Consider the following 72089-nt stretch of genomic DNA (forward strand, 5'->3'; position numbering starts at 1 on the left):
TTTGTTGCTTATTTGAGAATATTTCATTTAACCTATTAGTATTACCAAGCAGCATTTTGCATTTATTTTATTTTCCCGTTTTTATGATGTTGAAGCAAATTGTTAGTTTAATAAACAGACAAGTAAACAGCAAGCAAATGGTTTTGCATTTTGTTCCCATATTGTACCAAAAATGAATCAAACCGTGACCTCAAAACTGAGGTACATACCAAACCATGATTTTTGTGCATCGCTACAACCCAGTTACCACTACTACTACTACCACCATTATTATGACTAACACTTTACTGTAATGTGTTTATATATATATATGTTTATTGTCTATAGAGTGAATGAATGAACTGTGAAACGTGGACCAGCCTCTCAAACTGCAAAACAAATTTACCTATGGGTACACATAAAGCAACCTAACCTAACTACTACTACTACTACTACTACTACTACTATTACTACTACTTGAAGCCAGTACACACAGTTGGTTGTAAAAGGCGGGTTAGATCAGGCTACAGTCCCATGTCTCTGGAGTGCTACATACTCGTATCACAGTGGAGGGGTGATTGGAGATCAGCTGGAGCAGGTGTCACAGTCTCTCCATTTATCCCCTATTCACCCAGGCCGTCTCCATGGCAACTGATGAAAGGCTGCGAGCGTGGATGATTGGCGCCGATTCAGTCAGCGGGCCCAAAAAGGACACCCGCCACTGTAAAATAATAGTACATTAAAAGGGCTACAGAAAGAGGCTCAGGGGAGAGAATGGAGGCTTGCATTTGGGGCTGGTTTAGAGACATTTGAGTTTGTAAGTAATATGCTGAGTAATGCAGAGGAAAATGTGCGTGATTTATTTCACTTAGAGCCATCCACAGTAATCAACATGTCAGCGAAAGAGCATTTTCATAACATTTCAAAATCTTTTCACTGTGCAAACTGACAGCTAAATAAAAAGAAAATACAATGACTTGCATTAAATGTGAACAGTGTAACTGGAGGAGGGTATGCTACCTGTTTGTCTCATGGAGGTAGTGGGATGACAGTAGCTCTGTTGATCATCTGAAGGTTGGCGGTTAAAATTCTGCTCTCAACTTAAACATCTTTATTTGAGCTGTCATATCTACTGACCCACAGGTTGGCAGGGTTGGGAGTAACGCATTATAAAAGTAATGAATTACTGTTATGAACTGCTTTTTGCTGTAACGCAGTAACGCGCGTTGCAATGCTTTTTTAACCTAGATTGAAGTGGTGGGTTTTTCTTTATACAAATTTGTTAAAATCACCGTGATATCAGAAGTGGTGAAACACCGGAGATGCGCCCACGTAGACTGTCAGGTGACCGCGAGTGAAAGGACCAACACAGAACTCCGCGGTCCACGGGTGTAACCACAGCTGATGCCTAATTGCACCTTGCAGATACCATGTTTCATGGGCGCGGGGTTCTCTCAGGGGCAGTCCTAGATTCCAAGTTCTAGTCCAAGATTAGTCCTGGTTTGGTCCTGGTTAAGTCCTTGCTTAGACCTGGGTCAGTTCTGGTTTAGACCTAGTTTAGTCCTGGTTTGGTCCTCGGTTCAGTCCTGATTTAGACCTGGTTTAGTCTTGGTTCAGTTCTGGTTTAGTCTTGGTTTAATCCTGGTTTAGTCCTGATTCAGTCCATATACAGCACAAAAGTTCAGCATCTTCACAGTTATTTTGGTGAGAGTAACTTAAAACATTACATACATTACATTACTTACATTACAATATTACTGCATTTAAAATTAAACAAATTACTTTGAAATGACAGTAACAAGTAATAAATAATGCATTACAGTCACTTGCCGAAAAGTGCAGGTTGGTGGTTCAATTCCAGCTCTCGCAGTTGAATGTTGCTGCTGTGTCTTAACCCCTCACCCCCTGTGTCTGTGTACACTGGTGTGTAATGTGAGGGTGTAAAAGTGCTATATAAAAATATGACCATTTACCATGTTACTGCTTTGTCTGAAATATTCCACAATGCAATGCAAAACATGCATTTTTGCCGTGAGCAGGCTCACCACTCAACAGATCTGGCTCATAATTGTATCAGCTTTTTGGCTCCATAGTGATAGAAACATGTTATGCTTTACTTTGGAACAGTTGGTGCACTCTCCGAGAAAGCTACATAGTTCACTTTTATGTATTTTTGTGTATTTTTGTATTTCTTTTCTCTGTAGTGATAGATATATTTAATGCTATACTGTGGAACATGTAAGGTAGACATGTTGACAGAGACAAGAGTATTTTTGTCTTTTTTTTTTTTTTTAGCACCTCTATTCATATGGACCACTATTGAACATCCCATAGGCTAATCAAATCACACTTCAGTTCTTATTTGTCAATTTGTCCATGAACACTGCAGTTCAATCAGTCATAATGAAGAAATAATGAAGAAATAGTGAATTAGTCACTGTCAGTGGTCCTAATGTTTTGGCTCATCAATATGTTTACTATTTATTTTCTAACGTTTGTCACTTTGTGTTAATATGAGATTCCATGCTGTACATCATGTCCTACATCTTAAAGCTATTAATGAAGTGTTGCCCATTACATTGTCATTCATAAAGTGGAATCTGAGCTCATTAAACCCTTATATGATTTGCATAATTATCTATCAGAGGTACATATCAGTCATTAACATCTTCAGCCGTTCTAGAGCAGCATGGCTGTTGTCTTGACTTCGCCTGCATTGCCTGTCACCCGGTAACTTCTGTTTCCTCTTTAGACTGTTTTTGATGGACACTGCACACTGAACACAGAAAATACATTTTGTCTTCTTGTTATATAGAAACTGAGTGTGTTTTTTCTAATAAGACAATTTTGTAAAAAGCTAAATAGCTTATAGTACTTCTGGTAGTTCTTCTGGTAGTACTTCCGCCTTTGCCAGAAGTGTCACTGCTGTGATGTGTCACTTATCAGCTGTTGTTTCCACACGTGGTCAATCTGATGGATCTGACAGATCCAACAGACTGACCACACTTACTGCCACAAGGTGGTCTAGAGAAGTGAGTCCCATGTGTGAGCGAAGGTAAACTCCCCCTCGTCTTTGTTGATGGTCCAATATACCAATATCCCACATGGGCCATTCAAAAAGGACAACAAATGTAACAGAAAAGAAAATTACCAAAACGTAATGGAATCAAACACAAGGAAATAGTGACACTACCATACATATGGGGGGTCAGAACAGCTTCAAAGAGCACTAGGAAAACACAACATCAGTGCAATAATAAAACCACACACTAAACTCCGGCAACTCCTGGTTCACCCAAAAGACAGAATCTAGCCTGAGAAAAAAGTGCAATGTCATCTACAAGATTCCGCCTAAAACATACATTAAAACATACAATGGGGAGACAAAAACACTCAACACAGAAAAAAGGGACACAAAAAGGAGAGCAAGAAAGACAACAACACGACTAACCAGATTTGAGAAGGAAAATTCAATCCAAGAAAAGTCCACAATATCCAACCACTACAAAAGGAAAAACCATGTCATAGACTGGCACAGTCCAACAGGAATAGTACAGAACAAATACAAAAGATGGACATGAGAGGCTATTGAAATCAGGAAGCAGGGCGCATGGATCATCAACAGAGACAAGGGGGAGTTCACCTTGGCTCACTCATGGGACTGACATCTCCAGAGACCATCACACGATGGCAGGTGGTCAGGCTGAAAGATCTGCCAGATTTGTCAAACTGACCATGTCTGAATTGTGTGTGTGCAGTGTGCAGTGTCCATCAAAAAGAGTCCAAAGAAGAAACAGGTTACCCGGTGACAGGCGATGCAGGCGTAGTCAAGATAACAGACATGCTGCTCTAATACCGCTGAAGATGTTAAATATTTGAGCAGTGAACAGGACTATGAAGACTCTTACACGACCTTTAAGCAAAATGTACAGAATTAACCAATCATTCTTCTACAAATGGTACACATTTAAAGGTGGATTATGAGAATGCCCTCCCTTTTTCCTCTTCTTGTACCTGTTGTTGCCACGGAGATATTAATGTGTAATGTGTAGTGCATGTTTAAGTATCCAATTCATAATCAAATGCAAAAATAGTTATTCATTCATTTCTTTTTGCTTCCAACGTTTCAGCTTCCTGTTATAGGTGACATTTTGTCCACACTAGTACGTATTCGAATCGTTTTCGTTGCGGATGCAGTGTTCATCCACACTAATCCGATTAAAAACGGCTCCAGAGACGGAACGATCTGGTGCCGCCAGCTCCCATGAATTCATCTGGGTACGGATCTGATCCGGCACTGTGTGGATGCCTGAAAATGCTGATATGTTGATGTAGATCTATGTACCACGAAGTAGCTAATTCATACCAAAATGCTAAGAGGCTAGAATATATTCATATATATGGTCTGTGCGTATGACCTGCAGATGTATAATCTCTGAAAAGTTTGACATGAATCATCTCCAACATGATAGAAACACAGAACAAACTCACTATCAGTAGAACACCCCTCTGTCACAGAAATAACTCATATAATCCACTGAGTCGTGTCCTTTAGTCTGACAGAAGCTGAATCGCATCAGTGCACAATAGCGAACTGTTTTGAGCATTCTGTTTATGCAAATTTGCCATGCGGTTTTAAGTTTAGTTTCTGTAAAATGTAAAAAAATATGCTCAAAGCTGTGTGGATAAGGAAGGATTGCGGACACAGAAACAACGTGTGTGGACGCAGATCGTTTCTGATAAGGTGATACAGTGATACGCGGATTTGTTTCAGTATAAACGAGTCTTAAAGCTGCATTATGAGAATTTCCTTCTTTCCTCTTCTTCTACCTGTTTGTTGCCATGGAGATATTAATGCGTAATGTGTAGAGCAACAGTTCATAATCAAATACAAAAATAGTTATTCATTCATTTTTTTGTGCTTCCAACATGCAAATTCTCTCCATAATTGCTGATCATACTAGTCATAGGTTTCATCTTCCTGTTATAGGTGACATTTTGAGAAACTTTCGCAATTCCAAAAATGTTTTACTTTGTTTAATTCTATGGAAACAGTACATTTTCATAATTCTGAAACCAATGGATATCTTAAATTGTCAACAGCTCCTATAATGGAGATGCTCATTTAGCCTGGTCAAACTGGTCATATTCCACAGTACTTCTTCAATAATTGATAATCCTAGTTTCCTCACTACATCAATTCAAATCTTATTTCTGGAGAATGTATGGCCGTATTATGTTATAATTCACAAGAGAGACAGCAGAGTTCATTAAACAGCTATCGTCATTTCCATAATTACTTATCAGAGGAGCGTGTCTAACCTGGACGAGACCTTTCCGTGACCTTTTCGTGCGTGTCGTCTTAAACCTGGGAAATGAAGTGCTGCAGCCTGAGAGGCGGAGAGAGGGCGGGGTCACCCGAGCGGAGAGGTGCATCATGGGATCATTACCCAGTCAATTGTGGTGAACTAATGACTAAGTGTTGGTCCAGGTGAGCTAACAAGACGTGTAAAGCAGAGCGAAGGGATTTGAGAGAAGATACAGAGGAGGAATTTGGGGTATTTCAGAATGTGAATTGGGGTTTTATGGGTTTCTGTACCATAAAGGTGAATTGTACATCTTCCATTCATTCAGTTGTGGGTGTTTTTACTGATCTAAGAACATGCATAGGTACAGTCAGCGAGCCCTCCTCTCTGCAGATCTGACCTGTATCTTGGTCTGGTAGCATCTCCTGCTTGTTTCCATGGAGATACTTAAGTTTAACAAGCATTTACATCGTCATTGAGAGAAAAATGTAAGCAAACCCTCCACCAGAAAAGTTACTTAAAGTGACAGTTCAGAATTTTGGACATAAAGTGTTGGAGATGTGTGGACACTTTTTAAAAATATTCCATCCAGTCCTTGTATTTGCAGAGGTCGCTGGTGCTAGGCTACTTCATGTCAATGGCCATAGTTATCCTCCCACTAAAAACAGTCTTACCCACTCCACAAAGCACTCAAAGTAAATCTATTATTATACAGACTGTTGATGTAAATGTCTGTGTTGATAAAATAATTTTAGAAGTAAAAGCAACCTTGCATTTGAAGGATTTATGTCTGAGTAGCAGCAGTGAGATATGAGAAATTGGTCCCTCAGCATGTGATGATTCATGCGATGTAAGCTTATTTTTGTTTCAAAAATTATTCTATCAACACAGACATTTACATCGACAGTCTGGAGTAATAATAGATTTGCTGTGGGGGTTTTATGGAGTGGGTAAGACTGTTTTTAGTGGCAGGATGACTGACCACTGACATGCACTAGCCTAGCACCAGCGACCTCCACAAATACAAGGACTGGATGGAATATTTTAAAAAGTGTCTCCACACGTCTCCAACACTCTGGCTCACTAGGAAATGAGGTCCTTTGTCCAAAATATATATAAGCACTCAAAATAAGTCTGCTGTGTACTATCCACATCTAATTATAAAGGGTTTTACTGTTCTAGAACTAGGAAGTGTGTGGTTAGCAGGCTAGTTGTTGTTAGCCTTATCATGATGGCCTCTGAAAGTTGTAAAACGCACTTATAAACTCAACCCAGAATACATAAGATAAGTGAGGAATAACTTTTGACCACTGTGTAACTTTTCTGGTAGAGTAGATGTGTCAAACTGAGGTTCTAGTTATTTTTGAGCTATAAAACCACCTGTAATTTAATAGACGTAAGGTAGAGAGAGTGCACCTTTAATCACCTCTTTTTTCATAAAATCAGGTACAGCACCTTTAGTATCAATCAAATACAATCCAACAGTGTAGCGTGAGCAGATTAGCTGAAGTACTCTGCAACAGTGTAAAGTAATAGTGGGCCTCTCTCTGCCTCATTAAGTTTTATAGAAGCCACAGTCATTTCTCTGATGAGGTGCTCGGGGTTCATTCAAATCTACTTTTCCTGCATCAATATTCACTTAATGTTACGTTGTAGCTGGGCAGTGATGTTACGTAATGTTATGTCATTTCATTGTATTAGAACTTAATAGTAAAGGCGCATTACTTTTCTGCTGGAGGGTTCACTATGTCTCCATGGAGATATTATTGCTCTACCTAGAATATTCCACAGTTCTTAGAAGGACTGGTCATCAAGGTCAAATAATAAAGTAAAAATGCATGTTTTTAAAGTATTTTCCTTGTTAGAATGCTGTTACCAACATAGCCAGAGTTGCTACCTTTTACCTTTTTACAGTAGAGTTTGGTAGTTCCAGGGCTGAAATGATCTAAATGAGTCTAGTGAAGATGTATGGAGTCACACAGACTACATTCAGACTGCAGGGCTTAATGCTCAATTCGGATTTTTTCGTGACATCCAGTTGTTTTGCGAGGTCATTCACATTTCCAATTAAATGCGACTTGTATGTGATCTCCAGTGGGAAATTTAAATGCCCCATAAGTGTCCCACATGTCCATTGGAGGACATGATGACGTCACATGCAGCGATCATGGTCGGTGTATACAGAATTCGCCTAAACATGGAGGCAGCATTGAGCACTTGGAGATTTTAAAGTTGCTGTCATACTGGGGCCAGAACATGTACAGCTTATTTGTTTTAAGGAGGAGATTGAAAAGGAGAAGGTCAAGGTTTCTGAACATGACGTTTTGTGGGGCAGTGGCAGCAACATCCGTAGAAAGGAACGTGTGGGTGCGGAGTTGCAGTCATGAGTGGTGAGATTGCGATGTGCTTCGCTACTTCACTCAGACGGAGTTCAGACACAATTTTTGTATCACGAGAAGAACTTTTGTATATATTTGTGGTGAGTAGGTGGGATGAATGCGACCTGGCTGTTCAGACTGAAGTCGCATATCAAAAGATCGGATATGTATCAGTTTTAGGATTACATATCTGAGTGGCCTGGGTCATATTTGAAAAAATCTGATCTGTGTCATTCAGAGGGTTATTAAAAGATCAGATACAGGTCACATAGGGGTAAAGTAATTGGATTTGGGTCACTTTAGGCTGAACGTAGCCACAGTGGAGCACTTCCTGTATTACCACATGACATCACAGTGTATGTTTTCTCAGCCTAAATATGCAGGGTTTGTGTGTTAAACAGGTCTGTTTTTGAAGAGGAAACAACATTATAGCACAGATCAGAAAATAGCTTAAAATGGGCCCTTTAAATAAAAATATACCTGTAATTGAATAAATGCAAGATATTTTTAAGGCCATAATGTGGAACATTTTGGCAAAGCAATAACAGCACCATGGTGTTACGTCCCCTTTGCTAGGGGAGAAAGGGAAGTAACAAAAAAAACAGGATGTTAAAGGTTTAAATAAAAATTGTGCATTTATCATTTACAGTGTAAGGGAAGACAAACAAAAAACAGGCAATTAAGGTGAAAAATAAATAGGAGTTAAACAAAATAATCTAATAAACTAAAGAGCCCTAACTAAATACAAAGTACCGAATCTAACTCAAGGTTTACTGTGAACAAAAACAAAGGTGTCTCAACGAACTAAACGAGGCAATAGCCGTCAATATAACAAACTCAGACAACCCAAACAGCAAACAAAAGTGGCGAGCTGGCCGCAGTGATCCAGCTGCCCCGAGCAGGCGGAAGATGGTCCCTTTTCAATCCCCCACTATCACAGGTGTCATCCGCGGATTGGTGGAAGCACAGGGATGAACGGCCAATCGCTGACGCGCTGCGCCGCCAGCCTCCGTCCCACGTCAGGTACTCCCGCGCATCCGGGTCCAGGGCTCGCGGACCAGGAGCATCATGCGCAGACAAAAGCAATTAAAGAAGAACGGGAGTACTTCAAACAAATATCAAAGGGCCAAGGCCCGTAACACATGGAGACAAGCAGAAAAACACCTTGAAAAATGAAATGTAAAGTATAGCTCTAGTGCCTTGTTTTTCTTAAATGCTTGATGATTTATTGACTGAAGTACTGGTATTTGATTGAAGTGGTTTGCACACGTACACGGGAGGAGGAGGATAGAAATACAAACCTTTATTATAAGTTATTGGGTTAACATATATACAGAACAAACAGCTACTCTAGTGATGACTGCAGGCAAGAGACCAGTGCATATAGATTTCATAATTAACCATCATAAATATGAGCCAGGCTGAGCGACCCCTTCGGAGCTATTGATTCCAATACCTGAGCAGCCATTTTTCATAACAGAGAATATGACAAACAGATGATTGCTCATGCATATGGACCAAATGTGGGTCAAAATACATCAATTTCAAATGTCACATGAATTCACTGTTTTGTTTTTTATGGATAAAATCTCTGCCCTATAAAATAATGCATGGTAGAAAGCACTGCAGAAGGTCCTGGGATCTATTCCTTTGTGTAGTTTGTGTTTGCTCCATGTGTCTTTATTTCTTTTGTATTTGCAGAGGTCACTGGTGTTAGGCTAGTGCATGTCAATGGCCATAGTTAGCCTGCCACTAAAACAGTCTTACCCACTCAACAAAACACCTGAAGCAAATCTATTATTACACCAGACTATCAATGTAAATGTCTGTGTCGATAGAATAATTTTAGAAGTAAAACCAACCTTACATTTAAAGGATTTATGTCTGAGCAGCAGCAGCATGTTGTACTTCCTGATAGAAAGCTTGGCAGCGGCGGACTGATATCACCTAATACCAGCTCTCTAATAGTTTGCTTACCTGCAGGTGCCATAGCGACACATAGAGCACACAAAGACGCCTGTTCCAGATATGGCTACTTTCATATCATCACAACTAACTAGAGCAGAGTAAAATTACACTGCTGCTGAGAAAATAGTCCCTCAACATGCAATGATTTATGTGATACAAGGTTAGTTTTACTTCTAAAATGATTCTATTGACACAGACATTCACATTGACAGTCTGGCGTAATAATAGTTTTCCATCGGGTGCTTTGTGGAGTGGGTAAGACTGTTTTTAGTAGCAGGCTAACTATGGCCATTCACATGCACTAGCCTAACACCAGTGACCTCTGCAAATACACGGACTGGATGGAATATTTCAAAAAGTGTCTCCACAGATCTACAGCACTGTGGCTCAATAGGAAATGAGGCCCTATGTCCAAAACTCTGAACTGTCTCTTTAATGCTATTCTGTGGAACATTTCAGGCAAAGCAATAAGATCTCCTAGATACAAGCATGTTGGGTACCTTTGACCAGAAAAGTTCCACAGTGCACCTTTATTTATATGTTGATAATAGATTAAGAAAACATGTAATGTAAGAATACACATTAATAAACTGTTCTGTGATTGAATGAAACAAAACACAACTCAGGTATGTTTTTGAGGAGGTAATAACATTATAACTGAAACCTCAAAAAATTCAATTTTGCATAGTATAGGATCTTTAATTTTTGCAGTTGCCTAAGATGCAAAATCCCAGCCAGAAATACCTCGATTCGAACTATCCTGTATAAATCCAAACATTGACTCTTGTGCCTGGCAGCGTTTCATTACATTTTATCAGCTCGATTAGGGATTTGCATTTAAACAGCCTCCTCTGCACTCTATCCTGTGGTTTTGGGAGAGTGGGGGATGGAGTGGACTGGGAGAGTTTGTGTGGAAATGTGAAGCGCACAGGAATGCTGGGGCCAGTCATGTGTTGAGGGTGCAGCTGGTAGCAGATGCAGATCCTACAAAAGCCATTAAGTCTTAATATTTAGTGCTGAGTTGCAGATCGCCTTCTGTCTCACTCCATTACTGAGAAAACGAATAACAACGTCCAAAGAGAAACAGTGAAAAGCCCAAAGGAGAAGACCAAAGACCCCACTTATAATATCCATCCACAGTAATGCAGCCAATCAGCATATTCTGAAATGGTGTGAGGAGGTGAAGAGACACGTGTTTAAGCTTTTCATTCACTGTAAAATACTGCTAAAAGTAATATTGAAATACATTCAAATTAAGTATTAAGTTTGGAGTAAATTTCACTGGACAAGTACAATGATTCACTAATGTTGCCCTACAAAGAAAAACAAAAAAACAAACAAAACACTCATACAGTAACAGTTAAAATGAGAAAAAATGACTTTAAAGTTTAGTTATTGTCTGTCTTGGAACATTAATGCCGAGGAACATTAATGACAGTGTGTTTATGTGTTACCATATGATGAGTTCTTATTTATCAATCACAGCCATCACTGCTGAGTTTACCTTTGACCTCTGTGTGTACAGCTTAAGTGCAGAAAATTTGCTGGTCTATACCACTGTCAAAAACATGAAGTATTTTTGTTTGTGTGTTGAATCAAAAATTGTGAAAGTTTCAAGTCTGTATTTTGTCCCACATACTGTAGTATGAAAACATACTACATTATGTGCAGTTGTGTAAAATTCTCCAATAAAACAACAGAAAAGTGCAGTATCTGTGTTTGAAGTATCTGTGTTTGAATTTGTCAGAACATTTTGAACTGTAGTTATTGTGCTTTTCTGTTGAATTACTGAAGAAACTGTAGTTACTTCAACATTTCCTAAAAACAAGACAGAAATGAGCCATAAAACTTTGTCACCAAATAAAGCAGGATTTATGAAACTGTTATTTGGTCTTAACTCAGTTTTGACAAAATACACAGTTACTGCATTTTTCCTTTGTAGAGCAGAACTGAACATGACTTTGCCTGTAGAATGTTCCACAGTATGGCATTAAAAGATTGTCTTTTGTCTCCATGGATACAGCCAGGAGAAGTTGCCAGGTCAAACTAGTGTTGAGACCTTTGAGTATTTTTAAATGCATTTTTGAGGAATGAAAACACCTGCAGTGAAGTAAATGCTAGATATCTTTAATACCGTTCCAGGCAAAAAAGTAACATCTCTGTGGAGACATAAATGTGGCAGACCCCCACCAGAAAAGTTACATAGTGCACCTTTAAATAATATCTTTACCATTACAGTTACAGGATTGCAAATTTGTTACGCTCATTTCAGAAGAAATGTTGACATCTAGACATCATGCGCCTGCTCTCTATTCTCTCACAATCTTTTCAATCAAATCTGTTGGTGTAAATTTTGTTAGAAAAGAAAAATCATTTTTTGTGAACTTTGTTTCATTCACACGTTTGAGTGACCCTTTGTTATGTCTGTCTACATCTCCAAAGCTCAAAATGCTCTCCTCCTTGTGATGTCATAAAGCTTTAGTTTTCAGGTTAACAGCTCCTTTTAGCTTTTGTTCAGTAGAGATGAGATATAACATACATCAGGAAATAGTGTAACATGAACCCTTTAAATTTCTACACAGAAACAACAGAAATTTTTACAATATTTTGTCACACATTGTAGCCACATTGCTTGAAAGCTCAGATTGATGTGGTGTGTCACGCAGGTATGAGGCTGGGAATACATCTGGTGCTGGGCTGTAAATTATAGTATAACCAGAGGAAATGCTGTATTGATGTTCACATAATACAAGCCACTGACCCCCTGGACAAAAGAGAGGGCTTTTGTTTTGATTTGAAGGCTCCCAAGGTCAGATCTGTAACACAACTGGACCACCGAAGGGCTATTGTTACCTCTGATGTTTTGTGGTGGTCTCAGAAAGAAGGAACAGAGCAGGTAGAAGAGGTAAAAGCCAAAATCATGTCAGTTTTTTTTTTTAACCTCTCTCAGTGTCACGCAATTTGCACAACCTGTAATGTAGCCTGAATCCTAACCCTTATCCTAACCCAGAGTAGTTCCTTGTTTATACAGGTAAATGACAATCAACACATATTAAAGTGCCCTTATTACGCTCTTTTCTGATCTATGTTATAATGCTGTTTTCACATCAAAAATACCTGAAGTTGTGTTTTGTTTCATTCACAAATGTTTAATACATAAGCACTGAATATGTAGGCAGAGTTCTTCTTTCAAACTGAAAACACTCTGTGATGTCAAGTGGTAATTTGTCTTCTCCACTGTGTTTTGAAATTCCATTCACCTTCACTCTACTGAACAAAAGTTGAATAGTAGCTGTTCACTTGAAAACTACCGCTTCATGACATCACAAGGTGGAACAGAGCATTCTGAGGTTTGGAGATGTAATTAGGCTACGTTCAGATTGCAGGGCTTAATCCTCAATTCAGATTTTTTTGTGAAAAAATTTTTTTTTTTTTTTTTTGCGAGGTCGTTCACATTTCCAATTAAATGTGACTTGTATTTGATCTCCAGTGCGAACTTTAAACGACCCCAAAGTGTCCCACATGGACACTGGAGGATACTACGACGTTTACGGAAGTAGCTTCTTTCCCAAAATACGGTCCAGTTCTTCATAAAATGGGCAGGAGTTACACGCTCACTGCCGCTTCGTTTGTTTGAGTCTTCAGCCTCATTGTTTTTGGCTCGCAGGCTCTTTATTTTTTGTTGACACTGGAGCCAGAACCATCTGTAGCCACGCTTGGACATTTCTTTGGTAATCATTTCAAAAACTGCCCAGTTGCGATAAGACCCCTCCAATTTGGCTTGAACACAGCAATCCCCCCAAATATTAATAAACTCCCTAACCTCACTTTCCCTCCATTGACTAGACTCCAAGTCTGACGTGTAGGTGGGATGAATGTGACCTGACCATTCAGACTGAAGTCACATGTCAAAAGATCAGATATGTATCAGTTTTAGGAGCACATATCCAAGTGGCCTGGGTCGCATTAAAAAAAAAAAAATCTGTTCTCTATCGTTCATACTGTCAATAAAATATCAGATACAGGTCGTATAGGGGCAAAAAACGGATTTGGGTCACTTCAGGCTGCAGTCTAAACATAGTCAAACCTACCGTAGACTAATAATATAGGATTACTCAAACATGTGTGAATGAAACAAAACTCGAGGAGGTAACAACATGCTATCATGTCTTAAATCTCACATAAAGAGTAAATTTTGCATGTTAATTTATCGCTGATTGCAGGCATGGGACCAGCACAAACATTCAGCTTCTCAATGTAAGGTAAGGTACACTTTATTGTCCCTGTATTTAAATTTGTCCTCTGCATTTAACCCATTTTTCAGCTTATAGGCTTGGTCCGGACTACCTTACCTGGAAAATTTGACTTGTTGTGCATGTTTGGGGTTGATGGTTGAAACTGAAGTTCCAACCAGAGCATCCAACTATCAAAATGAACCAAGAATGTGGACTGTCTTAGGTCATTCTGTGGTATTTTGGCAAAGAAAAACTCCAACCCCGGTGTTTAACAAAGGCTCTTTTCACCGTGTACCTGCTATTGACCTCCAGTCTGTTTTGCTCCTTATGTCATTGCGATTAACAATACCGGAACATAGCAGTTGGAAAATATTCAGGTTCATTATCTTTTATTACCAAGCAGTACAAACATAATAAAAAATCTTTACAAAACCACAGACAGTCCTAGTTTACCACCATTATCACCACAGTCTCTTAATTGCTTCATTATAGTTACATAAGATCAATGTTTGTAGCCTTCAACCAGCCTTTTATGACTGTTTACATGTTGTATTTATGGTCAGTTCAGCTCAGCGATGTAGCATCAGCAGATCAGGGTTCCCTCTATGGCATTCAATACCAATAAAAGTTTATATTATCCTGTAGAACTGTAAAATGCTTCACTTAACATGATTTCGACCATGGAAAGTGCTGTGGTTGCATGCTTGTCATTTGTGGCAAAAAAATCTGCTCTTGTCTGGGTTAAATTTATTTGAATTCAGAATAATAATGTTGATTGTGTAGTTGTGACTTGAAAATAGCTTGGATTTAAAGATGCACTATGTAACTTTTGCTTGTCTCCATGGAAATTTTATTGCTTTTTTTTCTCTCTCACACATTCACACCTTTGTTCCATTCTAATCTCTCTCCGCTTTTCTCTCTATTTCACCTCTATCCTTCTCTTTTTTTTTTCATTATTTCCTCCCTCTCTGTGTCTTTCTCTGTCTTTCTCTGTATCTGTCACTCTTGTAATGTATTCAATTACAGGTGGTATTGCTAAAGAAAATAACCGTGAACATGCACTTTTACTGTGAGTAGACTCAGGTTTCCGCAGACCTGATTAACAACTTGCCACTGGAAAAAAAAAAAAAAAAAAAAGCAATATCTAGGTAAGTTAATATGACTTTTTTTTTTAATAGATTCAACTTGACAAGTAAAATTATCAACCAATGGAATAAGTTTGGTTTTCTTAATTCAAGCAACATTTGGTTTTGTTTCTTATTTTAAGTGCAAAAAGTTGTTGTTTTTCTTATTTTAAGTATAGCAAGATGTATTTTCATATTTTAAGTACAAAAAGTCTTAGGTCCCGTCCACACTATTCGTATTCGAGTCGTTTTCGTTGTGTATGCAGTGTTCGTCCACACTAATCCGATTGAAAACGGCTCCAGAGACATCTCCAACGTGATAGAAACACAGAAGAGATTCACCATCAGGAGAACACCCCTCTGTCACAGAAAGAACACATATAATCCACTGAGTCATGTCCTTTAGTCTGACAGAAGCTGAACCGCATCAGTGCACCATTGCAAGCACTTTTTTGAGCTTAGTTTATGCAAATTATCCATGTGGTTTTAAGTTTTGTTTCTGTAAACAAATATGCTCAGAGCTGTGTGGATAGGGAAGGCTTGTAGACACAGAAGTGATGTATCTGGACTCCGATCATTTCAGATACGGTGATATGGTGATTTGATTCAGAAATATGCAGCTGAAAACGGTAATTGAGCAGCAGAAGAAAAGGTTGGAGTGAGTGAGAAACTTGTGAGGGACTGGTGGAAAGCGAGGATGGAGAACACAGCTTCACAGAAACTGGGTGTACCATGTAACTTTCCTGGAAGTCACTGGCTGACTCGAGAAAGTTTGAACTTCAGTGACAACTGAAACCATCCTGTCGGGATTCAGAAAGGCTGAAATAATTTTAACTGGAACTGATGCTGAGTCTGACGGAAGCTGTTTACATCATGGATCTACAGTTTATCTCCAGAGGTTGCGCAGAAGTAACACCAAGGACAAAGAATTCACTGGATTTAGTGATTTGGAGTGAGATTGTGACTTTGGTAAACTTATTTTATGTTGTTTAAGCTATAATTATCTGAATAACTGTTAATATGTTACGTTAACATATTAATGCCTATTCAGCCTGTTGTTCTCTATTCTATTGTTATTACTATAACTTGAATTTTAAGATGAAATCTCAGTTCCTGGTCTCTGATTTTATAAAATACATTTCCCCCAAAATTGTGACTTATATGTTTTTTCTTCTTCATAGCACATTTTTTGGCTGGTACGACTTATACATGTACTCTGGAGCAACTTATAATATGGAAAATAATATGGTACACGCCACAGTTGATTCACCTGACCCGCGTGTGTATAATCACTATCCACCCACATACGCACCCATAAAATTCTAGAATGTTAAAACCCACCTGTTTCAGCAAGTATTTGTGGGCCTCATTGGGTTCTGCTAGACTCTGCTACAGATTTTGCTTATACATTGTAAGATGAACACACACACACTCAATGTATAGAGACCTCAGACTGTATTTCCACGGTTTAATTTTTGGTCAAATTACTACCACAAGAAAATGTAAGCTTTCTAGTATTAGCAGTTAGTATTTAAAGTATTCCTGGTGTTTTGTGAATTCTTTTTGGCACTGAAAATCCATGACAACAGCCAGTGGGGAACATGCCAGCCAAACATGCAAAGAGCTGTATAAGACTGAACCTATTCACGGTGACAGGGTGGACACTGCCAAAAACAACTATTGTAAACCTAAAATCATTTAAATTGCACACCCACTCGAAAACAACAATCTCCAACACATTTCTTTCCCAAATGTTAGCTTTAAGTGCGTTTCCTTACATTGTCAATAGCTGTGTAGGGGCTCTGATAGACTCTCATTGAGGATGGCTGTGGGGCTGTCCAAACTGGGAGCAGGGCCACTGTTTGTTTTACTTTGCTGCCATGTTTCTCCTCTGCTCTTTTTTCTGTTTTTAGAAATGCGCCCGGGGCCTTTTTGTGTTAATCGCCACGGCAACAGGCACATCACTATTTGTGTGTCGTCTTTTCAGTGGGAGCGGAAATAACGCATCCAGTTCTTTCTTTCGGGAATGGTTTCGGAGCATCCTACCTGACTGAGTTACCAATGAACCGCCCAAGGGTCCTCTGTCCCCCTCGCTACCTCCAGTCCTATCTCTGTCTCGCACCCGTACCCCCTCTCTCCCTCTGTCTTTCTCTCTCTTACACCCGTACTTTCTTTAACTATCTTTACTTTCTCTCACTCTTTTTCTCACCCTTTAATTATTCATCTCTCATGCTCTCTCACCCATTCCCGCTTTAACTATCTTCACTCACTCTCTCCCTCTTTTTCTCTCTTCTCTCTCTACCACTTTCATACCTTTACTGTTCTCTCTATTTCACCCCTAACCTCTTTTTCTTCTTTCATTATTCCCTCTCTGCCCTATCTCTCTCTCGCTTTCTTTTCAGATGTCACCCCCTCACCGCCCACCTCCTACAACAGTCCTTTTCTCGCTCCTGTGCAGAGCCGTGTTACCTCATACATGGACATTTGGGCACATTTGGTATAAAGGGGACCTCACCTAATTAGAATGCATAGAGCGTTTCCTGATTTATCCAGGGCTGGAACTGGCGCAAAGTAATTATTGACATAAAGCTGACCTGACTTTTCACAGCTTTTGTTTCCCTTCTCATTTAGCGGCTTGAGATTGTGTTGTGATTCATGCATGTTTGAGCAATCTTTAATCACCTCTTTTCAAAATACCATATTGCCCGTCAAGTCCCGTTTTCATATCCGCTGGCAGACACCATACTCCAGCTGTCCATTGGAATGATTAACTCTTTGTTGTGATTATGTTTACTGTGATGTTGGCTTCCACTGGGCTCTAACGCCAAAGTCCGTGGAATTGTTTCTTTTATGAAGTTGTTTTAGATGAATATATATTTTAAATGTGCAAATTATATCATAATAATCTACGGGTGCTGTACATGTTCTGTAGATTATAACATATAGTAAACTCAAACATAATATGTGTATTCTGAAAAAAGATATATATTATAATAAGATCATAAATATAAATTGTATATTCAGTTTCCTGTGGGTGTGTATTTTGGATCTGACAAACACTGAGTTATGGAAGAATAGAATTACAAGGGGCATGTTAAACATATGTAGGTCTCTTTAGGCCAGAGGTCCCCAACCTATAGCTCAGGAACATCCAGAAGCTCTCCACCTCCTAACAAGTAGCTCACCAAGGGATTTCTGAGTTACACATATTGTGCTGAATAAGTCAAATTGGATTAATTAAATGTCTTTTACCATCAGTCCAGTTCACTATATACTTTTGTGGGAATTTTTGGGGGGATTTGCTAAACTATATATTTTTGGAAAGGTTATTATGTATGGAGTCAGAAGATCAATGTTTGCATTTGCTTAGATGTCTATATGTCTAAAAAGATTTTTTTGGCATCCATTTTTTAAACTGGCCGCCAAAAAACTCTTTTTGAAATATCCCAGCCTCTGAATAAGTTGAAATGTTGATTTTAACCGCTAAACCCACATTTTCAGGATCAGGGAATCAAATGGTGCTAGTTACAAAGCTGTAAGACTTACCCACATTAACCCATAAACGCAGAAGTGGGTAAAAAATTACCTGGTTTAATTGTTTTCTTGCAATTTCATTGTAAGATTCACATGTAATGCTCCATGTTCCTTCAAAAAACATGTTTTATTTTTAAAGAACAGCTGGAGCATGAAATGAACTTTTCATTACAAACATATTGCAAGAGAACAACCACACTGGGTTACTATTATCTGGGTTATTATTATCTACTCATGTATTGAAGGCTTAATATGGTAATGTGTAACTAGCACCATTGGATTCCTTGACCCCTACAATGTGGGTTTAGCAGTAAAAATCAACATTTCAGTTTATTCAGAAGTCCAGATACTACATTTTTTACATTTACAGTGGTCATTTTTTTAACTTCAGTATGGCTGCCATATAGACATCTGGGCAAATTCAAACATTGATTTTCTGACTCCATATATCATAACTTTTCCAAAAATATATAGTTTAGCAAATCCCCCCAAAAATCCCACTAAGGTTAAAAATGAATATAAGAAACCGGGCTATGTACATGTATAACTCTGATACTTAACTTTTTGCACTAATAAATGGATAAAAGTTTATGTTTTATAAGCATCTAATTGTGAAAGTAGTAGCTCTCTGGCATTTTTGTTTTAAAAAAGTAGCTCATCAAAGGAAAAAGTTCATTGACCCCTGCTTTAGGAAAATAGCCTGGGTTCTAAAGTAAATACAAATAGTTTCAGTTTATGTCTGTATAATTAATTCCTTGTATTTGACCTTCATTTATTTATTTACCCATGTACAGATCTTGACTTCGGACTGGTCCAGGCTACCTTACCTGGAGACCTATTGTGTGGATATTTTGTGTACATTTTCCAGCTACAGGGAAACCAGGCCAGTAACTCTTCTACTTATAACTGACAGAAGCAGGGACTTACAATTCTGTCCACTATACATGTTCCCCGGAAACAATTCATTTAAAGTAAAGAGTTCCTGACTCCCACTTTGACAAATAAGCAGTGTTTTTCATGTAGTCTCCGTGTTGTAGACAGTTGTACTTGTGTCACCATTTTGTCTTCCTCACTGGAGCGCAGATCTAACGGAGCGCTGGATGGGGGGGACAGAGAGAGGGAGGGGGTCAGCTGTCTGCTCTTGTACAGCCTCCTCCCGCTGTAATTACAAGCCTGAGTGAACACAGCCACACCATCAGGTACGGGCGTCCTACCACCATCGCCTCTCACCCTCTCTCTATTCTCTCTGTTTCTTTCTCTCTCACCCCTCTCTCTCTCCCCTCTTTCTGTCTCTCTCTCTCTCCCCCTTTCTCTCCACTCTGTCTGGATTCTTAACCCAAAACTCACTCCAATTCGATTTTTCTCTCCACTCTATCCTCTCTCCCTTTGGCTTCTCTCTCTCTCTCTCAAACCCATACGCCCCTTTATTTATCCTCACCCTCTCCCTCTCTCTTATCCATACCTCATTGTATCTATCTTCTCTCCAGCCCCCTTCTCTCTCTCTCACTCACCCACACCACCCCTTATCTTGACTCTCTCTCTCTTTACTGCTTTTACACCTTTCAGTGTCTCCTCTGTCTCCACCCCAACCCGTCTTTGTATTTTTTTTCAGCCCCTCCTTTCTCTTTCTCCCCCTTATCTCTCTCTCTTCCTTCCTCCCTCAGTCTCTCCCTCCCTCCCTTCCTCTCTCTCTCTTGTCACAGTGAGATGATGGCACGGCCCGCAGGCCAATCAGCCTGCTGGGCTCTGAAATGCTACGTTTTGGTTAGTATCATTAGAAGGTTAGCTCACCCCTCATTGGTTCTCCATCTGGGCAGGAGCCTGTCCCCCTCTGATTCGCTGCTGTGTTTTTGTTCTCTGGAAATGATCAGGGCCTATGGAGGAAGGACGTAAAGATGGAGTGATTCAAGTGGATGGGCACAGTGGGAGGTGGAGAAATATAGGCTTTGAACGATAATGGACAGAAAATGCAAAATGATGTTGAATCACTTAGAGCACGAGATGGTGTATTGCATCAGTGAAAATGTCAAAAGTGATGAGAAATGTCTCACCAGACATATACATCTAGAAAAAAAAGGTCCATTTATTGTTCCTTTGAAATACATAGATTTTACACACAAATATATATATATACTACAGTCTTCAATGTATTTTATTTTATTATTATTATTATTATTTTTTACCTTTTACCTAAAATCCACTAAAGAATTGGGTCAAAAGGGAAAGGCTGCTGCCAACTCCCTTTCCAGCCAACCACAGACAAATAAATGGGTAAAGATGTTCACATAGTCTGTATGTTCCCAAGCTTTTCAGGCCAGCACCCCCCAAATTAACCATGCAACCCCCTCTCAACCCCCACCACCACACACTGATACTGACAACTGTAATAACTACAGGTGTTAAAATGTGCATCTGGGTTAATGCTGTTTATGTGGATAGTTTATTATGTTATTGGACCCGATTTCACCAAATTACAAATAAATTTTTAAAATTGAATAAATACAGTGTCAAATGTTTATCCCTGACCCCCATTTTGGGAATTGCTCTTTATTGTTTACAGTGAAATGCGTGTAGCCACATCCTCACATTCAGTATACAGCGTGTTAAACACGCTCTAATCCGCACTTCTCTAACTCCAAAACTTCTCCTGACACAGTGACTCTCCTCTGAGGCTCTTGAAATGATCTATGGAGGATGGAGCAGGGTATGTGTGCTAAGACGCCTCATTTGGGATGTTCACAAGAGTATTTGGTTTTCGGGAGATGGAGAAGCTAAGCAGATTATAAAGCACACTTTTCAATTTATCTCTCACTAGCCTGACGGCCCGTTTGATTGGCTGGGACACTCTTATCATGTTTGTACAGGAGCTGAGCAGACAGGACATGTGCCTGTGTCTCTGATGGAGGCATGGGACTGTATGTGCTAATAAATATACAAATAAGCAGGGAGTCATTATTATTGTCAAATGTTATGCAGTGCATTCATTTAAAAAACAGATATTAATGCATAAACAGCTTTATCCACAGAAAGTGAATCCAGCAGCATCATGATATTCGGGGCCTGTGGTTCAGATCCACAAGAGCTCTCTACATTAATTAGTCATGGCTTTTGGAGAGTAACTGAGTTACACGAGGACCAGGTGTGGAACAAAAGGAGCGCACTTAAAGGAAGTTGTCCAAGTCATTGAGCCCCATTGAAAGTGACCCGCACTGGTCCATAATAGGCGTCATTGAAGGAGCTCAAAATGAAGAGAGGGAGAGAGGGAGGGACGGCAGAAGTTGCTGATGTAAAAAAAATCTTCATGAGAAAGCATATAAAACCTGCAGACAAGATGATGCTCCTCTCCCGAAGCCGCTGCCTCTCAGTGGTGGGATGCTGGAGTTGGGGAGGGTCGACTTTGAGGTGACATTGACGCTATGTAGATGAGCGCGAGCATCGTGCGCTCCTTGTTACGTCCCGCTCGCTCCAGCGCAGACGGCGGCAGCTCCTTTCCCGTCTTCTTCTCTGCCCCCTCTCTTTCAGCACCACCGCTTTAAGGACAGCACCTCGCTCTCCGCGCGCACTCCGTCTGTGGATCTTACCGTTTTCGCTTGTGCAAACTTTAGTTTTTTTCATCTAAATCTGCACAGGAATTAACTTTTTAAAACACATTTCACTGGGAGTAAATCTGGCAGAGAAAAGGACAGCGCTGTAAGTATGTTGAAAAGACGCACATTTTTCTCACGGGCTGAAAGGCAGTGTGTGACCGGAGTTCACTGAGGAGCAGGAGAGGAATTCTGAAAATTCTTTGGCATTACGCACGGATGTGCGCAGCGCTTTACGGAGACGCACAAGATGGATTAGGATAATTACCTCATATTTCAGTTATTGAGAAGAGTTATAGCCTACCTACAAGCTACAAAATATTTTTTGGTTGTTTATTTTATTTTAACTACACGTTTCGCACGTAAAATAATTTAGAAACTCTTTGTGGATATAAGTGAGAATAGCCATAATCTATTGTGTTTAGGGATAATTAGTATTCAGAATTTTTTACATTCATCCATCCATCCATCTACAGATCTAAAATAAAGAAAGACTTTATCCATTACGCACCCAATAATTCGATGTGGCGCGTAACGCACGTGTGCGTAAAGCTGCATATAAATTGTGGGAAGATAAGTGCATAAATTATATACGATTTACTGATAAACTCAGTCAGAGTAATTAAAATAAAGCACTCCTAAAACGGTCGTTTAGTTTAGAGCCAGGTTGAGGCTGTAAAGGCAGTGACTTATGGGTGATTAATGAAATGTCGTGGTCGCGTCTGACTCTAAATGTGTTTAATTGCTCGGCTCTTGTCGCGCGGCAGCGGGAAGTGGGCCATTGAATTTAGAGCAGAATGAATCAAGGACAAGAGCAGCCTCTGAATTCCAGCCGCAGCTTCCACTCGAGGCGCTTCACAGTGACTCCTATTGAGCTTTGTGTGGTCCGGGGTTCACCGGTTCACTGCACCCTGCATGAATGAAATATTATCTTTTTTTTTTTTTTTTTTTTTGCTTAATAACAGTCCAGTTAATTTGATTAATTAAATGCAGAAAGCTTGCCTAATTATTATTTACTAGACCACAAATTGTATTATTTGCTACTCTAATTTAGTGAACAGATATGCACAAATATTCAGTAGACGTATTTGACATTATGAAAGCTACAACTGACAAAACCTACGGCCTTCTATCTCTTCTAACGGCTCCTCTCTCGTTCCCAGGGTGATCTTGTCACTCATCTGACCTGAAGTTTCCGGGACGGAGCCGCTGTCCCCTCTTCTCTCGAGGTCAGGGCCACTCGCTGCACGCGCACTCTGACCATGGCGACGAACGGAACCAAAGCCGCGGATGGACACGTCTTAACGGAGACCGTGACCGACGCAACGGACGCCACCAACATCAGCAGCACCACGCCAAACGACAAACCGAAAACGCTGGTGGTTAAAGTGCAGAAGACGAAAAAGGATATACCGGAGAGGGAAACGTGGGGTGGAAAATTTGACTTTCTGCTCTCTTGTGTGGGATACGCAATCGGACTGGGAAATGTCTGGAGATTTCCGTATTTGTGTGGGAAAAACGGAGGAGGTAATCAGGATTTATTTTTGGCTTTTTTATATCATTTTTAAAGAAGTGCTATGGTTTTCTCAATTTGATCATGGATAATAGGCCTAAGTCCAATTTTGTCCCGTGCGTAATTACGCACAGGCCTCGCTTGTGGAGCGTCCCGATCCATTGTTCCCAATTAAAATATGTGTGGATCATATTCATTGTTCTCTTATACGCTTGTACCTCTGATCTCTCGTTTAGGGGCCTTCTTGATTCCATACTTTTTGACCCTCATATTTGCTGGCATGCCTTTGTTCTTTCTGGAAACGGCCCTTGGGCAGTACACGTCCATTGGAGGGCTTGGTGTGTGGAAATTGGCCCCTGTGTTTAAAGGTAATGCATGGTTCAGTTTCTTTGAGCTAAATAACACAAATGCTGCATTATAAAAAAAAATACCACATTTTTCAGGTGTGGGTCTGGCAGCTGCTGTCCTTTCCTTTTGGCTCAATATCTATTACATTGTTATCATTTCCTGGGCACTTTACTATCTCTACAACTCCTTCACCACTGTGAGTATGCCATAAATATTACGTCTCTTGTCTGGGAAATCTTTCTCACCGCCTTAGTGTCCTTAAAATGTCTGTGTTGTATTTTTTAACATAGTAACCTTTTGTTGTATATGGCAGGCGTCTTTCTTTCCCAGAACTTGTTACATAACAGACATTTATTACTTCCTTTCCCACATAATTAGCGCCTTACAAGAGGTATTGATAAATGCATTTGGCGATGAGGCATTCAGTGGACTAAGAGAGCATGAAATCCCAATGTCCCGAATGAGCATTGTGGACTTGGCCGCTCGACAGACACGCAGAATGGGACCTAGCTGTGGGAGAACGCTTTAGCTAAAAAGGATCTTGATTTTTTTTTTCCCTCTTTTTTCTTAAATTTTTAGGAGCTGCCATGGCAGAGCTGTGGCAATCCCTGGAACACAGATCGCTGCTACACCAACTACAGCATCACGGACACCACTAATCTGACCAGCGCAGTGTTGGAGTTCTGGGAGTAAGATCTCTATAGGCTATTGAGTCCATATATGTATTCAGTGTGGCTGCTTTGGATTCAGGAATGGAATGATGTCACTCTCTAGGAAGGGGGGCCAGTATTCACCCGTCAATTAGCGGTTGTTTTATTTCGCAAGTAAAACCAAAAAATTCAAACTGGACTGAATCATTTTTATTAGTCCAAAAGTTCAAATGCAAACACACAATCCATCAAATCATCAGACATACAAAAAATGGCCTTGTGATTGTGATTCAAGCCTAAATGTAAATGTTATGGTGTCATTTGAAACCAGTAATGCAGTATTTTGCAGAGAAATAGCCAAAAAGAAGTCAAAATTGGGGCTCAATTCTTTATTTCAGTAACCAGGTCCATTATGCTGCTATATTTATCCAACCACAGCCCAGAATCTACATATTAATGGCTCCCCCCTACCCACACTCACTCACACTCTCAATTTGAATTGCCTGAAAGTTGTAATGCCAACTGACCAATTTTGTATTACCATAGAGCTAAAATCAGTGAGTCCATGCATGTATTGGTGTGCGTGACTACTGCCACTGTTTACAGCTAAAACCTTGGGGTAGTATTGCATAGATCTATTTGTACATGCATGCGTGACACTGCTTATTACGGGATATGGGCTAAACCCTGTTAGCATGCATTAATGTGCTGCTGGCCTGTGCCTGCAGACGTAACATGCACCAGCTGACCGATGGCCTGGAGAAGCCCGGGGAGATCAGGGTGCCACTGGCCATCACACTGGCGATCGCATGGGTGCTGGTCTACTTCTGCATCTGGAAGGGGGTCAGCTGGACCGGAAAAGTAAGTCTCAAATAAGTGCTCATTATAATGTTTGAAGATTCCAAAAATAAACTGAATGGAGTGTATTCTGGACATTGGATTTTCACATTTTGTTTATTCTAAATGGCAATGTTGGTTTAAAACAGATTTACTATAGAAAAAAAGGTAGAATAACTGCAGTCTTAGTGGTGTTTCACTAGCCAGACTGGTGCCACCTAGTGCCTCTGCTCAACTTCATTTTTTTCCCAACGACTAGGTCAGGCATCAGAATACACTAGACCAGGCATGTCCAAACTATGGCCCATGGGCCAAATGCGGCCCTCAGACTAATTTTTCTTGACCCTCAGGCTTTCAGGTGAATTGGTCCAAATTACCTTGCATCAATTAAAAATATACATTTTACTGCAATTTTTTTTGAAAATCTACTGTGATAAACCTCATATTTAATATTTAGTGTGTGGTTTTAAGGATCTTAGCATGAATTAAGACTGATGGCTCATTCTAACTTGTTAGACATGCACATATTTTAATTATTCACTGTATTGAGCACCGGTTTACAGCCCTCCATCAGCCCTCTGCTTTGTCTGTGTTTACATATATGGCCCTTGATGAAAAAAGTTTGGACACCCCTGCACTAGACGGTTTGCAAAACCACTCAGCGAAGAGCCATACATTATGTGTTGGCAACGATTCTGAGATCAAAGATTTAAAGCTGGAACAAAGAGAATGTTTGGTGAATTTCATCAAGGGGAAAGACATTATTGCCCTTCTTCCTATGGGATTTGGGAAAAGCTTAATATACCAGTTAGCCCCGTTAGCAGCGCATTACATACATCATGCCCAAATAGTAGCGATTGGTTAAATGAAAAGAGTACTCGCCTATGAATTCTAATACTGCGAGGTCAGACGATTTCTGCGAAGTGAAACCGGCTAACGAATCAGGCTAGCGTTTCACCGAAGCAACCAGCAGATTTTCATTTATGTGTCTTTATTGTTGATCAAGACATTTTTGATTCCCACATTTATGAACCAGAGTTTGACTTTCTTTAAATAATCTCATTTAAAAACAAAGCTGTGGGCGGAGATAGGGAGTAGGTGTAAAGAGAAATTTTCAGACCACTCAAACCTCTCTCAAACACGCTTTAATTTAGAAAGACAACTCTGAGTAAGTCTCCTTGAATGACTTGAGGCATTGAATGTATCTAATCTGCACAGACACAGATGCTAAACGCGTCAGAAATGCTAATAGGCTGTTATGTAATATTGTCCATGTTATGTGAAATGAAAAGGAGGCGGGGCTTCACACGTGTCAATCATTGTTTAATCGTCTAAATCAGTGAGATGACTGGTTGTTATGTACGCTTTTTTGGAGCAGGTGTGCAATATTGAAGACACTTGTAAACTCTCTCTTTAATTTTTATACCTTAAATGAAAGCAAGCAACTTATGTTAAATAATAATGTAAATTTGACTTTTGTATATTGATTTCATATTGATGAGCTTTCAAAGAATGACATTTACAACACAAAATATTGGGATTATATTAGGCTACTATTGTGGTCAAAACTATTCAGAAAATTATCCAAAATCTGTTCTATGCACATGATTTTTGAAAGTATAAATACCTGTTTATAGTATCAATTAGTATTTTCGCAACTTTACTCTGAACAAATTTTAGCAATCATTGTGCACATTCAACGCAAAACGCAATGCAATCTCTGGAGGCTCGTGCATATAGCCTCTGTGCTGATGCTATCTCTTAAATAGGGAATATTTGACTGTGCCATTGACGTCCAGTGCACAATCTGTACCTCTGCCGAATCATTACGAGGCTGTGTTATCTGCTGTGATCTGATTCTCGCTGACTTTGATAGCAAATGTGCAGAATGAGCGGTGATAAGGCGAGAACCGTGCAGGGGAGTGAGCTGAACCCGAGCATAGTGGGGTCAACGTGCCTGGAGGGAGCAGAGGACTAGGTCACTACAACAGCGCTACTCAAGCATGAAGCTACACTTTGTCTATTTGTTATGCCTTTGAGGAAAATTGCATCATTTCTTCTCATTATGTCATGTTGTTTGTGTTTGCAGGTTGTGTACTTCTCAGCCACCTACCCTTACTTCATGCTGGCGATCCTGTTCTTTCGTGGTATCACCCTCCCAGGAGCCATAGATGGAATCAAATTCTACATCACTCCCGAGTTTAGTAAACTGAAGGAGTCAGAGGTAAGATGGTGTTTTTGGTGACACTTTGTTAGCCTTTCAGTGCATAAAGAAAGACTTCATTCATAATGAACTATTAGTTTATTCATACTTTACTCATTCAGGCTTAGTATCTGAGTAAGTTAAGTTATACTTTATTCATTCAGGCTTATTAGCTGAGTAAATTAAGTAAGTAAGGGGACAGAAGTTAGGGTAATAATTATCTTGTTACAAAACCCGACTCATTCTTAAAGGTGCTCTACCTGATTTTTACTTTCTTGAGTAAAATGAAAATCAGAACTAGTTCATTTGAGACAGTTTGCAGAAGTCCAAAGTTATTCCACGCTTAGTTTATGCACCCAGAGTATCCTAATTAAATACAGTCATGAGTTTATAAGCACTTTTCACAACTTTCAGAGGCCAGAGCACCATCATGGTAATCATTAGCATGCTAAAGGCACACTTCCTGTTTCACAGACAATAAATTGCTCTATAACCAGGGTTTAATTTTCACCCTTTCACTGTAATAATGAATAACAAAGCCTTGCTTTTGTAATGTGCTTTACAGGCTTAATAAAGCTGCTCAAAACGCTACACTCCACTTATTCATTTAAGACATGGCTATAGTCACAGCTGCCCTGGGACATATTGACAAAAGCAAGGCTATCAATCTGTGCCATTGGACCCTCTGACCAACACCATGATTCACACACACACTTTCATACTAGGCAAGGTGGGTGAAGTGCCTTGCCCAAGGACACAACAACAGAACTTGGTTGAAGCAGGAACTGGTCCTCTGAGACCACTGCTCTAACCACTGAGCCTCTGTTACTGAATTACATGGCGGAAAACAGTCCCTTCAATAAACTATTTGTTGATTATCAGTATTTCTTTATGTTTTAAGGCTAATAAGGTGTATTTATTATAATGTGATATGATATATTTTGGCCAACACATGCAGGTAACAAGCTAATGACATGCTTCCTGTATTAGACTAAACTTTGTTTCTAATCCGGCAGGTGTGGCTGGATGCTGCCACTCAGATTTTCTTCTCATACGGTCTGGGATTAGGCTCCCTGATTGCTCTTGGCAGCTATAATCCCTTCAATAACAACGTCTACAGGTGAGCAATCAGAAATATGATGACATTTAAAGCTCGTGCCCAAATGCGCTTTTCCTTTTCCTCTCCAAAATCCTCCCCTGCAATAACAAACTGACCTTTCTGACTAAGATTTTCTATTTTGACATCACAAATGACGCCTCAAGCACGGATTTTTGGTCATACATTTGGATAATTTGCTTTACCACCCAGAACTAATCTATGTCTAAAAATGTTATTCTAATTTTAGATGCAATATTCCACCGTGATTTAGTAGCAGACCCCTTTTTAATCCTGATGTTGACAACTAGAGCATCGCTACTAAAAACACATGTATTATGGCCCGTATTACTCTGATTATTTTCTGATCTGATGTTATTATGTTGTTTTCTCAACAGAAAACACAGCTTCACTGGAATCATTTGGATGACTGTTTGCTTTGATTTTAGCCCTGGAATTGCCCATCTCTACTAAACAATAGGTCAAACGTAGCTGTTAATTTGCAGACTACCTCTTGATGACATCACAAAGTGGAGTATTTTGAGCTTGAGATATACACAGACTAATAAACCAGGATTATTGTGTGATGTGTGAATGAAACAAAACACAACTCCAGGACTCAAAGACTAAAATGGTAGCATATTATCTGCTAAAACGTTTACATTTTCATATGTAAATGTAATTCATAATACCTAAATGCAGCACGACAAACATATGTGCAGTATTTACATCACACTATACATCGCGTACAATATTATGCAAATGTCTTCTTCACTGATTACAGTTTTGGAATCCTGCCAACATCATGTCTAGTCTGTAATAGGTTACTAAATGAACAAAGAAATGAATCATCTTCTTTGTCAAGCCATTATTTAAATTCTGTTTTCTATTTCTGCCACGCTAGACACACAGAATTTACTACACATGCCCTGTCTGTTCCCACTTTTAAGTTATTAATTTTAAGTCTGGTTGTTGATTGTATTATGTGGTGAATTATGTGGTGATGATCTTACATTTCAGTGACCAAACTGTCTCTTGTGAGCTGACTCTTGTGAGCTTTAAGCCATGTTGCAATGCTGTTATCTCCTCAGAAACATACTTGGTGTTGTGTTTTGTTTCATACATACATGTTTGAGTAGTCCTGCATTACTGATCCACCTACATCTCCAAAGTTGCAGTGGTAGTTTGCAAGTTAACGTCTGCCTTTTCCCTTTTGTTCAGTACAGATTCCAGGGCAGTTTTCTGTTTGAGAAAAAAACTCAGCCTAAATATATAGGATGTGTGTGTTAAACATGTGTGAATGAAACTAAACACAACCCCAGGTATGTTTGTGATGATATAACACTATAACATAAATCAGAAAAGTAATGGGCCCTTTAACTATTCAACACTACAAAACCAATATATTAAATAACAACAATTTTACTTGTCCCTCATCTATAGAATGTTGTCATCTGAACCTTGGCATCCAAATTGTAAAGACGTAAAGATAACCAGGGACGGAAAAAATATTTTTGAAAGTGTATTTAGAACTGAACAACTGCATTCAAATGTATTTTGTAACATAATTCCACACATGGCCCAATCAGAGAACTGTATTCTGAACACTTAGAAAACTTTCAAGCAGGGTTGCATTTAAATTATAGTGTAAAAACATAACAGAATTACAGATCAGAAAAATCACACTTGCACACACCACAAGAGCAGAGTTTTCCATTTTTACCACTAATACTGTGCAGTTTGAAACCTAAATTGTGTGATCCAGTACTGCCATGAATAACAAGAAATGAAAAAAGTAATTGCAGCATAATGCAGTTACTCAGAATTAGTATTAGAGGTCCTATATTACACAAAATTGATTCTTGTGAGCTTTAAGTCATGTTATAATGTTGTTACTTCTTCAGAAACATACCTGGAATTGTGTTTTGTTTCATCCATGCATGTTTGAGTATTATTATTACTTTATTATTAGTCTGTCTACATCTCCAAAACTCAGAATGCTCTGTTCCACCTTGTGATGTCATGAAGCGGTAGTTTTCAAGGTAATACCTATCTTTAGTTGAGTAGAAATAGGCAATTCCAGGGCTGAAATTATCCAAATGATTGTAGTGAAGGTGTGTAGTGGGCCAGACAGAAAGGCAAAGACAAGGTATAAAAATAAGTTTAAATTTAATAACAAAGGCTCAGATTAGGTAAATCATAAACTTAAATCAAACTGAACAGAACAAAACTAACCCAACCAGACAAAAAACAGGAGTGCTTAAATGAGACCCAACTAAAACTGAACACAAGAAGGAAGAATTACACAAAATCATTAACTAAAACTACTAACTTAATCAAAGTAATAAGAAGGCTAATAAGTATAATACAGAAAATAATAAGTGATAATAAAGTGACCTTAAACAAACTAACTTAGTAAAACTAATACGGATGTAACAATAACTGAAATATGAAGATATTGTATCATCAAAAGTCTCACAATAATATCGTGGAATGTTACAATATATTGAATTACAAGTTCCTTTGCTTAAATGCATGGTTTTATAGTAGCAACAGCTTATAAACATTTGGAACTACATATCCCATGATTCATTTCAGAGCAGAGAGCATGAAGAGATATGTTTCTACTTGAGTTCTTGGGATTATGACGATAATAATTCACACCAAAATCCTGTCAATGTATTTTAAAAGCAAAAATGTGTCCCATCTACAATTATATCAGTCTCTTCAAAATATCACAATAAATATCAAACTGTGAGATGTGGATATCATTACATCCCTAAAAACTAACTCAATAATGATTCCCCTGTTTGTTCAGCATGGATAGTCTATGCCAAGGGTCCTCCATCTTAGCCTGATTCTTCAGCCGGTTTCACTTCGTAGAAACCGCCTGACCTCGCAGCGTTAGAATTTGTTCGCTCGACGGTAGGCGGGTACTTTTTTTATTTAACCAATCGCTGCTATTTGGTCATGACGTATGTAATGTGCCGCTAATGGGCCTAACTGGTATATTAAGCTTTTCCCAAATCCTGTAGGAAGAAGGGCAATAACATCTTCCCCCTTGATGAAATTCACCAAACATTCTCTTTATTCCGGTTTTAAATCCTCGATCTCAGGGATCGTTGACAACACTGAATATACGGCTTTTTGTTGATTGGCTGTTGACCAAACTTCCACTTTTTGTGAACCGTCTAGTGTATTTTGATTCCTGACCTAGTCGCTGGAGAGAAATGAAATTGAACAGAGGCACTAGGTGGTGCCAGCCTGGCTACCTCCGTCTGGCCACTCAAACAAAAAAAAAAAACGAACAAGTGTAAGTAAATAATTCAGATTTATTTTAACTAAAAGTTGTGCACCCGAATTAGAATATAAGTCTAAATAAAGGAATTAAATTAAATGATGTAAATGAAATGATACTATCACTGTGGAGTGGTGGTAGAGGTACCCACCACAAGCACTGACATCATAAGGTGGGAGATGGTCTTTTCAGTTTTAGAGAAGAACCCATCTCAAATATGCAGGATTTGTGTATGAAACATGTGTGAATGAAACAAAACACAACTCTAGGTATGTTTGTGATGAGAAAACAACATTATAACTAGAGAAAACAGAGTAAATGGACCCTTAATAAGATATATTCTGGGTATATGTATTCAGTTACTTCAAAAACACCGGAAATAACCACATTGTAGTCTTAATGCATTCAGACTCTTCCGTTAGATCCAAAATGGCGTCCATCACCCTCTCCCTCACTCCTTCCATCCCTCCCCCCTCCCCCTGCCCTTCACCAATGTGTGAGTGACTGATAAGACACCGATACCGTGGTAACAATGGTGGCTTGTGTCCCCTACAGAGACTCTGTGATTGTGTGCTGCATCAACTCCTTCACCAGCATGTTCGCGGGCTTTGTCATCTTCTCCATTGTGGGCTTCATGTCCCACGTGACCAAGAAAGACATTGCAGACGTGGCCGCCTCAGGTAATTGCAATCAATGTGCAGCTCGATACAGTCGCGAGGAAGTAAGGAAGTAAGGGAGCGGGATCGTTACATGTAAGATGCGTTTGGATGGATGCAAAGAATAGTGAGGTATTAAGAGTTATTGATGGGGCGATGATTAAGGTTGAAGCTTTTTGGTTTGTACAGTGGTGGAAGAAGTACTACATTTTGTTACTTAAGTAAAAGTACAGATACTGGAGCAAAAAAGCACTCAAGTAAAAGTAAAAATATTCACAGAAAAAATATATTTAAGTAAAAGTATTAATGTACTTAAAGAGTAATTAAAGAGTAAAAAATAAAAGTATCTGTGCAGATTTTAAGCGTCAAATGTAACAATGTTGACGAAGATTTGTGCTAAATATTCTTCAACGGAATTTTTTTTTTTGTATATTCTTGTTTCCTCAAACTATAAATGTAAAAAATCTTTTCAGCAGGTCTCAGACAATAATGAAAAAAAACTTAATTACAGTATTGGTGTGATCCATATGGAACTCTCTAAAACAGAGCTCTCTACTTCATGTAATTTTCAACATATTTTTCAACTTTTCTTCACAAATTGCTTCTTGGTTGGTGTAAAACTAGGTATTTCTGAGCTATAAAACAACCTAATTGAACAGTTTAACCCTTCCAGACCAACGTGTATTACATAACTGTGCATAACTTTCCAACCATAAAAGACAGAAATTTACTTTCCTTGAAAAGCTGACAGTTTCGGTTTCAGAGCATATTTCTGTTATTAGCGTACGTCACACACATGCTGTGTGATGACACTGGAAAAACGTCCAATAGAAACTTTGCTTTCCGCCAGACGCCCATCCGTTTTGATTGGCCCAAACTTTGCCAAAGAGTGTAGTGAGTCAAAATGGTCGACTCCTCTGAGCATCTGTGTTCATAACAATTGAAAAAGCCGCTCTAAGTGCAGTTATTTCTCAAATAAATGGTAAATTACACATCTTGGTCTGTGTAATTGTATATCGCTTGCTATTTTTATTTGAAAGGTTTATTTCAGTCAAAATGTGCAAATACAAATGTAATAAACACTATGGAAAGGCAGGAAGTGATGTGGCTCTGTGCCCTGGATCTGACACCAGCTGTTTCCCTGACCAGGAAAGTCATGGGGCCATTGCACTTTTTTTGTTTGTTTTAGGGCAATAAGAATATTTTTTGTTTACTTATAGACTTGACTATATATAGACTTATAGACTTTGTAGACTATTTTGCACTTTTGTGGCTAAGGACATTTTTTTTTATGTCCAAAAAGTTTTTTTATGCATGTTTGCTGTGTGTTTTGTATGTAAGAGTGTGAATTTTTATTTTTATTTTTTCATTTGTATTTCTGGTCCTATAGCTTTTATTACAGCCATATGACACAACTACAGCATGCAGATTGTGAACTAACAGGTTCTACTGAACAAAATAATGTATAACACTTCATTAGGGGGTAAAAGGCGGAATTTTAATGACAAAATTAATGGAAAAAATCCAGGCAAGGACAAATGTAGTAAAACTGCCCTTAGATCTGGAAGAGTTAAGCCTTTCTATCTTCATGGAGACCAAACCAGACCAAGTTACAGTTTAGATCTGTGGAGAGGCAACCCCACTCACAGTCAGAATGTCTTTTTTTCTAGGTAAATTTGAGTTATAAAACCACCTATAATTAGAAGATAGAATAGTTAAAGCAATGACATATCCATAGAAACAAGCAGGTGCCGGACCCTCCACCAGAAAAGTTATACAGTGTTCCTTTCAAATCTCCCATTGTCTCTAAATGGTTGAATATTCTCACTTGTCCCTCGCATAGGTCCTGGCTTGGCGTTTTTGGCGTACCCCGAGGCCGTCACCCAGCTGCCCATCTCCCCTCTGTGGGCCATCCTCTTCTTCTCTATGCTGCTCATGTTGGGGATTGACAGTCAGGTAATAACTATTTGGGCCTTGGGGGTAAACGCTGATTTTTTGACCATGTTCCAGAAGCTTCAATTATCCTCTCAATTCAGTGATTGACAGGTTTCAGATCCAGGCCCCTTCATTTTGGGCTTGGGGCATTTACTTTCAATTTCTTTCACAAATTACAGTGTCTAGTCTTTACATGCAACCAGACGACAAAGTTATTTATTTGTAATACAATGTTATGTCCAATTGCGTATTCTGTATGGTACACCTTTTTTATCCTAACTACCCTAATATTAGTTACATGGTTTGCTTCCAATATATTTTAATAGTTATTTATATATATATATATTTTTTTTTTGTATTCTCCTGCTGTTCTTACACTTTGCATTGCAACACTGGCATTTCCCCATTGTGGGACAAATAATAGTTCTCTTATCTTGTGTTATCTTCTTTTATCTTATATATTTGTATAGTTGTTTCAGTTTAATGTTGCTCTGGAAGTAAATTATCCATAAATTTTTCCCATAGACTTTTCAAAAAATTCAAATATGAAATGTTCAAGGGCAAGGCTAATCAGCTACATGCTAACAAATATCCATAACACGATTGTTTTAAAGGGACAGTTTGGAATTTTGGACATAGGGCCTCATTTCCTAGTGAGCCAGAGTGTTGGAGATGTGTGGAGACACTTTTTAAAATATTCCATTCAGTCCTTAGTATTTGCAGTACTAGGTATTTGCAGAGGTCACTGGTGCTAGGCTAGTGCATGTCAACGGCCATAGTTAGCCTGCCACTAAAAACAGTCTTACCCACTCCACAAAACACCCGAAGCAAATCTATTATTACGCCAGACGGTCAATGTGAATGCCTGTGTTGATAGGATAATGTTTGAAATAAAATTAACCTTGCGTGGCATGAATCGTTAGCCTGATTCATCAGCCGGTTTCACTTTGTAGAAACCGTCTGACCTTGCAACGTTAGAATTTGTTCACTTGACGGTAGGTGGGTACTTTTTTATCATTTAACCAATCGCTGCTATTTGGTCGTGATGTAATGCGCCACTAACGGGGCTCACTGGTATATTAAGCTTTCCCAAATCCAGTAGGAAGAAGGGCAATAACGTCTTTCCCCCTGATAAAATTCACCAAACATTCTCTTTATTCCGACTTTAAATCCTCGAGAATCCTCCGAAATCGTTGACAACACTAAATATATGGTTCTTCGCTGGTTGGCTGGTGATTGAACTTACACTTCCCGGGTTTTTGCAAACTGTCTATTGTATTCAGATTCCTGACCTAGTTGCTGGAGAGAAATGAAATTGAGCGGAGGCACTAGGTTATGCCAGCCTGGCTAATGAATTGTTTTATGTTGAGGAAGTATTTTCTCAACAGCAGCGGAATTTTACTTTGCCTGTAAGATAGGTGCTTGTTGATATCAGTCCGCCTCTGCCAAGCTTTCTATCAGGAAGTACAACTCGCTTCTGCTGCTCAGACATAAATTCTTCCAATGCAAGGTTGGTTTTACTTCTAAAATTATTCTATCGACACAGACATTCACATTGACAGTCTGACGTAATAACTGTTTTGCCTCGGGTGCACTGTGGAGTGAGTAAGACTGTTTTTAGTGGCAGGCTAGCTATGGCTGTTGACATGCGCTAGCCTAGCACCAGCGACCTCTGCAAAGACTGGAAGAAATATTTTAAAAAGTGTCTCCACACGTCTCCAACACTCTGGCTAACTAGGAAATGAGGTCTTATGTCCAAAATTCTGGATTATCCCTTTAAGCTCAAAAAAGTAGCTGATTAACTTTCAAACTTTAATTATAATTTTTTTTCAGAATGTCTACGGGAAAAATCATTGGCCAATTTAGCTCCAGTACCGGAGTTCGGGTGGTAACTGTTGAGCTGCTGTTGCTGTATTTTAGACTTAAATAGATGCAACTTGCTCCACATGCAATTTCAAACAGGGTCTATTTTATTTTCAACATTCATTTGTACTTAATCCCACATGACACATACAGTATTTACATTTCTAAGACCTGAATCAGATACACGGGTTCATAATGCCCCATATAACTGTGCTGTTCTCATTTAGTTCTGTACAGTGGAGGGCTTCATCACTGCTCTGGTGGATGAGTTTCCTCGAGTGCTCAGAAAACGCAGAGAGATCTTCATCGCTGTGGTCTGCCTCGTGTCCTACATCATCGGACTGTCCAACATCACACAGGTACACACTACTGACACTAAACTCTTTCACTATTTACTAATCATACTGTGGACTGAAAAGGATGGATAGATATTGGTTTACGCTGGGTGTGACTGGATCGCATCGCATAGTAGGAGCTGTAAAGAGGGTAGAGAGAGTGCATTCACAGAATATTAATGGCTTGAGAGATGATTGACTGAGCGGCAAAGACGGCAAGCTGTGATTGACTGACATAAATTCCTAGGTGACAATTACGGTAGTATTAAAAATAGTATTCCTGGTTAGAGGAGAGATGTTATTGGTAAAAGTAATGTCTAGAAGATTGAATTATAGAGGTGTGTTGTACTCCATCACATTTACCTCACAAATATAATAAATAAAATAAATAAAGTATAAAAAAGTCAAATTAGGAATTTCGCAAGGTTAGCCATTTTCAGACACTCTTCATTTTCTCCTACTTGAGTAATATTGAGTAAAAGTTTACTCTTTCCACTATGTGTACGTGTAGTGACTAAAGATCTATGTTGACAATTTTAAATGATTTAAATGATTTGTTTTCTGTTCTTTGGAAATGCTAGAATCTTTTGATGTTTTATGCTTTAAAGGTGTTTGATGCAACGTTTCGGATAGTGGGTTGTCTACATTTTGCATTTATTAAATTTAAGGAGAAACACATTGACAATCATCCATTTTCACTGTGAACATGGTCCCCTCACTGCAGACCTGATCAGTAACTGAGCAACTGCTTGTCTTCATGGAGATACATTTCATGCCATACTGTGGAACATTATAAATCAGACATAATGCCCAGACAGTTACTCTACTCTTACTTGAGTGTAGTTGTACAAAATACATCACTACCTTGGATCATTGGTCTTACGTAACTATACGAAGGGCCTTTTTTTTGAGCTGTTATGTCATTCAGGCCAGTGTTACAGTAGAATCATTATCTCCTCTCCTTCTCATTTTGATCGACACAGTTTCACTTAATCTGTGATAGAAACCTGCTGAAAAGTAGGTCTTTACTGGAGTCTTACTAAGATCATTATGTTATTAGGCCATAATTCAGTGTGCTAATATTGGATCACAGATTCTTAGATAGGCACATATTTAAAGCAGGCACATATTAAAAGATAAGCATGTCATTAATCTGTAGTGCACTGTTATTTTTAGGCAATTTATGTCCAATGTCAAATATTGTCCAGGTACAATTTTCCTTATCTCAATTTATTTTAAATATGTTTATATGTTTTTGAATTTGTTTAGGTAGCTTTTGTTCAGTAAATTCTGAAAATGTCATCTAAACATCTAAACAAATGATTGTAGAGGTGTGGGCACTGGGTTGTAAGCAACCATTGTGGGATAGGGCCTTGGCAGAGGTCTGTATAGCTACTAGCAGTACTGCAAATCACATTATTTAATCTGGTCTTTTTTTTCTTTTTCTTTTTTTTTTACTTGAATGCTATAATGTTTTTAATAATGTTCTAGTTCTCTTAAAGATGTGCTATGTAACTTTTATGGTGGAGGGTTTGTTACCTGTTAGTCTCAGTAAAATATTATTTCTTTGCTTGGCATGTTGCAGTAGCCAGCCTATAGAAAAATTATGTCATTTTGTGGAGAAAAGACGGTTTCAGATGCTCCCCCTAAAACGAACATACTACCCCTTGATAACCATCTGCCACTAAAACACTTGGCCTTCATGAGCTTTGTCTGACTGGTGCCTAATGCCAAGGGTGATCACTCAGTCCACTTCTTTATACAGTCTATTGGTTGCACTGAAAATACATCTATATTTCATTTAGTTTAACCACCACCATTTAAGTCTAATGTTTCCATGGGTTTCAGAATCATGAAACATTTTTACTTTTGCCATAGCGATGAACAATTATATTAACAAAATATAATATCTTTTTAATGAGTAAAAGTTCAATTATGGTTAGTTATAATGTTGCATATAATTGAAACCTATGAATCTAAACCTACAGTAGCTGTCCATGAGCCAGCACTTACATAAGCATATAGGCCAAGGTCATATTTGTCCTGGCACGGCGACGCAGCTAATCTAATCCCTGCTGCAGGCCATAGGAAGAGATCACAGAAGATGCACTCGCCATGCTGCCTTTCAACTCATCCATATCATAACAGGAGCTCATTATTGTAAGTCTAGGAGATGAGATGTATACAGTAGCCAAGTTAGCCAACAGATAACAGGATCTAAATTCAAGCATAGAGACTTAAAGGTCCTATATAGCTCAAAATTAACTTGTGAGAATTAAGTTTTGTGTTATAATACTCTTATATGTAACTGTAATCCTTTATTATTAGTCTGTCTACATCTCCAAGGCTCAAAATGCTCTCTTCCACCTTTTGAGGTCATGAAGCGGTAGTTCTCAAATCCTCAAGTTCTCAAATTTTACCTTTTGTTTAGTAGAGATTGGTAATTCCAGATCTGAAATCATCCAAATAATTTTACGGAAGGTATATGGAGTTTAAAAAACACTTCCTGTTGATGGCAGAAGCGAGTTGTGTGCACATATAAGAGCAGTATGAAAGGGAATATGAGAGGTAATCACTTTAGAAACAAAATTGTGGTAGGTGGAAGTAGTAATTCTGTCTAATGCATTAGTTCTAATGTAATTCTGTCATTTGAATTTGCCTGCAGTTGTATATTCTGTATATTTTCTTGTGTGTGATGTGTGCAGGGAGGACTGTACGTTTTCAAACTGTTCGATTACTACTCGGCCAGTGGGATGTCTCTGCTGTTCTTAGTCTTCTTTGAGTGCATTTCAATCTCATGGTTTTATGGTGAGTTTTACCTCAATCCTGAATACTTTTAAACTGTTTTATCTATCTCTGTTGTTTTAAGCATTTTGAGCTTATACTGCTTTGTGTTTGCAGGCGTGAACAAGTTTTATGACAACATTGAAGAGATGATTGGGTACCGGCCCTGTCTGTGGTGGAAGGCCTGCTGGTGCGTCTTCACTCCGCTCATTGTGGCTGTAAGTCCCACGGCGACTATTCTTCATCTTTATGATTGACGGCAAATGTATGGTCCACACTCAAGTGACCGTTCACACCTTAGGATAGTTCAATGGACCTAACCAATAGTGTTATAGCCAGGACCGCACTAAATGAGATCAAGACCAGTCCGAGATCACAGGGTCCCGAGTCCAAGACAAGACCAAGACTTTTAAAGGTTGAAACTGAGACAAGCTTTAAATAAGCCAAGCAAACTGTAAACACTTAAACACTTGAGAACCTCTTCTTTAATTCCACTTCCACAGGCACCTTACAGAAAACAACTTCAACGTGAATCAAGTGGGGTTTTTCAATTTCATGACATTTACAATTACATTATCTTACTGATTTTGCAGTGATACTGAGCAGCCACATTTAGTCGCCATAATGAAATATGATCACACTCGTCGAGGGTCAGACCTTGAGTCCAAGACAAGACTGAGACCAAGCACCTTTGAGACTGAGACAAGGCTGAGTCCAAATGTGCTCGAATCCGAGACTAGACCAAGACCGTAAAACAGCGGTCTCGAGGCCCGTCTCGAGACCAAGACCAGTCTCGATTACTACGACACTATTAACTAATAACGGACACTCCTTACTTGGTGTGTTTGTTTCATTGTTTTGAGCTCCTCCATTCAGCCAGATATAAGGCAGTGACTTCAGAAGAAGCTACTTGGATGAGTGGTGAACATAGGCTATATATATAAATGGATAAATCTAACCTTCTAGCTGCTGCATTCTAAATAAGAAGTAAGCCTAGGCGCGCTTCTGGCTCCATTGACGCTGGCTCCAATTCACTTTGTATTGAAAAACTGTCACCGCTCTCTCTGTAACTGCTGCTATCCGGCTCCACATTTCGTTCTTAGAATGTTCCTATTAACTCGCTCTGCATGATCCTGGTGTTTTTATTCCACTATTTTGTCTGTAAATCAATTCCTACTCCTAATATCGAAGAAGAAAACAATAAGGAAAATAATATCACATTATCTCATATTTCTGAATGACACAATAATGATACCAATACGTTTACATGTTCTAATGGAGTGTGTGTTTTTGTGAAGGGCGTGTTCCTGTTCAGTGCGGTTCAGATGGTTCCTCTCACCATGGGGGACTATGTGTTCCCAGCCTGGGGGCAGGGAGTGGGCTGGTTGATGGCGATGTCCTCCATGATTCTCATCCCTGGATACATGGGCTACATGTTCCTCAACCTCAAGGGCACGTACAAAGAGGTGAGACGTATTATATTAATCCACTTGGTATGTTTTTTTCTTCTTCATAATGATGATGTAATTTAGAGTTATGCTTTTTGCACACATCACTGCTCACTCCTCACATTGCTGGATATCAAAACATTGTGTATGCCAAAAATATTCATTACAGATGGGGGGCAGATGAAATGAATATTGTTGTAGTAAGTTCTAGGGTCTAGTGAGAGAGTTTAGAATTGGCTTGATAAAATGGACTAAGACTTGGGACTTGAACTTGAGGCTTGTGACTTGAGAAGACTTGATGCTTCTCCTCAAAAAATATCTGTTTTTAGAAAATACTTTTCTCTTTTCAATTCATACATATGGTGCTTAATTTTACAGGAACAAACTGGAACATGTCCCTCCCATTTCTCTATTTGTTACATTGGTTGTAACTGAAGTACTGTGATATGGTATCATCAAATGTACTACAGTAATATACAGTACAATACAGTAAAACAGAGGGAACTAACTAGAACATGATCCTTCCATTTCAGACACATGACAAAATAATAATAATTTGCACTGAAAAGCTGAATTCTTTCCATAATGATTCACACAAATATCTTGACAAGACATTTAAAAAGGAAAAATTTACATTTCTACAACTCTTATATAAATACTCACATGTAAATATACTATGACTTTTTAAGTACAGTTTAGTTTAAAATTCATCTACATTGTAAAGATTCTAAGATATATTTGGTACTTTGGTTTAAAGACTTGAAATGAGTTGAAGCTCAAAGCAGACAGCTTGGACTTGACTTGGACGCATGGGCCAGTGACTCGAGACTCAATTTGGACTTGCCTGTATTTGTCTGGGGTTTGAGTCGGACTTGAGGTCAAATACTTGAGATTTACTTGAGTCTTGCAAAACAACGACTTGGTCCCATCTTTGCTAACAGACAGACACATCATATGGTTAAACGGTTAAATGGTTGTGAATTTACTTACATAAGAAAATACCATGTTATCAACAGGGTAAAATGTGAGAGTATGATATCATCAGATTTTCATATTTAAAAAACACATATTTTTGTTGGTTTTCTAGGCTTGCAAACTTGCAGTATGCTGCTACTGAAAATGTGGATAGATCGAAAATGTATCCAGGCTAGCTCTTCATAGTTTGCAGAATTGTCTCCATTTATCTAAAGAGCAAGGTTGTGTGTTAAATTCCTGTGCCTACAAATGCAGTTCCTATATTCTTACTGACTGTTCAAGCATGAAAGGCATGTGTAGGTGATCTGATGACTTTTCATTTCCCATTGTGGTTGTGGTGCTTCAAAAGACCTCTTGTAAACTGTTAGACATGCCTGCAGTTATTGTTTTTAGCCTAATTTAAACAACATCATGGAACTGTGTATGCAGTCAAGGCTAACTAGACAATTTCTATACATTTTTATAAGTTAAAGGAGCACTATGTAACTTTTCTGATAAGAGTCCATGGGGATATGCTCTTGGAGTACTTATAGGCCTGGAGTACCACAGTTTTTTTAAACAATACCTTGAATGATATGCATTCTACTGTAAGGGGGGGCCATCTTTTAATATCATACTGTGAAAATATTCCAGGCAAAGTAACAACATCACCATGGTGGCAGACCCTCCACCCAGAAAGTTACAGATTGCACCTTTAATCGTGAAATAGCAATGCATAATACATTCATTTTAAATCAACATGTATATCTTATTCATTTGCTGCCTTAGTTCTTGAATCCTTGCATTAGAAAATTGTCCCCCTATATCTTGCACAGAGAATATTTCAGCAATAACCCTTCATAACATCTCCATTGTGCTTTTAACATTAAGAGCTGCTTGATTTTATGTTATAAGCATCTGGCATACGCTCCCATATGACAGATATAGCAGTGGAGGCAGAGGCAGAGTAAATGGGCCATAATTACAGCCGGAGCATAGAGCTGTGGGCCCGATGTGCAGGTGTCAGTTCCTGCTGTGGCGCTCTCCACTGATCGTCTAATTGTAGCAATCAGAGTCTGATTAGGCCGTGACAGATTTAAACCCCCAGCACCATACAGCCACAGTCCACCTCCTATGTATAGTGCATAATCTATAATGGAGTCTCAGTGTGCTGGGTCATTCTTATCAATGTAGCAGGACTGTAAGATGTCACCAACTAAACTCAACTGACTAAACTAAACGGAAAATCAGACTACAGTTAATTCTGCAAATAACAGAACTATATTTAAAGCAGATTTTAACTACCAATGGATAATGTAACTATAATACAGTCTCAGTATGGCAGTATCAAAATAAAGAACCGTACTGGCAAACAATCTGTACAGTTGCAATTGGCTAATCTTGATCCTTGATGCAAATAATGTGTGTTCAACATATAGTTCTGACTTCTACCAGTATGTTCTGAAATGCATGAGATTCTTGCAGTAGTTTAGCAGCTCATAGTTCATTTGTCTTTCAGATGTGCTTAAATGTGCACTGTGACATAACTGAACTAAATCTAATTGTACTGGTAGGAGCAATTGCAATAATATACTTTGTTGTTGTTGTTTAGCTACCTAATAATGTATTAATAGGAATAATGATTTCAGACAAATATATAGTGCATAATGACATTGAAGATTATATGTGTATATATACCAAGTATTAATAAGACTTGGTAATAGCCTAACCTGTTCTATTCTGCAATAGGGGTGTTTTGATTGGCTGCTGGTCTACAGAACTTGTCAACATTGTCACCAGTACCAAAGATGTGTGCATTTGCTTAAAAAAACATTCTTCTGGCTTGTATGGAGAGATCATTTACTCATATGAAACTCCACTGGTGTTTGGTGTTTACATCTTTCCAGTGGAAGCAGAAACCCTTGATGGTGGATAGTGGTCCATAACCTGCTTGTCTCAGAGTTTAACCTGGAATGTTCTACAGTGTAAATCAGTCTATTTCAAAGACTCTTTCAATGAGCAGACTCCCCTCTCTACAGATCTGATCTGTATCTTTGCCAGGTGCCATTACCTGCTTGCACAGTGGTGCAGTTTGGCAGCCTCACTTCCTTCAGTTTAGCCCAGGGCAGCTGTGGTTGCAATAATAGATTACCACTACCAAGTGTGGAATGGATGAATAATGACTACAGTGAGAGGCTTTGAAAGGCTTTCTCGAGCCTGTAAAGCACATTACAAGTGTAAGCCTTTATTCGTATTATTAAAGGACCACATTTAAGGTGGCAGCTGTGTAGTGTATCCTGTTTTAAAAGTGTATTCACACAGACAGGTTGGTGAGGAGAAGTGTTGGTGCGAGGAGAGTTCATGTAGCACTGATTTCCAGTATCATCTTTAGCAGCTGTCATTTCATATTTGAGTCATACATCAGACTCTGGAGACTCATCAAAGCATAAATCACACAGTACAAAAGATACAAGTGTCGTGTGTCAGAGGAGAGGAGGCCCCGGGCGCACCATTCGTCTTCACTGTGTGCAGCTGGTGTTTACGCCTATAGCTTTACCATTTGACAACACACTTTCAGCTGTGACACTGAGATACTGGCTCCCATTCACTTGTTTTGGACCACATCTGCACATCATCACCTCAGAGGCTGCTTCAGAGGACGTTTGTAAATCAGCAGCTATTGTTTATTATGAAAGCTTTATTCAAGTTTAATGGTACTATATTCTGTCTGCTACAAAGCAGTGTTGCAATCATATTTGTAGAAAAGCAATGCTTCAATTCAATGTTCATACTTGGACACTTTTATGAACACTGTAGGCTGTGGGTTACACTAGTTCCATTTACAATACAAGGCAGCAAAGGATGATGCTTTACCTGTCTCTTTATGTTGCATCCTTATTGAACCATTTATTTATTTATTTTTTATTTTGTGATCCAGAATATGTCCTAAAGGATTTCTTCAGAGATTCTTTCCTCTCCTGAAGTTCAAATTGAATGTGAATATAACTATACATTTATGTAATATACAGAAATGGAAGTTACATAATGACTGAAATAAGGTTGGAGTTTCTTCTCTGTTCTGGCTTAGCAATAAATCCGATATCTGTACTACAAGAACCTGGGTTACAATATAACCTCTACTGTTCCAAACTATTTATGGGTTTTAGATTGTTGTTTGTAGGTGCCATTTTGAGCACATTTCGCCATTCAAAAGTATAATATATAGGCATTTTATAATGTTGTTACCTTCTCAAAAGCATACCTGGAGTAGTATTTTGTTTCATTCACACATGTTAATCCCTCACGAGCAATCCCTCAATTCCGCAACGAGCAGCAGTCGTTTTGAAGTTAACACCTAACTTTAGTTCAGTAGAGATGAGAAATTCCAGAGCTGAAATTATCCAAATAATTCTAGTGAATATGTTTGGAGTTTAAAAATACAGTGGAGCACTTCTTGTATTACCACATGACATCACAAGGTGGAACATCACAAGGAGTGTTTTCTATTTGACAGAAGAACTAAGCCCAAATATGCAGAGTTTGTGTGTTAAACATGTGGGACTGAAACAAAACACAACTGCAGGTATGTTTGTGATGAGGAAACAACAATATAACAGATCAGAAAAATAGCCTAATACGGGCCCTTGTATTTTTTTTTATGTTATTCCCTTCTTGTCATCAGCGTCTGCGGCAGATGATCAAACCAGTGGTTCTGGTCAAGTCTCAGGAGAACGGCCCGGAGCAGCCGGACCAGAGCCAGAACCCGCCCACTGAAGAGGCCTACATCTAAGCCCCGCCCCCGCCTCTGAAACCACGGCGACGCGCTCAGCTTCTGTGATCCAGGTTGGAGCGACCACCAGACTGCCATGTCTGCTTTCATTCACCTACCTCCTGGGGACACGTGAGACCAACCTGATTACAGTATCAATGTGTATTTGTAAAATACAGATCTATAAAAGCTACGAGGAAAAACTAAACTACCCAGCAGAGTTGTTATGTGATATTATCAATTTTATTATGCAAAAAGTCTTAGGAATGAAAATGTGACTTAGGAAATTATTGTATATTCAAACTATAATTTAAAGTTGGAGGCCCATTCAATAGTATTGTGCTACTTTAAGGATATTAACCTACTAAACTATATTTACTGTACAAAGAAACTGTATGGTTGCATTTGCTTGTTCATGAGACAAACTCTTTACAATGAATGCAGTGTAATATATGAAGAAATTAAAGGGAAATTTGATACAGAAAATTTTATGGGAATGTGCAAAAAGGTATAGGCCAAATCTGCCCTGGTGTGAGGTGTATCATTCAGTCAGAGAGATGTTTACCGACTTTGGAGAAGCACAAGTAGAAGCACAGTGAGTGTTTTTGTCTTTTTAAACCTTTGACAGCAGCAAAAATACCTTTTAGACATTTAGAACACATTATGGTGGAGAGGTCACCACAACAAATTACAAAGCTACTTCAAACTTATAAAAAATACTGCATCATAAAAATACTGCGTTCTAAATTCTGGGGTAAAACCTACTGAAAATTTGCTATAATAGAGAATGGGGGTGCTCTGTAATTTTTCTGTTAGGGTTCACATTCACAAGAGCCTATCCTGCATTTATTGACCTTAGACAGAAAATTAAATTGTACTTTTTCAAATGCAAAAGGAGAAATGACTAAACATTGTGATTAAATATACAGAGGCTAGGCTGTGCAAACTTTTGTACCAGACTAAGACCCTCCCTCTTTCCCATATAAGAACTTCAGCTCTATCCAATCATGGAGAAGCAAGGAAGTTATCCATTTTTAAATCTAAAATCATTGTATTTTGTTGTTGTGACTCGCCTGTAGGCCCACCTGGTTATTACATAGCGAGAGACTGTTATATTCTTTCTTTGTTTTTCTAAAGATCTTTGTACGTTGTCCGAATCTTTTTTGTAGAACCATTTGTAGCTCATTTTGTACGTGAGCATGTCAAGGACCAAAATTATAACATGAACAAAATCAATCAAACTCCCCCCTCTTCACAACAGGGTCCCTTCATTTACAAGCACAATTTCGATTCTCTTCAAATCCCACATTTTGCACTGTGCTTATTGCCTATAAGAATCAAACACATCTGCATGGGGTTAAAGCAGGTTAGGTTAGTTTCAGGGTTGCATGTTAATTGTAGCACACTCTACAAAGCTATAATATATGACACATGAGGTATAGAAGGAGGTTTTAGTATGGCTGGGATGTATTACAAAGCTGCCGCATTACAGTCAGGAATTAAACTGTTTAGTAAATATGGACAGTAGAAGAAAAGTGGACCATGGGAGCAGGTTTTGTACAGATATTTACAGTAGATCTATATATATATACTTCTTTTTAATCTTTTTCAGTCAACAGTTTTACACATAATTCTGCATGATCAGTGAGTACTACATGTGGTATCAGCTTATTTTCTTGCAAAGATGTCCTCTATTCCGACTGTTAGCTTGACATGTTACTTCATGCTACAGCGCAGTACAATGCAAGACTGACTTATTGTAACTACATTTTTGCTTTAAGCCTGTGATATGGTGGTATGAACAGTGGTGAAAATTGAAGAAGTAAAGTACTGTACTTAAGTATAAATCGTAGGCATCTGTAGCCTACTTTACATCAGAAGACTTTGAAGTGGATACTTTTTACTTTTACTTTACTACATTAGAGAGCATTTATCTAGTGTTGTAGTCAAGACTGCACTAATCGAGATCAAGACCAGTCCGAGACCACAGGGTCCCGAGACCAGGACAAGACCAAGACCTCTGAGGGCCAAGACCGAGACAAGACCAAGACTTTTAAAGGTTGAGACAGAGACAAGACCAAGACTTTTAAAGGTCGAGACTGAGACATGACCTAGACCTCTGAGGGCCAAGACCGAGACAAGACCAAGACTTTTAAAGGTTGAGACAGACACAAGACCAAGACTTTTAAAGGTCGAGACTGAGACATGACCGAGACCTCTGAAGGTCAAGACCGAGACAAGTCCAAGACTTTTAAAGGTTGAGACCAGGACAAGACCAAGACCTCTGAGGGTCAAGACCGAGACGAGTCCAAGACTTTTAAAAGTTGAGACCAGGACAAGACCAAGACCTCTGAGGGTCAAGACTGAGACAAGTCCAAGACTTTTAAAAGTTGAGACTAGGACAAGACCAAGACCTCTGAGGGTCAAGACTGAGACAAGACCAAGACTTTTAAAAGTTGAGACAGACACAAGACCAAGACTTTTAAAGGTCGAGACTGAGACATGACCGAGACCTCTGAAGGTCAAGACCGAGACAAGTCCAAGACTTTTAAAGGTTGAGACCAGGACAAGACCAAGACCTCTGAGGGTCAAGACCGAGACGAGTCCAAGACTTTTAAAAGTTGAGACCAGGACAAGACCAAGACCTCTGAGGGTCAAGACAGAGAAAAGACCAAGATTTTAAAGATCGAGACCAAGACAAGACCAAGACTTTTAAAGGTCGAGACTGAGACGAGACCGAGACCACGGCCCATTGAGACCAAATCGAGACCAGCTTTGTCATTTTCTACTTTTATTTGTATTTTACAGTTAGCAGAGCAAGCTGTACTGTACTGAAACACTCTGCACTCCTTTATTGGACCCTCACCCACAGTTTTTATTATTTTTTATTATTATGTCAGACTTGCTGAAAAAGCTGGGGGTTTTATTTTTCACATGTTCTTAATTTGAGAAAAAAAATCTATTCTATTGTTTCTGTTGAACAAAATTCAATTTGAAGCCTTACAACACCTCAAAACATGGGCGAAGTGCTTTTACTTTTTACTCTTGACTTTTCTTTTGATACTTTTGCTTTTAATTGAGTATTTTTTGCTCCGATATCCGTACAAAAGAGAGTACTTCTTCCACCACCAGTTTTGAATTCAGTCATTTGCGATGGAGGCAGCTTTGTTCTGTACTTATGTGGCTGTAACTGTTACGAGTCATTTTTTAAGAACTAAAATAAACACCGAATTCAGATTTTCAGGAAAAGTCATTAACCAGCCAAGCACCAATAGATCAGGCTCACGTTTGTAACACTGTTTTGTGTATCACTCGATAGGGCTAATCCTCAGTCTGATACGCCAGCTAACATGCAGCTTTCATTTCTGCCACGACTAAATTACAATGACTGTTAGCCACATACGATACTTTGTGCTCGTTCTAAGGTCCATGGTACAATGTTTACAATTCACTCTCATTGAAAACCAGTATCATTATTTAGGTTTCTCAGGTGCAAAGGCATTCGCAGTTTGATATTGGGTCTGCGGGCTGTGAACAGTTCATAAAATGGGCGGGATGGGTCTTTCAAGATGGAGATTTCTTTGCTCCGAACTGAACTATAAGCATTGTAGCATCACCAGTGAACTTGTTGATAGGTTTACCATGAAAAATAAGGGCTTTGGCTCAATGGACTGAGCATTACCCCTTAGCTAGAAGCTCCCTGGTTCAAGCTGAGATCTGGGTCGTGTATCTTTATCATTACGAGAGTTGTAGTTTACAAATTGTTCATATATATATATATATATATATATATATATATATATATATATATATATATATATATATATATATATATATATATATATATATATATAATAGTCCTTTGGTCCATTGTCTTCTTCTACTGTCTATGTGTGTAGTCCATGTCTCAGGAACAAAGGTGGAAGTGACCAAACTGTATACACTAAATCTACAATTATTACATTTTAAAAAGCACACCAAACATTAAAAAGCTAATTCTTATCACACGTTTACTAAATCCTTTATCAAACTCTTTACAAAGCTAACATTTTGCATCACTTTTTACAAATACTTACTACAACTTGGCCTCAGAATCTCCAAACATTGTCAATAGGCCAGTAGAATGTCACCAGACTACTGTATATGCAGGGCCAACACCACTAAACTACCCCATAGAGGGAACTGATAAACCTATGAAGACATATCAAGAAAGATGCATTAAGCTACTATCGTTACCACAAGACAGAGCTCAAAATTACAAGGATTTTGTGGCAGCTCTTTGCGACAAGAAACTGGACTTTTATGTGAAATTTAAAGTGTGCAATGACCAAGGTTGCTGGGTGAATTTTTGTATAGTTACCATTCTGCAGTTTCTCTTTGAATGATGTTGTAAAACTGGACTGTGTATTACATGTACTTGTGAATGTCCGTACCACCTGAAATCATCTTATTATATTTTCTTTTGTCTAAATGTTTGAACAAAAGTGATTTTATTTGCTCTTTACTGCAATAATACAATGTCAGACACTAAAGCACATATCTATCAACTATGAAGAGTAATATAACCATAGAGTAATAATAAAGAGGATGATTATAATAATACTGTAATAGAGCTGTCTAGTCAGAGCATATTGTTTTGTATATTTCTAGCTGTTTCTTGGGCCTAATGTAAAATATTCTATGTAAAAAATATAATAAATGTCTTTAGATGGTGTTCTATGAAAAAGCATGATTGCAATATATGTTATCTGCAAAAATAAAGACATATAGATTATATCATTGTGTCATGTTCTTATTGAAATGAACTCATGTCTGTTAGTAAGACAGAGATTATAAATAATAAATCTTCCAACTTTATTTGTATAGCACATTTTATAAACAAAACAGTTTCCAAAGTGCTTCACATAACAATGTAAAACATTTTACTTCAGCAGAAAAATCTGAAGAATTATGTTTCAACCATAAAGAAACTATTAGAATAATGAAATAAAATAATAAAAATAATAAAAATAAAATCAAAGAACAAAAATAATAAAATCGACTTAAAACACTCCACTGTGGGGGCTGTTCAGATTTGGGGGGGGCAGAGTGTTTCAGAGTTTGGGGTCGGCCACAGAGAAGACACTGTCTCCCCTGGTTTTAAGTCTCGTTTTGGGGACCACGAGCTGGAGCTGGCCTTCAGACCTCAAAGCGCGTGTGGGGGTGTAAATTTAGACGAGGTCTGAAATCTTGTGTTCATTCTTTTCTTACTGATGCTTTGCAGTGACATTATGATGGGGGTGTTCTGCATGTTTCTTTATTGGTGAAATGGTAACACGATGCACACGTTAGCAAACAAAAAAGTTTTAATTTTGTCTGAAAATTCTAGAAAAAAAAAACACAAAATGGACTTAACATATTTTTGGGAGTCAGTCAGAAGTTGTGACTGTAATTTCATGTGTGAGAGACTTTTTTTAAAGCGCACAAATCATCATCAGCTAAGTCAGCTCTTTGTGGTCAAATTGTGTTATAATAAAACTCTGATTAAAGTCCAACTTGAGTAATGCTGGATGTACACTGTGCAATATTTTCGATCGTTTGACTCAGTCCCAGCTCAAACTGTATGACCAAATCTCAGGGTTTGAAAAGATCACAGCATGTGAACTACTTCAACATGAGAGGCGACTGGATTTCTAACAGGTTTGATATTCTTTTGACTTACTATTGCTGATCAAGAGCTGGTCGTGAGGTATTAATCAGTTCTCATTACCCCATGTATACTACATGTAGCACAACATATGATTCAGCCAAAACTCGATCCCAAAAAGCCAAGTTGCATGAGTCAAAAATGGGCTCAAAAAGGGTCAGAAATTGCACAGTGTATGCCCGGAGAGCTCCAGACAGAGCAGTGTCTAGAGTTAGCATCACACCCTCAGGGATCGTTAATGACATCAGATGGAAAATTGTGAAATGTAGTGCATAATGTATTCATGGGTTTCAGCTTCCTGTTATAGCACTTATAAAACATTTTGCTGACTCCCCATTCCAAAGACATTTAAGGATATTTAGTTTTAAATTGGTAATTCCTATGGCAACTAATACTTTTCCTGGTCTAGTCTAAGTTTAATTTTGGCTTTAGTCCCAGTTGAGTCCCATGTGCATGTGTGAAAGCTCAGGATTAACAAGTTACAGCGTGTATACCCATTGAGGCGGTAGTCACAAATTTATCCAAAGGCAGTTTCGATGTTTACTAAAATCTGTGAGAGTAATCTGCAATTATTATGCTAATTATTTCCGAAGATGCAGAAGCTTGATTCCTGCTCCAATCATTTTAATGTCTCTCTCAACTCTTTTCATCCTATTTTCTATTTAAATCTGTCCAGTCCAACACTTCTAAGGCTGAAAAACATATTTGAAAATACACTGATTTCTAAATTGTAAACATACGTAGTGTAGTATTTATGGTATTTTATTAATAAATATAAACAGATGTAATTCAAAAATTGATGCTGATATGTAATTTATTCAAGTTCTTCTGCTTGCATTTTGTATACTGATCTTTTCTTACATCACTTCCATCCAACTTACCTTTCCATAAAACTAACTGATTTAAAATGATCCCAGTGGGGGCTGGTGTTAAAAAGACAGTTACTGACCACATGACTTTCAGCCTGGGCAACAGCAGTAGCAGTAGCAGTAGCAATAGCAGTATGAGTAGCAGACCTCGCAGTAGCAGTGTTGTCATGTGTGAAAGAGAGGAGCCAGCTGAGCCTCTGAAGGGGCCTGTGTCACCACCAGTCCATGCACCAGTCACATCTGCTGTTCATAAATCAGCACAGACTGTTAGGGTAATTTAACTGAGATCATTAGAATGCACAATGTGGCACTCATTTCAAATATGACGCTAGAAAAAGTTGGACTTGCCACCTGTTTCCTGGATTTATTGGGTTCTTTGGACATTCAGAGATGCCTAAGACTGCATCTCATGCAAGGCAATGTTCAGACTGCAGGGCTTAATGCTCAATTTGAATTTTTTTGTGAAATCTGACTTTTTTGCAAGGGCATTCACATTTCCAATTAAATGCACATTGTATGTGTAATGCACCTCCAGTGTGAACTTTAAATGCCCCAAAAGTGTCCTTTATTTTTTGTTGACATTGGAGCCAGCACCGCCTGTAGCTGCGCTCGGCCATTTCTTTGGCAATCATTTTTAAAAAATGCCCGTTTCCAATTAGACCCCTCCAATTTTGCCAGGCCATAAGTCTTTTAGCGCTCAAGTCCTCTTCATGTTCGAAATCTCCAAACCAATCACAAGTCAGGAAGATTTTCAAAATTTTCTAAAGATGGCAGTCACAGTGAGGCAACAAGGAGATGTCCAGGTCCAGAAACAACGTGGCCTAGAAAGAAACAAGAGACAATCACAGTGAGAAAGACACCACAGCTAAATCGAAAGAGTAGTCAACAAATGTCAGATGTTCAGGAGGGGACAGTGGTCATCTAGCCAGGCTGGCGCCTCCGCTCAATTTAATTTCTCTCCAGAGACTAGGTCAGGAATCAAAATACACTAGATGGCTTGCAAGAACCCCAGAAGTTGTAGACAGCGCACCGGCCAATCAGCGAAGAGCTGTGGAATCATGACATCAAACTCAAGTGCCTGTCTGGGTCCATTTTGTGGTACAGCACAAAAGTAAAGAGGTTGAGATGGATATAGACGAAGACATACATTCTGTGTTGGCAACGATTCCCCAGATCGAGGATTTAAAGCCGGAACAAACAGAATGTTTGGTGAACTTTATCACGGGGAGAGGCGTTATTGCCCTTCTTCCTACGGGATTTGGTGCATTACATACGTCACAACCAAATAGCAGTGATCGGTGTACCGTCGAGCAAACAAATCCTAACGCTGTGAGGTCAGATGGTTTCCACGAAGTGAAACCAGCTGATGAATCTGACTAGTAGTTATCCTAATCAGCCAATAAAAACATTTAGAAATTGTTTTAAATACTGAGGTCCAAATCTCAGTGTTTACGGCAAGGGAGGCTGATTCAAAAGACATGCATATTTCAAGCTTAAATAACTGTAAATATACATGCATTTTTCTTGTATTGGGACACAGTGAACAACAGTGTCGAAAAGTTTCCTGATACATATACCCACATGGCCGCTCGTCTTCTCCATGGACCTAATAAAGGTGTTATGCAGAGCACTTATGGAATGAAAAGTGTGTTTTAAATCCACCACTCAATTTGCCTGTGTATCCTAAAATATAAACAAATGCAGTTATGTTCAGCACTGACAGATATGCTTTTGTCTGCTCTATAGTTATAATCTGCAGTTCATTATTTTACATTTTAGACAGTTTAAATCACAATATACACCTAAAATGACTTAATAAAATAAACAAGTCAGCTCTTTTCTTGTTGAAATTGCAAAGCTGATTTTGGTGTGCTTAGTTTGCTTAGAGCATCTTGTAAATTAGGTGTTTACAGCTTATCGAATTGGGTCACACCACAATAGTTTATTCATTTTTGCACATTTCAGTAAATCAACTTATCTAATTCTTATCCATGTCCATTGCTTCTCACTGGCCAAATCTATCCATATTTTCAGTTTGCAGTTTTTCATACTCATGCTACTTTCTTCACTATGATGTTTTGCAAACTGCTGTGCTGACCAAATACGTATAATGGTTGTTCTATTTAGAGGTCTCATGGTCTTCTCCACTATCACAATTACAGCTTTGGAGATTTTCCCAAGAGATGGCCCTGTGCGTTTAGGCTCTGACCCTGTGTCTTTGTGCCGAAGGGTGGATGGTGACACTGTGATTCCCCTTAGGCCGGCTGCAGATATCCTGATATCAGCTCTCTGCAGATCCACACACACACTCACACACAAATGCCCTTATCACTGATGGCCACACGCAGGATTACAGGCCTGGGTGCACTGACGAAGCATTAATATACACATTTAATTACCACAGTTACAGAAGTGCCAACCGCCTGCCCCATCATTCATATACCAATATATACTCTTAAGAATGGAAGAAATGCACTTATGGACATATGCACCAGTTACACAGGTCAAGATATGAGTATTAGAGTTTAGTTTAGTTTGTCAATATGCAGGCCAAAAGAGGTAATAAGTGGGACAGACTATCAATAACTCAAGCAAAAGTCAACAAGATCCAAACCAGGATTAAATCTGTTCTATGGCAAGACAAATCCAGATCTACACCTGCATCAATTCTGGCTAAAGCAGAACTAAAGCCACACCAGAACTAAACCAGGAACTAAACAAAGACTCAAATCTTCTAGTAAATCAGCCATATCCCAGATCTAATCCAAGACTAAATCAAAGTAAACCAGGACTGATACTTGTGCTGATCTGGTCCTGATCTGAGCCCAGTTCAGTCTTGATGTAGAATTAGGCCCCATCAACACTAGTACATATTCGTCATTTTTGCTGCAGATGCATTGTTTGTCCACAATAATCTGATGGAAAATGCCTCCGGAACGATCTGGTGCCACCAGCTCCCACGAATTGAGTACAGATCTGATCCGGCACCGTGTGGATGCCTGAAAACGCTGAAACACTGACTAAGAGGCTAGCATATATTCATATATACAGCCTGTGTGTATGACCTGCAGATGTATAATCTCTGAAAAGTTTAACATGAACCATCTCCAACGCGATAGAATCACAGAACAGACTCACAGTTAGCAGAACACCCCCAGAAGCTGAACCGCATCAGGGCACAAGGAGCAAGCTGTTTTTTTGAGCACTTAGTTTATACAAATTATTAGCCATGTGGTTTTAAGTTTACTTTCTGTAAAACATAAATAAATATGCTCAACGCTGTGTGGAGAGGGAAGGCTTGCGGCCACAGAATTGACTTGTCTTTACGCAAATCGTTTCCGATACGGTGATAAGGTGATTCTGTGATTTGTTTCAGTGTAAACATAGCCTAAGAATGGTCCCGTTGCATTTCAGGTTTAGTTCCAGTTTAGTCACAATTTTAATGTGTGAATCCGACCTCTTAATCTTTTCAGGACTAAGATCAGGACTAAACCAGGACTAAACTAGACCTTCACTTAAATCATACCCCAGATCTAAACCAGGACTTAAGGTGAACCAAACCTGTACCAGGACTAGACTAGACCAGACCTTGAGAATAATTATTTACAGCCGTGTGTAGGAGCAGACCACCACTGCACCGGCCAACAGACAGTGGAGATAATTGATTCATTTGACTTTTACTTGCAGCCCCAGTGGAATCAATACTGAAATAAATTACAACATACAAGAGAGTCATAATAGCTTTTTAGAAGACCTGCACGACAGAGTGGACCTGATAATCACTATTTGCATCATTAGGGGTGAGTGGAGTGTAAAGGCAGGCCGACAAATGAAACAGCTACTACAAGTACAACAATTATGGGGACTATACATTAGGCTGTACAATCAACAGCTCCATCTACGTAAAAAGAAATGAAAATGTGAATGTGAATGGTGCCCAATGTACGGAACCTCTTTACAATGTATGTCTTCAGTTACATACAGTGTTTGTACAGTTGTAATTTAATTCAAATGTGCAATCTTTAAAGGGGAATTGTATTTATTTATTTGTGTATGTTTTTATTTCTATGGTATTGCATCACATCCCATTTCTTATCTTGTTTTCATGGGGAATCTAACCCTTATAGTACATTTGGGACTTTTGATAAAAATATAATAAAAAAAGTTGCATAGTTTGTAAAGAACAGAAGGTAAATAATAGTTTTGGCACTGTCAGATTCAAGGAACTGAGAACTGGCTATGTTGTTTTCATGACCTTTTATACATCTCCACCAACAACAGTAAACTGCACACCATTCAAGTCGCTCATGGAGTCCCTCAAGGCTCAGTGCTCAGCCCTCTACTGTTCATTCTCTCTGCTTCCATTAGGACTTAGATTGTACAGTTATTTTTATTTATCTATTTATTTTACCATTTTAGCTCCTTCTTCTTTCACACAGGATCTTTTGGAAATGTGGTTATGTAAGAGCCACAGCCAGATATTTTCTATAAAGCTAGTTCAACGCGACTATGTAATATCTCTTTTTAAATCCATTACATTACAAGTTACAATCTCTCATATTTGGTTTGTCCATAATATTTCATTCTCTAAGCCTTGAACCTGAGCTGTTTGCAGGTAAGCCAACAAAGCGTGAACAGCTTTAGTTTCGCTTGATGAATGAACACCGTGCAAACAAAATAAATATCTCGTATAGCTGTCTACTTTTCATTGGTAACACTCCCTTCCTAGCTTGTATTTTGATTCCTTTCCTTGGTTCCTTGTTTCTTCTCCTTGCCGTGCGTCTCCTGTGTGTGTGGTTGGAGGTAGTGAGTGATTGCGTTGCCACATCCTCTCCGTCTTGTCTTGGGGCCCGCTCGCTACGCCACATTTATCACCAAATGTAGCAGGAGAAGAAGAGGGGTGCATCGCTGAGTTTATGGGGGCCCTCCTGCCTCAGTGCCTCTTCCAACACTGGATCCAGCTTTTTTATGGGAAATGTGCCCAGGCTGCTAGTGGTGGTATACAGAAGGAATTGTTATAATGAATTTCTATAGAGGTGAGTGATGTCATGCAAAAGTCAGATTCAGTGTGATTAGAGAAATAGGAATGTAATGGAAAAGTAGCACTCTTATTAACAGCAAAAATCAAGTTAAAAAAAAGGAGTTAGTGTTAGTATTAACCTATTCAAAAAGGTTATAAAAGGTGCATTGCATACTGTATTTTCTTGAGTATTAGGCACACTTAAAATCCTTGAATTTTCTCAAAAATCAACAGTGCTTTTTATAATCCGGTTAGATTATGTATTAATTCTGGTTGTGTTTACTGACCTCGAACTGATTTTATGTGGTACACGGCGCTCAAAAAGCTGTCAAAATGTTTTAGTACGACTTTGGTAAGCTATGAAGTAGAGGTCTGCACAGGATAAAATTTTCAGTCCCACTCCAGCTCACACTCGCATTGTGCAGTCTCACTCCCAAATGCAAAGAAATGTAATTTTCATTCCCGCTTCCGCCTGCATCTGTAATATTTTCTCCTGCTTCCGCCCACATATCCTGCAAGATCGGGACATTCGCTCTCTTAAGCTCTATCATACATGGAGAAGCAGAAAGGAATTGTCTAAAATGTGCGAGAGATTAGACCACATTCACAAGTTTAGGCTGCTTAAAATGTTTTTATTAATGCCAAATAAAATATCCAGCACAAATGATGTATGATAGGAATACATTCATCATTTGCATATTTTACCTTAAACTCATATTTAGTTTGCGGGACTGCAGTTTATCCTCCCACCTGCTCACTCCCGCATTGTGCAGTACCGCTACAAACTGATATTGGGCCTTATAATCTGGTGCACCTTACAGTCTGAAAAATACGGTAATTTTACTGATAGAGGGTCCACCACCTTATTGTGTGAGACGTAACAGACGTATTTGTCTCCATGGAGACATCATCAGGCCATGTTACAGGTCAGATCTGTTAAAAGGTGATCCCATTAACAGCATGTTTCTATATTTTGTTTTGTTTTTTCAATTAAAAGTCCTGTAACGAAATATATGCTGGGTAGATGTTTAATGCTACAGTATATTATGTGTCCATGGTGACAAACAAGTGACAAACCAAAAAAGTTACTGAATGAGGAGGAGTGCTTGTTAATGAATAACATTTGACATTTAAAATGTGTTTTGAAATATATGGATAAATCATAGAATCACAGAAAGGGCTTGTATGTACTGATGAGCTAAAAGTGTTTGTAGTTGTAGTATCCATGGAGATGTATGTGCTTTACTTGGAAGGTTCCGCAGCATTTCACCATCAGACCAAGTTACAGGTCAGATCTGTACAAAGGCAATTACTGTATGTTATTTCATTAACAGACACACCAATAAAAATAAGATAACAAAATGAAAACTAATTGTACATTGACCTATTCAAATACCATATATATGCAGAATAGCTCACTCAGTACTACTTTTTAAACTTGCTAAAAAAACCTCTTGATATTCACAAATTACAGGTCTGTGCAAACTTAAGTAATGGAAATGAGTTTAATGAGTTTTCCATTTGCAGCCCCCTGTCCTCGGGTTCAGGTCGGAGCTTGTGTCTCAACAGGAGCACTCCAACACTGCACTTGACACCAATTTGTGCTGAGTGCCTCCCACATACTAGCAACAGCCTCCAACACAGAAAGACCATTTGGAAAGTAAAGCAGGTTTTGGACTGCTGACGGTAATCTGAAATGTGCAAATGTAAAGAATTGTCATCATTTTGTAGCTTTTCTGATTCTGTCATGCCAGTTTTTATTGTTGTTAACTTTCTATATCTGTAATATCTACTGCAATCAGATTTCAATTTAAGAACAAGCGTTAAAGGTACTGTAATACATAAAACTGACTCTTGTGAGCTTTACACCATGTTCGACTGTTGTCACCTCATCAAAAACATACCTGTGTTTTGTTTTGTTTTATTCACACATGTTTGAGTAACCCTGCATTATTAGGCTACATTTGCACATAGCTCTGTATGTTGAGAAATGAATATTCCCCTCCCTTCATTTCCAAAATAACATCGTGTACATATCATTTTCAAAAAATACACCATTGAGCGCCATCATAACTATGTCCAGCCTATGGGTGGCACATGTATTAGATTCAAACCTGTAGCATTTATTTCCTTACAGTTGTAAGTATTACTCAGAAGTACTTTGATAAACATGCATTACTGAGCAGGGTTACCTCTCTACAAATATGTTAAAATATTTTTTCATAATAGTAATTTTCATTCCCGTTCCTGCCCACATCTGAGATAATTTGTCCCATTCCCTCCTGCAAATCCCGCAAAATGGGGACGTCTGCTTTCTTAAGCTCTATCAAACATAGTGAAGTGGAAAGGAATTGTCTAAAATATGTGCCACATCTGCAAATTTAGGCTGCTTAAAATGTGTTTATTAATGCCAAATAAAATATCCAGCACAGATGATGTATGATAGGCATACATTCATCATTTGTATATTTTCTTTACACTTATAATTATTTTGAGGGACTGCAGTTTATCATCCCCCTCTTGCCCACGGCCACAGCGGCCTTTCAAAACGTTTCCCATACTGCACTGTTTTGCGTCGGGTCCTGGGCCCGTGGAAGTGCAGGGCTCTATCTCTGAGCCCTCATTTGTCTCATTGATATGACACGTCAGCTGTGTATGCAAACGTAAACACATGAAAAGTGTTACTCTGAATGCTTCCATGATCGGTTGCACTTTCGGCATGTCAGCTGCCTAAAACTCCATTTATCTCACTTTACACGGAAAAGCAAAACCGTAGTTTTCCAGAATCTCCACTCTAGCTGGAGTTTTTAGAAAGATTCATTCTCAAAGGCGAATTCAGTGTTTGCGTATAAAAGATGGGTAAAAATGAAGGGAAATATCTTTAATGTTTTTAAACATACGTATAAACAGGGCCACAGTCTGTCTACATCTCCAAAGCTCATAATGCCCTGTTCCACCTTGTGATGCCATGTAGTTGTAGTTTCCAAGTTAACATCTACTTTTTTACCTTTTGTTCAGTAGAGATTGGAAATTCCAGTGCTGAAATCATTCCAAATGATAGTGAAGATAATGAAGGTTTATAGTTTAAAACACAGTGGAGCATTTTCTGTATTAAAAGGTGGAACAGTGTTGTCTGTTTGATGGAAGAACTCAGCTTAAATATGCAGGATTTGTGTGAATGAAACCAAACACAACTCCAGGTATGTTATTGTTGAGCTCAGAAAATAGTCATGAATTGTTGCTCTTTGACAGAAAAAAAAAAAAATAAAAATCACTAATTTAAATGAAAAGCTTGGGCACAGTTAGATACACATACACATATAAAGAGATCTAAACTACAAGACCCCAGGTAGACAGAATATTTAGAAGATTATCCTAAAAATATCATTTGCCATTCTCTAATTATGAACCTTCAAAGTGCAATTTTTATTTGATTGCAATTAATCCTGCAGCCCTGCGTTCCGTACGCGATGGTGGACGTTTGACTGTGACAACCCCAGAAGTAAAAATCCAAAATGGAGGACACTGCAAGGAGGAAATGAAGCTATTAATTCTGACTTGTGTGACTAATTGATATGTGTGCTGGATAAATGGCAGGACCACACTGCGCTCCATAATTACTGCTTCTTAAGATAGAGCACCTTCCCCAGATTCTTCAAACGTGTTGGGACTGGAGAAGACACAAAATCATTTCAAAGAGACACAGGAAGATAGAGGGGAAATAGATGATGTGGATCGCATGGGGCTTTGGTAGACTACAGGGAATCATATGTCAAGCTGTCACCATCCTTTACGCGAAGAGAGCAGCGGGAGTGTGCGATGACACCCGCGGACACACACACACATTTTGGTCTATTATCTTCTTCGGGGACGTTGCATTGTCTTGCGTGCTTTTAACTGAGACTGTTTCTAACCTTAAATGTCCCATATGTAGACGTAGGCTGACCATGAGCGGTTTGGGGTTCCGTGAGTAAGGTTTAAAGGGACCGTCTGGAATTTTGGACATAGGACCTCATTTCCTAGTGAGCCAGAGTGGATGTAGGACAAAGGCAGTAGTGGGGGCCAAGTGTATAATCACAGACAGTTTTATCTGAACCACATCATGTGTGATGCATTGAATTTTTGTGTCTGTTATGTCTATTCGGAATGACTATGAATTACAAAAAATGTATGACCAAATAATTCCTGTATATATATATATATCCCATATATGATCACATATGTGTATGATAAATTTTGTATGTATTCTGTGTGTGTAAATTTTCCCAAAATGGTAATATCATCATAATATGGCAGGTTAAGCTGTTTTTCTGAAATTGGCAAGGGCGTAATCGAGTGCTTGTAGAACTAGGAAAAGGGCACAGATATTATGCTTGTGTAACTTGGATAATGATGTACAGGACAGGGGAAATTTAATTTTTTTTTATTCAGAAACAAGAGTTTCTCAATAGTTTTTGTTTTTTTTGTTGTTGTTTTTTTATTAGTTTGACACAACCTCTCCAGCCTTGGAGAGACTATAAACTCTATCCAAACTCTAGTATCCAAACTCTCCAAACTCTATCCAAACTCTCAACTGACCGCATCTCTCCTTCAAATACCCACATTTTGAATGGAGACTGAGAGGTCTATATAGCTGTAATAGCTCAGGGCAAAATCTGAACCACTTCCCGAAGCAGCCGGGCAGCGAGGCTTCGGGCGTCATCATTTTTAACTCCTCCCCCAAATGAAGCAAGCCTCGATCTGTGTTTCATGGAAACACCCCCATCATTACTCGACACATGCTTCGAAGCCTTGGCACATCTCGTAACATCACTATAATACACTAACGCACACATCAACACTTTCCAGATATTGCCCCATATATATTGCATGACTCAATTTAAAAAGGCAATGGGTTAATGCATAATGACTCCTTTTCTTCCAGGGACCAGCAGCTGTCAATCAAAATGCCACTGTGCCTCAGGATCAAAATAATTTAAAGGAAAGACAATAAATACATTTTTAAAACCAATTATGTGCAATGTATTTTGTAATTTGTGCAAATATATGCTGTGTGCTATCAAAAGTGCAGTGTTTTAAAGTGTCTTAGTGAAATGTGAACGTGCTGAGTATGGGTAACAAAATGACAACTCCAGGTATGTTTTTGATGAGATAACAATATGGCTTTAAAGCTCACAAGAGTCAATTCTGTGTTATATAGGACCTTTAAAGGCACTGTACATGATTTTTTTTCTGTCTTAAAAAATGCAAAAATAGAAATGGTTCATTTTAAACAGTTTGCAGTGGTTCAAAGTTATTCCTCATTTACCTTACGCAGTCCAAGCATCCTAATTATACACATCGATGAGTTTATAAAAGCTTTTCACAACTCTGAGAGCATGCAAATGTGCACTTGATCATTGTACAATCAAAGTTTATAATCAGGGCTTTAAACCTCACTACTTTCCTAACTGTAAGCTATTTTAATCCATATCTGAACCCTAAATCATGTCAATGTGTTAAAGAAGAATTTATGACTTGCCTCCCCCAAGTCTTATTTACTGTATAATCACCATGGCGACAGTTATAATGCAAGGCCATCATTCAGCATTATGAGACCACTGAGCTGGAACAGGCTATATTTAACACTGGAGCAAATCTATATGACTTGTATTATAGAGAACACCAGTGACCAGTGACACTCACTAGACTAGATGGTGTTGGCTGCCTCAGTTATGTAATCAGTATAATGTCTTATGTTTCTGATGAAGTATTTTAATATTGTCTCCTACAGTGTCAAATCTAATGGACATCACATGGTTTTGTTAAAGAGGGAGTATTATGCAAAATCATAAATGGAGCTTTCTACCAAGTTATGTTCCCTCACCCAGTGCTATTTTCTGTCACGCCCCCCTAGGAAGAAGAAAACATTGCTCCCCCTCACTCCACAGAACCAGTACCAAACGTGGACAAATCGCACCATTGCCTTCAGTCGCCAACATACGAGAGCAAACGTTTTAGTCGCACCTCCAAAGCCACTCCCGGGACACACGCAGCATGCATCTATATCCGTATCCGTATTCCATGCTGCCCTCATCTGCGTCATGAGGCAGTCCGCTCGTCTTTAAAGGTGATGTCAGTGTTATAGTTCAGCAGTATTAGCTCCTCTGCTTTGGTACGCCACCTCATATGACGATAACAGAGCTCGGTGGCTTTCTGAAGTAGCATTCACAAAGCGGTAGGGCTGGACGATATGGAGCAAAAAAAAAATCTCGATATATTTTGCTATATCTCGATATACGATATATGTCTCGATATGTGTACAGGAAAAATAACCCCCTAAAACTACTGCAAAACCAAATATGCCAAATTCCACAAGGTCTTTTTTTTTACTAAAGTGCAAGAGGTAACAACGTGCTTCTGCCACATTTAAGATTACAAAAAATCCCTGATTACATAAATAATAATTTAAATGTAAAATAAAAGAAATAGGCCTAATACATATTGCCTTCTTTTCATTCATAAATAAAACAACTCAACTCAAGCTCATCGTTGCATTAACTCTGATAACCATGAGCTCCTTTAACAGAAGAAGCTCAGGAGGTTCCTTATTTTAACAGACCCATGTTCCTCACCAGCGCAAGGAGCTATGAGGTTTCCCACAATCCACTGCGCAGATCAAACCGAACATTTCCAAACACTATTGTACAAGTTACACTGCAGCAGATTATTGATTAAAATCTTCTGCATAAATAAACTTTACTACGGAAGCTGAGAGGGGTCACAACAAACGCAAATGCCGCAACAATTACAAATGCGACAACACAACAAAAAGCCACAACACACCAAAAAAAGCCACAACGGAAATGACCGCGGGACTCTATTTTAATGCAAACGCCACAACAAATACAAACGCCACAACACAAAGGCAAATGCCACAACACATTAAAAAGCCACAAAACATCAAAAAGCCACAACGGAAGTGACTGCGAGACTCTATTTTCCGACAGACCGATCAAGCGGCAAGTGAAGAAGAAGAACTACGACGTGAAAAATAAAGGAACGGAGAAGTTGGAAACGTAAGTAAAAGTAATTTATTGTTTTATCATTATTCGTTTTACGTTGTACTTCTTCTTCTTCACTTGCCACTTGATTGATATAGTCTTGCGGTCACTTCTGTTGTGGCTTTTTGATGTGTTGTGGCTTTTTAATGTGTTGCGGCATTTGCGTTTGTGTTGTGGCGTTTGTATTTGTTGCGGCGTTTGCATTAAAATAGAGTCCCACGGTCATTTCCGTTGTGGCTTTTTTTTGTATGTTGTGGCTTTTTTTGGTTTGTTGTGGCTTTTTGTTGTGTTGTCGCATTTGTATTTGTTGCAGCGTTTGCATTTGTTGTCACCCCTCTCGGCTTCGGTACTTTACAACATGTAAAGCATAACAACTATAGAGCCACATCAGCCCGTCTGAGATTATAATGTGTTTAATTTGTGTCTAATTTGTTCTCCGAGGTCAGCCCCACTATTTGAGAAGGACTGCCTGATCCAAAGTGCCTGAAAAGTTTTTAGATGTCATCCATACACATTTCAGTAATTTCGTGTCCAATGTTTAGCCCTCAAGTCTATGTAATCCATGCTCCCATACGACAATCATCCATAAATATATAAAAGCATGATACAAAACTGAACACGACAACTTGACAAACCTGATGTGATGTGCATTAATAGAAGGGTGCATGTCGATTGTGTTGTGACAGCATTCAGAAGGGGTGTACTGTAGTCTAAGTGTCTAAAACGAAAGTGAAAGTTTCTCACTAACTCATGTTAATTAGGGCTGTCGCAATAACCACAAAAATGAATCACCGTGGATATATTTTGGGCCACCGCGATCACAGCACGTGACCAACATGACCCGATCCAGAGTCCTGCACGGGTCCCGCACTTGCCCGGACCCATAATAAATCACATACAAATTAAAAGCATTCTAACTGAAGCATCCATCAGAATAGGCCTACGAACGGAAACGTTACGATTTCAAGAATTACAATCAAGAAATGAAATGAAACGGTTATGCTTTCTTCAGTACAAATACAAATTCACAGACTCCACTGTCATCACTTCACAGGCTTTATTTACTGTGCAGAAGAAACACTGATCGAGATGCCATACACCCCACGCCATGCCGTACCGCGTAAAAGGAATGCTGTAAATTCCCTAACCACAACAGCCCTAATGTTAATACCTTGTTTTTAGCAAATATAACATTTAAAAAAACATTAAAAGGTAACATGGTGGTCTAAATATGTTATGTGTTAGCAGTTAATACCCTACAGAAGTAAAATACCCCCTCTTCAGTTGTCTTATATAGAAAAAATGCTTGTGGTTTATATAGTAAAGGAAACAGCAGTTCATGGCTGGGTCTATCTTCTCTGCAGAGCATATGTGCCCAAACTATAGCTCAGAGGCCGAATGCATCCCATCAGACCATTTCCTCTTGGCTCTTAGGTATTCCAATTAATTCATCCAAATTACTGTAAGTGGTCAATGTATTGTAAAGTGTAAAAATCAAACTTCATAAACCCAGTATATCATTAAAAATATGTATGTATGTATGTATGGCCTCTGACTGACTGTCCCAATCATGTCTTTCAAGAAAAAAAGTCTGGACACACCACATCTAATATCTTTATGAAGCAAAATCAAATAAATTGTAGGTTTGAATATGTCAGTGAAGTCTTTGAGAAACGCAATGAAAATGTCAGTGGTAAAAACCCCAGTACTCTCCCATATGAATGCCAGCCTGTTGAGGACGCTGCACGGTGGCACAGATCCGGGCGCACACATATTACCACGGCAATGGCAGAGACAGATTACAGATTAAGCGTGCCTGCCCCTCCGCTCCTCTCTTTCTTTCTCATGCTAAACGCTGCTTCTCCTCAGTGGGAAACAGTGAGTCAGACTGGAGCGGGGAGCGCACAGTGGACTGTTAATGTGGCCGTTTACCATGTGAATGAGTGCAGGCTTGGGAAGGTGAAGAGGTCTGTGCACAAAGAGCAGCTTCACATCGCCGTGCACTCAGCCTCACTTCCCCATGTCTAAATATTTGCTCCACACTAAACAATGTGTGCAGCTCAAGTTTAGATGTTACGCCATGACAGAGACCACAGAGCTGGAACACAATGTTACACCAAACGCAGAAAGAAAGAGACAGAGCTGATCTCAAATAACCACAATGAAATACCTTTACCTTTTTATGGAGTTCATGTGGTTACCATATACTTTATTATTTCTGTGGGAGAATAGAGGCTATGCAGATGACATCACAATGTTTGGAACTTTATTAGTGAGTAGAAAATGGTGAGTCCTGTAAGAGCTCAAAACACAACTAAAAAGTGAAAAAGCTGCTCCAGTTCACTAACAAATATAACAGTCTACAACTCTGTGAAATATTTAGTTTATATACCTTCCATTCCATTTTCTTCCACTTATCCAGGGCCGGGTTATGGAGGCAGCAGTCTAAGCAGGGACTCCCAGACTTCCCTTTCCACGCACACTTCCTCCACCTCTTCCGGGGGGACACTGAGGTGTTCCCAGGTCAGCCGAGAGACATAGTCCCTCCAGCATGTCCTGGGTCTTACCCGGGGCCTCCTCCCGGTGGGACATGCCCACAACACCTCTCGAGGGAGGTGCCCAGGAGGCATCTGGGACAGATGCCTGAGCCACTTCAGCTGGCTCCTCTTGACATGAAGGAGCAGCAGCTCTACTCCGAGCTCCTCCTGTGTGACTGAGCTCCTCACCCCATCTCAAAGGGAGCGCCCAGCCACCCTGCGGAGGAAACTCATTTTGGCTGTTTGTATCCGTGATCTTGTCCTTTCGGTCATTACCCAGAGCTCATCACCATAGGTGAGAGTAGGAATGTAGATTGACCGGTAAATCAAGAGCCGGGGTCTTGTTCACGAGTTTTATATAACTGACATCTAAAAAATCTAATTGAAATTGAAATTCACTGATACGAACTTTGGGACACATTTCAACTTCTTAAATAAGATGTTTCTGAGTCGAGGAAATAATTATTGTGGAGTGAAAACAATAGCTCCATCTACAAAAATTAAATACAAAATTTTAATTAAACACATTTTGTTGTCTGTTCTGCTGCCCATAGTCTGACTGTTGAGGAGCATTTTTTCAAATAAAATGACGTCAGTGCATAACCTCTATTCATTCTGTGCATTTGACCCATCCTTCACCTAGTGCCCTGGGGCAACTGCCTAGAGAAGCAGTGCCCGGGCACCCATTTCCAGATCGGGAGTTAAACTGGGTCAGAACTGTAACCGAGAACTAATTTAAACTGTAGGATTTTGTGCATGTTTTGGGGTTGATGGGGGAAACCGAGAGCACCATGCAATAGTCCAGTCCAGCCCAGGAGTTGAATCCCTTGACCTTCTGGCAGTGAAGCATAAGTGCCACTGTGTTTCCAGGTGAACACAATGCAGCACTCGGGCACCCGTCTCCAGATCAGAGTTATAAACTTTTAGATCCTTCACCAGAATAGTTACACAGTGCACCTTTAATACTTATTTATAGCACAAATATTTGCATCATTGAATAATAATACCTTTTATATATAAGTACCTTTCTAAAACCTATGGTCACTTTACAGTGTCATAAACACAAATAAGAACATTAATACAATTAAGAACATGAAAGAATAAACTAATCTAAAAATGTGGGTTTTGAGATGGAAAGGGGCAGAGAGGTCAAATAAAATATGTTGTTCCTGTTCCTCATAACATAGTTATTAATTACAGCATCACTGGGTAAAATTCCCATCATGCTAGAGTTTGTTTTAGGCTTTTCATAAACCCAAATGACATTAGTTCAGAGATAAATGAATCTGCTAATGTCAACAGTATTACCCCAGTGCACCGCTGCTCATGTGGGACACTAAAGCTCTCACTGTTAATTACATCGGAGGCCAGACTTCAGTCCAGAGTAACAGGACACAACCAAACATGGGACAAAGAGCTTGGTTTTCCTGTCACATCACAATATTCTAGAATCCCTGGCCTCTAGTTTTATATTAAACTAGAAATAATATCTTTCAAAGACCCTCTGATGGTTCCATATGACATTTTGGGGTGTTTGAAGGGTACACTGCTATCCCCAGCTGTCTCTGGGCGGAAAAAACATAGCTGCCTCCGACCGCTAACCCTAACCCCGCTGTCAGCTCTCAGAGGGCTGTTCTTGTTCTCACGAGAGCCAAATTACTTTACGGCACTTCAACACATACACAGGTACCCAAGCTGAGACACACCCCTTACTGGCGCTCTCTGCAGTTCACGAATAAGAATTAATATCTAGTGTTTATTTGTGAGCCATGGCACAACAAGCTAGGATCCAGTGGAAGCCTTTGTCCGATGACGCAAGGAAAAGAAAATGTGAAATGAACAGAGTCCGAGCTCACACGAGAACCAATCTGGTGAAGGTGTTTGAGGAATGGCAGAGCAAAAGGAAAGAGAAGGAGCGACACAGATCTGGCGATATTGTTCTTGAACACTTAAGTTTCATATGCATTGCTCGTATCATTGTTATGTAATTTGAGTAATTGTTATCTTTAATACGCAGTTATCTTGTTTGTAGATCCTATTATTAGCATGCTATGTTTTTTAATGTAGCCATGAATTAGATTGTCACGTTTGTATAAATCTTTTGATTTGAGCGGCTCATGTCTCATCTGCATGTAGGATATGTACAGCTTGTGTTGTCAGTGAGCAAAAACAAGTGCAATTTGGAAATGTAGCCCTGACGTGATATGTGACTATGGCTAACGTCACGCCAGCATCAAACGGGATCACACATTTGCATGTGATCAAAGTGTGCGTCACGTTGGGGTTACTTCTGTATGTAGTAGTAATGTTATATGTTTTAGCGGCTGGACGTGTTCTTTGTTGTCAGTCAGTACTGTCAGTCAGTCTGTTAACGTAGCAACGAACAACTTTAGCCCACATCTAAAATCATTTCAAGGCTAGCAGTAACGCATTTTTGTGGATCAACCCATCTGGAATTTCGATGGGAATCTAGAATGTTATTATTTATTTGAAGAGTAAAATAACATTACCCAACTGAGACAGCTCATCGTGTACAGTGTTCACCGGTTTTGTGAAAACAAATATGAGTGCTCAGCTGAGCACTGGGGGAGGTGGGGAGAGTATTTACAACAGTGCATTCTCACAAGAGACCTGCTGGGGGAGCACTACCGCTGAAGTTACTTAGTTCTGCTTATATTAAAGTGTCCATATTACACAATTTTCTGATCTATGTTATAAAGTTGGTTCATCATCAGTAACATACTAGGAGTTGTGTTTGTTTCATTCACACATGTTTAACACACAAATTTTGTATATTTGTGCTGAATTCTTCTCTCAAACAGAAAACGCTCTGTCGTACCTTGTGATGTCATGTGGTAATACAGTGCTCCACTGTATTTTTAAACATACAACTTCACCAGAATCGTTTGGATGATTTCAGCCCTGGAACTGCCAATCTATGCTGAAGAAAAGGTAAAACGTATCTTGAAACTGAACTTGAAAACTACCACATCACAAAGTGGGGCAGATAATAAAGAGTTACTCAAACATGACACGTGTGAATGAAACGAAACACAACTCGAAGTATGTTTTAGGTGAGGTAACAAGAATCCATTTTGTGTAATATAGGACCTTTAAGCTGGAGGACACATCAGAATTCTATGGTAAAAATTTACTGTTTAAAGATGTACTGTGTAACTTTTCTGGTGGCAGGTTCATCATACGCTTTTCTCCATGAAGAAGTTATTGCGTCACTTGGAATGTTCCACAGTATGGCATTACTCTAATTTATCTGAAGTAAGCACAGGCAAGTGACACCACTACCAAATTACAGGATCAGATCTGCGGATGGGCAAGAGCACTGACAATAAAAATGCATGTTTAAGTCAACAAAAATAGACATAATTGAGTAAAGGCAAAATGGATAGTCAAATGCCACACTGTGGAACATTCAAGACAAAGCAATAACATCTCCAGAGAAACAAGAATGTGACACTAACCCTGAAAGTGACACAGTGCACCTTGGATGTGTGAATAAAACAAAACATAACTCTGAGTATGTTTGTGAGGAAGTAGTAGCATTATAATGTGGCTTAAAGTTCACAAGAGTCAATTTTGTGTAATAAAATGGTAAACCTCCTATAGAGGCCCTTGCCCACCATCTGAGATTATGACAACATCAAACGAGAACACAACCTATATTTATTTTTTATTTTTCCTTGAATTGTAGTTGTTTTTGATTTGTGATTGTGCGTCATGGGGAGTCTGATTGCAAAGTGTTGGAGAGGCTTTAGTCTTTACAGTCTTCACCATCAGAGAGATCGCCACAGTGATTGCAATTACAGTACAGTGTAGCTTTAAGAATGAGCTCTGGAGTTATTTATAGGATTTAAGTAGTTCTAGTGGCGTCATGTCCTTATAACAACACAAAACTCAATCATCAAACAATCCACAATCTGGTCCTTTTGAGCTCTGATGCTTTGGCTCCAATTCACAGAGAAAACACGAAGAAATAAATGTAATTTAGTACTTTTATATCTTATATAAATATGGTGAGATGCATAGGGATGTAACAATAACTGAAATATTGTGATATTGTATTGTCAAAGTTCTCACAATAATGGACCATCACAATATATCGAATTACAAGTCTCTTTGCTTAAATTAAGAGTTATCATGCAGCAATAGCTAAAAAAAAAAAAAAAGACAGAGGGAACTACATAGACCAGGGTGGGCAAACTTTTTAACTCGTGGGCCACAAAGGGTTCTAAAATTTGACAGAAGGGCCAGACCAGGAGCAGATGAATGGAGTTTTTTGGTAATCCACCTCATAAGAGAAAAATATAACATGGGACATGTAGAAAACACATCCCACATTACTGAAATATCCTATAATAGAAAATCATTATAAGCATAATGACAAAGTATCTGCCTTTCAAGTCCCACGGTTTTCACATTTCTTTTTTTTTTAATAACTTTTGAAACACTGAAAATTATAATAATATAATAATAATAATAATAATAAAATTATTATTATTATTATTATTATTATTATTATTCAAGTTCAGCGGGCCGAATTAAAAGCATTAAAGGGCAGCCGCATATGGCCCCCAGGTCGTAGTTTGCCCACCTCTGCCATAGACCATGACTCTTTGCTCTATTTCAGTGTATACTGCAAGACGAAATAACAGTTCTAAGCACTTTTAAGTCATAGTTTTTATAACTGAATCTTATCAAGGCATTTTAAGAGGAAGTAGCATATTAGTCTCCACAAAATATTGCAATAAATATCGTACTGTGAAATGTATTGTGAAAATATCGTACCTAGAGATTTGGATATTGTTACATCCCTAATCATGAGCCTTCACACCATATCGTGAGCTTTCCCTCGATACAATAAATATCGTACCATGAGGTTCATACTGTGATGATATCATATCATGAGACTTGAATATTGTTACACACCTAGAGATGCATATTTTCATAATATCAAACCATGAGATTTTGATATTACATCCACTGTCCATCCATTAAAAAAAAAAAAGTTTTGCCATTTGTCGCCAACCAACTGTATAGGATTATAACGTAGTATAAAACACACATTGTTATATGATTATTTTTATAGTTATATATATATTTTATTTTTGTTGTTTTTTAA

At 38.8% G+C, this 72089-nt stretch overlaps 1 protein-coding gene across 1 annotated transcript; it reads left to right on the forward strand.

Annotated features, from left to right (window-relative positions):
* Positions 1-23370: 23370 nt before the first annotated feature.
* slc6a1b (solute carrier family 6 member 1b) lies at positions 23371-45818 on the forward strand. Its single transcript, XM_020933908.1, has 14 exons — positions 23371-23635; positions 23858-23989; positions 24065-24165; positions 24549-24658; positions 25348-25480; positions 27546-27680; positions 28676-28779; positions 32609-32733; positions 34553-34665; positions 36735-36866; positions 39548-39650; positions 39744-39844; positions 40925-41092; positions 45711-45818. The coding sequence occupies exons 1-14, from the start codon at positions 23371-23373 to the stop codon at positions 45816-45818; spliced, it is 1830 nt and encodes a 609-aa protein (XP_020789567.1).
* Positions 45819-72089: the final 26271 nt, after the last annotated feature.

The sequence above is a fragment of the Boleophthalmus pectinirostris genome, unplaced genomic scaffold (genome assembly GCF_026225935.1).
Source record: "Boleophthalmus pectinirostris isolate CB_2022bp ecotype Guang Dong unplaced genomic scaffold, ASM2622593v1 HiC_scaffold_3, whole genome shotgun sequence".
Classification (NCBI taxonomy): Eukaryota; Metazoa; Chordata; class Actinopteri; order Gobiiformes; family Gobiidae; genus Boleophthalmus; species Boleophthalmus pectinirostris.

Bases quoted from the DNA above. Each gene is read 5' to 3' on its own strand.
- slc6a1b (XM_020933908.1), top strand. From the start codon at position 23,371: ATGGCGACGAACGGAACCAAAGCCGCGGATGGACACGTCTTAACGGAG. The intron at 24,659-25,347 runs GTAAGATCTCTA...CTGTGCCTGCAG, and splicing joins GCAGTGTTGGAGTTCTGGGA to ACGTAACATGCACCAGCTGA. The intron at 27,681-28,675 runs GTAAGATGGTGT...CTAATCCGGCAG, and splicing joins GTAAACTGAAGGAGTCAGAG to GTGTGGCTGGATGCTGCCAC.